This window comes from Dermacentor silvarum, unplaced genomic scaffold (genome assembly GCF_013339745.2).
Source record: "Dermacentor silvarum isolate Dsil-2018 unplaced genomic scaffold, BIME_Dsil_1.4 Seq266, whole genome shotgun sequence".
Taxonomy (NCBI): Eukaryota; Metazoa; Arthropoda; class Arachnida; order Ixodida; family Ixodidae; genus Dermacentor; species Dermacentor silvarum.
In genome coordinates, this window is record NW_023605952.1 from 1 (window position 1) to 60,001 (window position 60,001).

Sequence of the window (60,001 nt, forward strand, 5' to 3'; positions counted from 1 at the left end):
GCTTCGCCCCGCTCCGCGAGAACGCCCACTCAGATAAACGGATCCGGCGGTTTTGAGCCTCCTATGCTTAATGTACGACAATAAAACTACGAAGTTACAATGAAAAACTTGTGGCGTACGAACGGTACTGTGCTCGTACTGGATATTGTCAACGTGTAACTGTGATCACAATGAGTGCTACAGTTAAACAACGTTGCCTATGCATAGCTCTTAAAGTTTAGCTGTTAGTTGTTATTATTTATATATGAACACTTCAGCGAGAGATCTCTTTCATTAAGCAGGTTGGTCGCGGAACCGATGACAGTGAATGAGGCAACCGTTGACACCCCAAGGGGAAACTAAGTTAATCAGGCGCGAAGGCGCTCGAGCGGACCTCGGCGTGCTTGGCAAAAGGGACGTCCCCTCGTTCATTCCACGCCACCGACGGGACGAGTAAGGCACGGCAGGCGCCAGGAAGTCCAAGGTGTTCATGAGAAAAAATAACTACGGCAACTTCGCGACACCATGCACACTCCTACCGAATACAACTAAGCTTGTGAGCGAGCTAGCTTTACTTCTACATGGCTGATACCGCTGGTACCCGCCAAAATAACATCTGCTTGGTTATTTCTACCCGCTTAAAGTCTATTTTGCCTTCACTGTCCCTAAACCCCAATGCTTTGAAAAAATCAGCCCCGTTGCCTTGCACTGTGGGGTTAAGCCCCTTACAGAAAAGTATGAGGTGTTCAGCCGTTTCCTCTTCTTCTCCACACGCACCGCACAGCTTGTCTGTACCTTGGTACTTGACTGGGTACATCTTAGTCCGCAATACTCCCGTCCTGGCTTCAAACAACGAAGAACTTCCCCTAGAATTATCGTAGATATTTTCTTGGCAATTTCTTGCTTGAAAGTTCGGTATGTGCCCAGTGCTGATTTCGTCTGCATCCCTGCTTTCCACAGACCCCTCTCTGTTTCCTTAACCTTTTTCTTAACCGCTGTTTCCTGGTTTGCACCCCTCCTGCAGTCCAATATTTGATTGACAGTTTTCTGGTCAGCTTCCTCCATTTTGTATCAACATTCCTCATGTACAAATAACTGAAAACTCTCCTTGCCCACCGCTTTTCTGCCATCTCTCTCAATCGCTCCTCAAATTCTATCTTGCTGCTGGCTTCCCTGCCCTCGAATGACGTCCATCCCATGTCACCCTGTACCCCCTGATTTGGTGTATTTCCGTGTGCTCCCAGAGCCAGTCTACCTACCCCTCGCTGCTTAACTTCCAACCTTGCTCGAACCTCTGATCTCATGCACAGGACCGCATTGCCGAAAGTCAAACTAGGGACCATCACCCCTTTCCAAATCCCTCTCACCACTTCGTACCTATTGTAATTCCACAGTGCCCTATTTTTCATCACAGCTGCATTTCTGCTACCTTTAGCCGTCACATATTTTTCATGTTCCGTTAGGTACTCAGCCCCATTGTTTATCCACACTCCAAGATATTTGTACTTATCCACCACCTCCAGCGTAACCTCCTGTATTCTATGCTCGCTGCCCTGATTATCATTAAAAGTCATGACTGCCGATTTTTCTTTACTAAACTTCAAACCTAAGCTATCTCCCTCTTTACCACAGATGTCCATTAATCTCTGCAAGTCTTCCTTGCTGTCAGCCATAAGTACAATGTCATCTGCATACATCAGTCCTGGTAATGACTGTTTAATCCATTCTCCCTGCTTGAAATAGGAAAGGTTGAAGCCAAGTCCGCTCCTCTCTAATTTTTTCTCTAATCCTTGTAAATACAGCATGAACAACAGAGGTGACAGAGGGCACCCCTGCCTAAGCCCCTGCTGTATCTCTATAGGCCCAGATACCTTGTTTTCCCATTTTATAAGCACCCTGTTACTTTTATAGATATCTTTTAAAAGATTTCTTACTCCATCTTCCACCTCTAGAGTGCCCAGTATGTCCCACAAATCCTTTTGGATTACACTGTCATAGGCTCCCTTGATATCCAGAAAGGCAAGCCATAGGGGCCTGTGTTCCTTTTCTGCTATTTCAATACACTGTGTCAATGAGAACAGATTATCTTCTAACCTTCTTTGTTTTCGGAACCCATTTTGTAGTTCCCCCAGCACCTCCTCGCTCTCCAACCATGCCTGCAGTCTGTCCTTTATAATCTGCATCACCACCCTGTAAACCACTGACGTCACTGTTATGGGACGGTAGTTGTTTATGTCGGCTTTGTCCCCCTTTCCCTTATATATCATGCTCATCCTGCTCAGTCTCCACCCGTCAGGGGCTTTACCGTCCATTATCATTTTGCTCACTGCGTCTCTTAATGCTTTCTTAGATTTTGGGCCCAATGTCTTTATCAACATAATTGGGATGCCATCAGGACCTGTCGATAAGTGGTTCTTGAGGGAAAGGGAAAGGTTGGCGCTATCTTCTGCAGCCCTTGAGGGAGCACGGCTCAGCGCCAAATCGACGTGCTACTAGGAACCCTCTTCTCTGCCCTTTCCCACTCGCTTTGTGCCAGTGGAGCCACTGCACTGACTAGTCCATCTTCACCTGATTGAGCACATGCTATGTTTCGTTCTTTAAATTTTTCTGTCATCATTGTTCTTATATGTTCCATTGCCTCATCTCCCTCTAGTCCAGGGGTTCTCAAGCATGTTCGTTCCAGGGAACCCTGCTAAGCTCCATGAAGCGCCAAGGAACCCCCCTCCCCCTCCGAATTAACCGAATTAAAATGTCCTAATTAAACGAATGTCGAATTACCGAGAGTATCAAGAAAACAATAAACAATAGCTTAACTACGTCAACACGCTTTTATTTACTCAATGAATCAGCAAATCCTTTTTATATTTAACACAAGACCAGTGCGGAAGCTGAAATTCTCGTCATCTCATGACTGATTAGCGCTAGCAGCGGCGAAGGCCTCACGCGCGTACATCCCGATATTTTTGCGCCAGTCAGCTGCTCGCCAACAAATTTTTGTCCGTCCATCGCGATGTAGCCGGTGCTCTTAATCTTCGACAGCTTTGCACTGAGCCAAAGCAAAACTACTGCTCGCCGCAACCGCTGCGGATGAAACCGCGGCCGCTATCGACGCGATCATGGACGGCGACCTTACGGTTCAGAAGGCAGGCGGCCGACGCATGCACCGAGTCAAAACGAAACTACCGTTCGCTGGAAGAAGTGCGGACGAAACCGCGGTCGCTATCGACGCTACCATGGTTGGCGACTACGCAGTTGTGAAGGCCCGCAGCCGACGCGCGCACCGAGCGAAAACGAAACTACTGTTCGCCGCAACCGCTGCGGGCGAAACTGCGGTGGTTATCGACGCGATCATGGATGGCAACTACGCACTTATGAAGGCACGCGGCATGCCGTTAACGCGGTGTTACGCGCGGCGATAAACGCAAGAATAAAGTCTTTAAGGGCACAATTAGGCACGAAGCGCTCCGGCGTTGCTGTCAATCACGTGCCGTACCCGCACGATTGCCGCTGAGGACCATGGCCGATGCGGACTGCGTCGCTTCCTTTCGGTTAGACGCTAGCGCCGTTCTTGCTCTTCTGCGGCGCGTATTTGCGATGCTCCGCGCATTTTTTTTTTATTCCTCCAACGTATACGTCAGTGCACACGCAATCGGCACCTACGCTATCTACAAACGGGAGAAATGCGCATGTTGGTAAAAAACGGCCTCCGAGATTTAAGTGCGAAAGCTTATGTGCGCTGCCCGGTTACGGAGGTTGGGTGGCTACAGGCTGCTTGCGAATTTATTGCGCAGTTCGCGAGTTGCCGTAACGCGCTGTGATGTGCTTTTTGACACTCAGGCACGAGTAATGGAGGTTCTGTGGATCAAGCGTGTTGTGTTTGCCTGTGTTCAGCTGTGTTCAGTTTGCGGGTTGGCAACCTCTCCACGATAGTACTAGTGTAGTCAACCTTGTGCGTGACGGGCGTAGGGTATATAAGGCCCTGACCGGAAATAAAAGCTCTCTTTGTTGTTTCGCCAGGCCCCGGAAACTCGCGAGTTCACCAAATGGCCACAGAGGGCGAAAAAATCGCTGCTAACAAAACAAGCGTAGTACATCCCCTCGAAAAATGCCTAAGTGAGTTCAGTAGCTCCCGCTAGAGGCGCCGTAATAAGCGCAATTTTAACCTACAAACTTTCTCCCGCGCTTATCGAAGCGTTTTTGTTAATTGACAAAGGGTACAAAATTATTATTCTTAATTAGAGATTGTACTATTGAGCACTAACTCTGTTCTTTTTTTGCAGTTGTAAACGCAAAATAACGCTCAGCATCATCGATCTCTCACGTGACCTCTGGCTTGAATTTGAAATTTTTACCGGTATTTTCGCGTACACGGCAAGCACGGATTCATTGGTTCGTACACTTATGGTGGTTGCTTATTTTGTGCTAAAACCAGTTTATTGCGCTTCGACACCTCGCGTTATTTAACTTGGGGTGAAGTGACGGGTTTGCGAGCGGAGATGTAAGCCAGAAAGCTAGGTTTTGATCGTGAGCCATGCGCAACAGTGTATGCATCGCAACGGGAGCCGGATTCTGCTGCGACTGAGGATGGCAATACCGGTAAGTCGTTTAACATCGCTGCTGCTTGAATCGTTATGTAATATTCGTCTCGTTAACTTACAGGCGGAGACAAATTGACGAACTAGATTCTGCATTACATATGGGCAGTCAGGACCCTCCGTTGCTGTTTGCGAGGCCGTCGTTAGCAAACACAATCACGAAAAAAAGAGAGCGATATCGGAAAGCCCGTCACATTTTTATCTCTTTGTATCCGTGGCCGTAGGCGACTGAGTAGCCTTATCAACATATATATATATATATATATATATATATTGTTTCGATTCCGCCGGCAACTTCTTTCGTCCACAAAACCGGATAACCCTTTGGTAAATTGAAGTGAAAGTACTGAATTTAATGTATTAAACAGTTGCACGCATGGTCATTTACCCATATTTCGTACTTGTTGGTTCCAAGTGTTCTTGCTGTTCCGTTTGATTTACCTTGGGGCATTTATTTTTGCAGTATTGAAGTGGTGCATCACGTTCGTGCAGAAAAACAATGCAGCAGTTCTAATAGCTTCATGCTTGTCTTGCATTTGCTTGTGAAACCAGCAGTGTGATCTCTTCTAGTGTATAAATGGGCGCAAAAATGTTCTCATTTGTGATCCTAATAATACTTAAGGTGTTGACATGCATTGTATTTAAGCAGACAAATTTTATGGACAGTACCAATATTTAATTAACACACTGATGAAGCACCTTAGAACAAACAGTGTACATTTGCATGTGTTCTGCAGTCTAAAACCATTACAATATATATGTCTCACCTTCTTGCATTTCATATTGCAAAATTGTGCTTTTTCAATTTCTGATGCAATCAAAATTTCTGTTCCAGGCATGCAGTAAAGAGGATGGCACCAGTGTAAGGCAACACACTCCACACACCAAAGACAAGCTACTTCCTGCTACAACAAGGCCATTGTGTGGACTTTGGCTGTAACTACAAGGTAAACAACACCAAGTTCAGAAATAAATATGCTTAATATATACTGTATTGGCTGTATTGGTATTATGGCTGTATTGGTATATACATGTCATTTGTTTGTAGGAGATGATATGAACGTTTTTCCACATTTACAGTTCAGCATAATTGGTTCAAACATAAAAGAAAACACTACATGAGTTTGGCTAATCTGTGCTGTATCTCATGTGTTACTGTTGTGTCCCAACAGAATCTGCACCAAGCACACCATGGTCCTCATCACAGAAGCCCCCATCTACTCTGACAGGAAGGGGCTGGAGCCAAATTTACAAGGATTTTACACCACAAAGAAGCGGACGCAGAAGTATTTGGATGAAATATCAAGTCTACGGATGACTGTGTCAAGACTGAAAAGAGCCTCAGCCATCATTCCACCAGCACGGATATTGACCGAGTCATCCAGGTACCTCAACAAAGACTTTCTAGAAATTCTTCATGTTGAGATGCACCTGCAACCATTGAACAAGCACGGACGACGCTGGCCAAAAGAGTTTCTTCCATCAGTATGCCCTTCCTTAATCAGCTTCCTGGTCATGTCAAATTCCATTTGTGCCAAGTATACATTTTTTTTCTATACATGCAAACTTTTTCATTCCCCACTCTTGTTAGGGATAATTCTTCTTCCTCATCCAAACATAAAGGTCAACCGATTCTTTGCTCATACTTAATACCATTCACTGTCTAGTAGCATACCATATCTGTAGCAGTATTTCTTAGTGTATGTTGCCATGTGCAATTCCTCTCCAGAAATAGCCGATGCAGCATCAGCATGCGTCTTGCATTAACCGTTGCAACGTGTGCTATGTAGCATTCAACTTTTCTTAATGTTTTTGGCCTTCAGTGCTTGCAGAGCCGAGTGGCTTCTTTCATGAATGCAAGCTTTCTGATTGCCATATTTAATTCCTAGTCTCATTCAGCATTGCTCTTCTTGCTCGACAGCCTGGGTGTAGCCTTGCCTTGTTCGATAACCTTCAGTGTAGCACAAGCTACACTGAAGTGATTGATTACAGAGTCTGGTTTCGCTGCTGTCCCACTTGGTCGTGGTCGCCGTGTTACGTTTCTCGGATGTGGGGACCTGGTAAGTTGCATTGGGAAGCAATCTCTCGAGGTAAGCACCTGCTCCTGCAGTTCGCACAGCAACATAGACTCCCAATTTACACGCACCGTGATTGGTGCTCCCCGTTCTGTCCTTTCCTGCTGTAGCCATGTGCAAATTTTGCTTGTGGCCTTCGTCAGCTGCAATTTGGCATAAACATAGACCAGCATACGTGCTTACATGACCTGAGGTGTATGAAGTTGATAGCCACCTGGGTGGAGTGGCCCGCAAAAGTGGCTGCCGAAGGTGATGCCCACAAAACCGACTCGTCCATACTGAGACAAATTGGGGCACCAAGTGTGAGCCATACATTAGCGGCCCTCTAAAGAAAAGAAACGTGCAGCCGGGAAAGGAGGTAATGGTAAAATGCTGGGTAGTCCATGTTGCTGTGTTGACTGCGGCAGTAGATGCCTGCGTCACCTGATTGCTTCGCAATGCAAGTTGCTAATATTCAACAGTGACTGTCAGTGCAAATAGGTGGGACACGCCGCCCAATCTGTTTGCGCTGCTTGTTGTCGCTCATTACCAGACCACCATGTGTGACGGAGGCCAGCACTATGCCTATAGTCGGACAGCTGAATGTGCCCTAAGCGACCCATGTATGTGAATGCTCACTGTTGCCATATGGATCTTCACCAATGTATAATGTATTGTGTGGACCTTATGCGGTCATTGATTGCAGCGTCTCATTTCACTGTTATCTGACTTGGTTATGGTTGCCGTGTTACGTTTCTTGGATGTGGCGGCCTGGTCAGCTGCATTGGGAAGCAGTCTCTCGTGGTAAACATTCGCTCCTGCAGTCCGCACAATGACATAGACTCCCAATTTACATGCTCCGTGATTGGCGCTCCCCGTTCTGTCCTTTTCTGCTGCAGCCGTGGGCAAATTGTGCATGTGGCCTTCCTCGGCCGTGATTTGGCGTGAACGTAGACCAGCATATAGAAGAGTGTGGGTGTAGGCCAGTTGGTGATTCATGATTTGGGAAGTTACCGCAAATAACACGCCAGAAAAAGAGAGACAACACGAAGGGGGGGGGGGGGGGGCGGTACTGACGACTGTTTATCTAATGAAATGATTACCGAGCTCATACAGATCAGACACACGTGTGCACCCGAAAAGCAACGAGAAAACCAATAATAACACACAGCGACCTTCAAGAGGGGTGCCATACAAGTGCTAAGATACACGCTGATAGACTAGTGAGGCACCTAATGCGTGTGTATCACATGGAAAGAAACGCAAGTTCTTTCTGGGTAACAGCAGATTATCGGCAGAAAAAATGGCCAGCTGAAAAGAGGTTGTAGAGGCAGTAGCCATGCGACGCTTTAAGGATGGTGATTGCGTTAGTTTTCAGTCAGTTGCTGTTACCCAGAAGGAACTTTTGTATTTTTCTACGTTATACACACGTGTTAGGTGCCTCGGTAGTCTACAAACGTTTATCTTAGCATTTGTATCGCACCCCTCTTGAAGGTCGCTCTGTGTTTTTGTTGGATTTCTCGTTGCTTTTCAGGTGCACACGTGTGTCTGATCTATAAAGCTTCGGCGTTCGTTTCATTAAATAAACAGTTGTCAGTACAGCTTCGTGTTATCTCTTTCTTCGTCTCGTGTTTTTTTTTTTCTTTTTTGCGGTAGTCCTAGACCAGCATACATGCTTACATGGTACGATGTGGCGAAGTTGAAAGGCCCGCAAAAAGGCTGCCGAAGGTGACGAAACCGACCATGTCCATATTGAAAGATAGAGAGGCACCAAGTGTGATCTACACATTCGCGGCCCCCGAAATAACAAAGAAACGTGCAGGTTGGAACGGAGGTCACGTTAAGTTTCCGGGTAGTCCATGTCGCTGTGCTGGCTGCGGCAGCAGATGCCAGCGTCACCCGTTTGCTTCGCAATGCAAGTTGCTCATCTTCAACGGCGACTGTCGGTGCAAACAGGTGGGACACTGTCCAATCTGCTTACATTGCTGGTTGTCGCTCGTTACCAGTCCGCCATGTGCGACGACGAAAGTGAGCCGTTTACGAGCTCACGTTAATGATTCCAGCGTATCTCGACATGGAATTTTTATTTCTGCTCTTGTACGAGAAGGTGCACTGCTTGTATTCTGCCAATAAAGTCTCACGTTCCGTTCACTCACTTGTGGCTTGTTTTTATCGGCGTCAGTAGAGGCTCTTTGGTCTCCTGGCAATTAGAACGCGAAAACTACGCGGCAGCCAAGGCAATGAGGCGTGCCGCAACGCCAACCGGGCGAGCGCGGCGCGTACCAGCGTATGCGACCGGTAAAAAGCGGCCATATTGAATATTGCTCAAAAAAAAAAAAACATTTCCGCTTCCTGTTTGAGCAGCGCCATCTGTCTTACGCCTAAGTAAGTTCCATGCGCTGCCGCTTCTTATTTTCGTACCACTGTGGAAGGTACAGTTTCCCTTCTCTAAAGTTGGTTCTTTATTCTATGGTAATAGTTGCATTGGCATTGGTCCCATTCAATCAGATTTACCACTCATTTGCGACATGTCAGCTTCCCTGGTGCGGAGGGCTCTAAACTTGTTCACCGATTTGGAAGAAGGTAACGTGCTCCTATTGACTAACATGCTATCAAGTGTTTGGCAGGGTTATTGGACAACCCAACACCTTAAACTTAATTTGTGAATGAAGCCCTCATTACGGCACAGTCATCCGAGCTTTAGCATAATACCCTCCTATCCGCCTGCCTTACGCGTTCAAGCTAAGCGCGCCAGATTTGTGCGCGTAGGGTATCGGCTAGCATGCCAAAAGCACGACCTGCTAAAAGCTGCCAGGTGGTCGGACGGTGGCGGCATGCTAAGCTCTAGAAATAGCGTGCACGTTCTTGAAAGTATGTATGTTGCCAATTAACTACTTTTGTTGTTGATTTGAAGTGGAATACTTTTGATTGCAGTTCGCGAAAACCAAAAATCGAAGAAGAAATGTAGGGGCCGGCGTGCACAGGCTGAGCCAACTCTTCACGGCACGAAGAAAAAACCCTTGAAACGTCAGGGCGCCATGCGCCGGAAGGCGTTGCCAAGTGAGGAAAAGCGGACCCGAGCCATCATAGGTAATTTGATATTCTTGCCAGAATGTTCACAGCCGGCGAGAGAATCGTAGGGAAAATTTGAGAATGGTGCATCGTGGCCAGTTTTGAATTGCTACAGCTATGTTGTAAAATTTCCCATGAAGAAATGCATGAAAAAGTGAGTGTTTCGTCTAATTCAATTTGATATACAAAGACTGTAAGTGTCCTAAATGGGTGCAGTGTACTTGAGACATAATTTGACGTGTACTAATTCTGCTTTATTTTAGCCAGGAATCCTGGGGCCTTTCATTTGTTTAATTCATAAGTTCACTCATATTGTATTCAATGGCGTCTTTGAGTTACTTGATTTTTTGATTTAGCCATTCAGTCTGTGGCACCGCATGTGTGCCCATTCTTGTCTAATGCTCCAGAATGGGTATTTGCCGCTGTGACACAAAGGGTACAGAATCATGTACCAAGTTCTGTACCAGAAAAGGTACATGTGTGTCATAATTCTGTTTATACACCTGAACACCATTTTCCCCTTAAGCTTCACACATTGCCTTTGACATCAATGTGTTGACATCTCACACCGTTGCCTCCTTTACTAGATGCCTACCGCATGAGCAAAAAAACCAGAAGCCAAACCCTTTCCATTTCCTCCTCTCCACTAGTGTTGGTCGCGAACGCCACATGTGGCTGACAGAACCAGTGGGTGGTACTTCGTGTGGCTTCTGAAATCTTAATTGCGCGTGCACGTCAATCTCGAAGGCCATTAACCTCGATCATAGCTCAGCGGATGTTTGCAGGCATTAAAGCTGACAGCTATTCTAGAGCCAGACAACCAACCTTTAAAAAGCGCATGGATTGTGCTGACCGTGATTTCACCGGGGTACCAACCACATAAGCACGACGGCTAGGTAACCGTTGGTACCGCCTGCTGCCCGTGATGATAATGTCGATCGCTAACGCCACCTTACAACGCTTGGTCACAATTGAGGGCAGGCCCGTTCTGATGGGAGTGCGAGCCATTCCGCAGGCATCTGGTAAAGGAGGCAATGCTCGCACGCTGTGCATCCACCTGATTTTATGTTAGTGTTTCAGCATAGCTTGTGAATGGTGTTGTGCATAAAAATTAGCATTGTATGGCATTGCATGATCCATAGGATAAAAATAAACAAAATTGTATGTGTAGCACATAGTTGTATAGCATTTAAGGCTCATTGACACCAGCGACTTGAGGAGGTCACGCAACCATTTGTGACTGGCAACCGATTCTCACACTGGCAAGTGTGACTGGCCAGTCACCATTTGCTCAGAATTGCATCATCACATAAAATAACCATCAGCGTATACAGGCGTCCTGTTCCTGCGAATCAGATTGGTTCTGTAGTTTTGCGACTGTGGTCACGCGACTGAAGAAATCTAGCAGCGAGCGAGTGGACCGAAATGATTTTTTCGAGAAAAGCAACCATTTGCGACCAACTTGGTCGCGTGACCGCTGTCAGTCGCCAGTGTGAATGAACCTTTAATTTACCTCTTCCCTTACGTAGATTCCACCATGTGTGATGCAAAATATTTGAGAACAGTGCAGCACAGCTAAAATTTGAACAAACAGTGTGTGAAGCATACAACACCATGTCTATTCCACATTGTTTGACCCAATGATTTGCATGCTCGTCTCTTTTGCACAGAGGAATTTAAACAGGCGCAAGAGGCAGACTACACAGAAGAGAATGTTAAAGCTCTCAAGAAGCTGTCACAGACCTGTAGTAGGGTAATCAATAGGGTATGTGGCATTGCACAAAGTCATGTCTTATTTTGTTTTTTCTCCTCCTAACTACAGCCTTCCTGCAGTTACTGTAAATAAGAAAATAAATGTTGAGTGCTGCTGCGTTCTATTTACATACAGCCCAAACGCAGTCAACACATAAAAGAAAATTAGAACAACTTGTTTGCCCATACTTTGGCCATGTCGAGTACACAATTATGCGAGTAAAGACTTGGTGTAGTAAGTGATTTGTTTGCTGAAATATTCATAACTAAAACTCACTCCAGCTATCTAAAATGCTACTTAGGCTATGTATGAAGTTTTCCACACCTAAATAAGCATCTTGAGGTATGAAACTCAGTGTAGCTAAGATATGTTTGGCATTATGGGGATAATGATCGCCAATTGAGCTGCGAAAATTCACTTGCTGTGCATGATAAAGTGGACATGCGCGAGTAGTGGTTATCATTCCTCATTTATAACCAAGGCTGTTAGCATGAGGTAGTTGCTGTAATAATCAGGCTCATAGATATGAAATGAAATCGAGGGTTCAACGGAAGCCCGTTTGGTCGGGATGAAACATGAAGCAACAAAATGACAGACACTGACCAAAATAAAAGCTAAAAAATAATAAAAACTGAGAAAACGGCTTTTACTCAGTTTTATTATTTTTTAGCTTTTATTTTGGTCAGTGTCTGTCGTTTTGTTGCTTCATAGATATAAAATGCAGCACAGAATGGAATATGCATGATGAATGGTTGCCATTTGCCAGTTGCATCTATCCTTGAGTCATCTTAATATTGCACAAGCTTTACTGCACTCTGGTCTTTCTGGTCAATATTATAATTGTAACCAAAGTATTGCTGTGAGTCTACATGTTGTGCGTGCGTGAATCTGCAAGAAGTGGGCGCCCATGTGTGAAATATTGGTTCAATTCCGTTGCACCATGTTACAGGCTGGCTTGCATTCCATGATGCAGAAGACTAATGCTGACGTGTCAATTCAAGATGACGACGACAGACCAACTGCATTCACAGACGAGGACTTTCGCCGCTTTGAGGAGGAATATCACATATCCTAATGGAGTTATCATTAAATGTATTTGTGGTTTTATGTGGGCTGCAGTATTCATTAAAAAGTAAATCATCTTAACAGTAATGAGGTGGCACAAGAGTTAATTTGTTGGTTTCCCTTGTGATGCCATTAAGTTCCAATTGTTTAAAGACTCTCAGCTTGTTGGGTGTTAGAGGAGTGGTTATTTACATGCGTCAGGGGCAGGCAAAGGTTTAGTGACACTTGCCAAAAAGTGTACTCGTAAAACTTGCTTCGCTGCATCAAAGTGCGTAGCTTTGATATCAGTGCTTCAAAATGGAATATTTAGCAGCACTACTACTGACTGCATTATTCTTGCAATTTCACAAAAGTGTTCCCGTGCTGTTTGCAAAGGAAGCTGCTATTCTTCCTGTGCCAAAGAAAGCAATCTTTGTTTTTTAGCTGCCGATGCTTTGCCACTTCACCAGATTTCGCTTCCAAAAGCGAACATGTCACTTGGGTGCTCAGTGCAATGCCATCCTGTCTTTGCTTGCGACAGTTGACCAGGTTATTTTACAAATATTGCCTGAAGCATAATACATGTATATGTAAGTGCAGTCTGATATACCCGTTGACATCAATTTAAATGACACTTTCTAGTGTAGCAGTGCACCGCTAAAGTGACACTTCGTGCGGCAAAGTGTGTTTGCATTCCTATACTTGCCTGTGCGACGCCATGCTGGAAGCCTCGCATCTCTTCTAAGGTAAATATACCTGGTAGCGAAGCTTCCATAGAAGCACATACGTTCAAAACATGGCGATTCATAGGACTTAGCGCTATCTGTGTGAGGAGAAAACACTTCTGGGGGAAGAAAAAATGTGACGTCATATCCGCTAAAAACAGAAGTGATGTAATCAAGGCATGCAAGCTTGCACACATAGAAAGAGTACACGGTGGGAAACAATGATGCCTCGCAGCTTTATTTGTCTTCTCTCAAGGAGGAAGCACCAATGTTAGTATGCTTGCTCTGTCAATCTTTTGCCTAAACACAGGGATTTGCACACACTTGCGCAGCACACACCAATATGAAAAATGAGAAGCTGGCAAACACAAACTCAATGCCACAAAGTGCAAAGCATTCACATGGAAAATGTGGGCAGCTTGCTACTTCCAACGGAGCTGCCTGGCTGATCGTCATCTTGCTGTCCCGAACACTGCAAATGGAGTAACATGACTATTGAGTTACTGACTCGCATCCTGAAGTGCTACAAGCGAAACTACAGGAAGAGGGCTACGCGGTTATATTTTGAACAAGTTGAGCTTGTTCGTTATCAAGAAATAAATACGGCGTTTAACAGTCTTGTCGGCTCCAGAGAGCCTGTCAAGGTTCTCTGGTTTTTACACTCTTTTCCAGGAAACTTGAGGTGATAGACAAGGTGCTTGTGATGTTAAAGGGGTCCTGAACTACCCCTCTGACTTCGTGAAACAAAATTTGCCGTGGTTGAACGCGGTTAAACCAAGTTTGTCGAGTCATAGCACTGTTTTGCTTGCTTTAGGAAAGGACAGACGCTGCTCGGCGCCGGCAGCACATCGCTTTCAAGATATGGGTGCCTACGCACCCAGCTGCCACCGGCAGTAGCAGGCCAAGTCCCAGTTTGACCTTGGCTGAGCTTGAAGGTCAGATTTAGGGAACCAGGCATTTTCAAGGTTTGTACCTGCAGTAGTACGGCTATCGCTCGAATATATTTTTTATTTAAACCTCAACATAACGTATGTCTTTCACACCATGCATCTTGGCAGCAGCTGCTTTAGTATGGATGTTTATTGTTTATTGCATGTACAAAAAAAAAAAAAAAAAAAAAAAAAAAGGCTTACATATTATATACAGTATCAGGAGGTCCCAGAGTAAGAAACTGCCAAGGGGACCTCCTATCATTAGTGGATACATAAGAGTATTAGAGCAGCAAGAAGAGGGCAAACAAACAAAATAAAAAAAGGGAAAAAAACCGCGTCAAAAAGTTGAATTTGTAGGGAACAAGTTATAAATAGAAAACAATTAGATGTGTATTAAAACAATGCTATACAATAATATCACAATAAATAATCAAAACCAGGAGTATCTAGTAATGCGTAACTAAACATTTTACTCTTCTACATATCAATGAACAATCCAAATACAAATTCTTTTGCAGAAATATGAAGCCTAACGATACAATAATAGAAGTAATGTAAAGAAAATGATTATGAAAATGTATTTATGACAAAAGAAAAGATGGTTCTGCTAACAGCATTCTTTTCATATTGTGTAAAAAAAATTGCAATGAAAGACATGACTTAATATTAACAGGGATGCGATTCCAAAGTGAAATAGCATAGAAGCGAAGTGTAAATTTTCCATAGTTGGATCTGATTTTAGGTAAGAAGATTATTGTGTTCTGAAAACCTAGTATTTTTGTTCATGAGTTTATCAAAAGGAAGGCTGTCTAATGATATTTCACGATGAAAGAGACGAAATGTAATGAGTGACAACTTGTGATAGAACAGCTGTTGAATGGGTAAAACGCGAAGATGATAGATAGGTAAAGAATGGCAACGGAATGAGCAGTTCATTATGAGGCTTGCAGTAAATTTTTTTTTTGCTTCTAGTTTACAGGTTTGCCAAAGCAACTATTGTACAAGACAAACAAAAGGAAGCCTGCACAATGCACTACAACAAAAATATGATGCATGCGTCTCACCTTTTGAATATATTTGGGGTCTGTGGCTATGTCCTGGTCCATCTGCTTCAATTTATCATTCAGCTGAATAAACTTTCTCATCTGGAAAAGTCGATAAGCAGGAAATAAGAATACGACATGACTAGCCAGAACTATATAACAAGGCATTTCTGGTCAATATTTTTGAGTCCACAATGCAGCCACACAAGTACTATTATTGCTAATGGAAAAGTTCTTGTTGTGCTATTGAAGCAAAACTTCGCCGAAGTACAAAGTCAGTTTCTTGTTCCACAACTAGTACTGCACATATGCAAGGGTGTGCTAACTTCGGCTGGTTGGTACATACAGCAAGTCCACGTTAACTCGAACTCTGATATCTCAAAATATCGGTTAAGGCAATTTTTTTTCTTTACGACTGTGGTGTCAGCCAGCGTATTTTTCACCGATTATCTCAACTTTGAAACTACCGGGGAAAAGGCAATGGGGCAGCTCGACAGCCGAGCCAGACGCCACTCCCCGCGCACTTCCTCGGCTGCTTGCTGCCACTTTTTTGTGGGCTCACGCAGCAGCGGTGAGCTGGGAGTTGAAGCTCTCTCATTTAGGACACTGTCAGTGATGCATCAATATGGTCACAGCATATTAATCGTGACCTTAAAGATGATCGGCACTTTTTAACAGGCGCGATCAGCCCATACGGCACCCAGGGGAAGCCGGCATGTGAACCCACAGCGTTTCAGCGAAATTGCGGCTTGATAAGGACGCTCGATGGCGAGGCGTAAACGCCACGGGCGTCTGCTAAAGGCGCGAAAATTGCTCTCTTCCTTTTTTCTGGGGTTTTACATGCCAAAACCAGTGCCGATTACGAGGCACGCTGTAGTGGAGGTCTCCGGATTAATTTTGACCACCTGGGGTTCTTTACCGTGCATTACAATGCAAGCACATGGGCTTTTTTGCATTTGGCCTCCATCGGAATGCGGCCGCCGCGGCCGGGATTCGATCTCGCGACCTTCTGCTCAGCAGCGCAACGCCTTAGCTAACTGAGCCACCGTGGTGGGCAATTGAGCTCTACCGCAACTCAGTTTCAATTCTCACGGTGAAAGTGTCTGAAATTACGATGCAGAAAGTAGCAGTGCCAGCTTTTCAGATGTTTGGAACTGCTTATGCCAGCATGACTGGCTTCAAGTATTGCAATAGGATCACCCGTCTTGACTCAGTGTCAAGGCCGCTGTCTTGGCACAGTGCTCGTATACGTCAACATGTCCAGCGCCGATGCACGCGAAAATGACCGAGAATATTAATGGAGGCATTTTTGGAAAGGCTCCATGTGGTCTAGGCGCTGTTGGCCGGATGTTATTAATAATCATGATTTCGTGTTGCTCGAAAATATTCCCCGTTTTTACACCTTCGAGTTAAGGGGGTTTACTGCACCAAGGCGAAGAAAACAGCACTTTTGAATGCGATAAAAGGAGACGACAAACACGAGCACCCGTGTTTGTCATCTCCTCTTATCCTATTAAATAGCGCCGTTTCTTTGCCTACGTATGCAAGTGTTGTCCACTGCCATGCCATGCTGCACAATTGAGTGAGCAGCCACCATCCAACCTATGTATGTGAGAAAGTCGACCTCTTGATGGAAAGAGGCACAGATCTGCAAATAGTGAGCTGAATTCAGCGCATTGAAGGGGGCGATGATGCTAAGGCATCCAAACCAGAGCAAGATGATTTGCCTAGTATGTTTAAGGTACGAGACCAACTTGAAAAATTTTTTTTTTCAAAATGACGATTTTTTTTGTTTTTGTATAGTTAATTGCGCAATTCACCGAGGAGCATTTTGTAGAAGAAGCTTTGTTCCTATGCTGTTTCTGTTGAAGGATACAGCAAGAAATTCAACCCATCCCTTTGTGAAACTGAAAACGTCCGTTTCCTGTAAAACTTATAAGTGCCCAAACTGTGCAGTCTTCTTTTTTTTATTTCACATTAATATTCCGTCTAAACAAGTAATAATGCTTTGAGGGCATTTTCAGGATGTTTTTATCTTTAACAAACAGTAACTCTCACAAGGGGGTTGCACTACATTGAAATGCATTGTTTACATTCTGGAGCTTTTGTGTGCATGTCAAGGAGCAGCAGATGATCTTGTTTAGCGGCCGTTTACATGCTGTAGTCTTCTCTTTCATAATGGTAGCCATAGTATGGGGAAGTTGAGAGGGAAGAGGCAAGGAAAACAAATGTTTGCCCGCAATCAACAGACGAAAGTTGCAGTGTGCAGTGGGACTGCAAAACAAGCTAGAAAATATAGATGAGGCACCACACGAGCAAAACAAGACAAGCTACAAATATGAGGGATTTTAGCACTCCCGAAAGTCTATTGTGTGCAATGCATTTCTTTGAAATCATTTTTGTTTCTTTTCACGAAAGCTTTTTTTTTTTGCAATTCTTTCATACGCGAACAAATAACTAATATTTCTAATTCCTAATAAATTCCTAATAAATATTTCTTGCTGAAACATTGCACACTTATTTTTCACATTTTTGGGTGTGCACTGAACCACAACAAATAAAATCGAAAACAAGTTACGATATGGCTCCCTTTTATAGCAAAGCATGCCAATTGGAAGTGCATATTTATTATTATTTTTTTTTTACTCACTGTGCTCCGAGGATTTCATTAATTGAATTAGTTTTGGTTTATTGCACAGTTCAGGGGTTCACCTAAATTGCTGCCAAAAATTGTTTTGTTGTGATGAGACAAAGTTATAAGTGTTGGCGTGAGACCCGCATTTATTTTCTAATAAAGAATTCACACAAAAGATTGTTACACACATTACGAGGCTGTCGTGTGCCTAAACGAGTGTGCTCTATAACATAGACTAGTAACCTGTATTCATTACCTTCTACTCAAACGTTTTTCCTGGAAGTTGGCTTCATACCTTAATGGGTTGGTGCACTTTACCCCTCAGTGCAGCCCATCGCACTTTTGTTAGAACGCCTTCAAAAAACAATGTCAAAAGACAATGCAGAAAAGGAAGACAAGGCATGCACCTCTCTGCCTTGTGTTTGTTCCTTTCAGCATGCAAGAATATTAACTAGTCCTGTTCTCTATACTTCTACAGCAAGAACATTTTAGTACGTGTAGCACGATGTAAGATCCATCGGTGCAATTCATGGTCCATTACCGCAATGTGCCTTCAAGCGAGTCCCAGTACATGCACAAGTGGTACTATGTGCTAACAGATTGCCCATCGCACTATGCTACAAACCATGGATACAGCTATATTATGGCTTGTTAGTTTGGAACTGTAAGTGTAATATTCTCTTTCTTTTTCAAGTCATCAAAAGTACCCCTCCATGTTATATTTTGGATGTACATATTTCATTAACCTTGCGAAAGATCAGGAAATCTATAGGAACATGTTTAATTTACTTCTGTTGTAAGATGCATGTCTGACCAGTGTAATTACAACAGATGGCACTGGTTAGACACTAAAATGCAATATTTTGAAGCTATGGACATGGCACATTTGCTCTAATCTAGGCTGGTGTAGACTCTAAGCCAACCTAGGAGTTTAGTAACTCTTAAAAAAAAAATTATCCGCATAGATTGGAATAAATATGGTAATGCACGGCATTAGGCTGGTACAGTAAGACCCTGTTAACTCGAAGTTGTAAAACCTGGGAAAAATTTCGATAAGCGAATTCACGAAAATATAAGCCCCTGGCCGCGCATAGACCACATACAATCTTTCGAAATAGGTGCCAATAGCCACTAAATTTCTTGCAAGAGCTCAACATACCGGGAGTGGTATTTGTGGTAGATCACTTTTGTGAGATTTGTGTGACTCGGCACCCGACATGTCGGGCGTCTACGGGAAACAGCAATCCTCGCACAGAGCCAAGTAAATGTTGCACGCAGCCACCTATGCGTGCAAAGCCCAGTCACGCAAAATATCACTAAAGTGCTTGTATCCCAAAAAGGTAATCGACTGGGAATACCACCCCAGGGACGCGATTTTTTAGCCATGCCTTTCGTTCGATCATACGCCACTCTTTCATCCACCGTTCTCGGCTGACTCGTCCCATTATTGATAATGCGGGCAGAGCATCACTAAAACCACTGAAGAAATGCGATAAGAAAAGGCATCGCTACAGGATTGCGGCCATAAACTTATTTCTTAAGAAAATGCCAAAAACATGCGGCACAGCTGGCGTAGCACACGGTATTCATACGAGGATTGCGTATCGCGCAGATCCACAAACAGAAATGCAGACGAATGAGCAACCTGACGACGCTCCGCGCACATGTGAGCGTGCATGTTGAGGTGTGTACCTTCTCGGGGTCAGAGCTACACTCCGCCTGCATTATCAATGAGGTCACAACCAGCCGTGAATGGTGGACGATAAGAGTGTAGAATGAAGCAAAATTTGCTACTAACTTGCAGTCCTGTCACTTTTTAGCAATACCACAGCTGCGCACTAAATATTGAAACCTTTGGGTAATGACCTTTTCCCAACATCTTCGCAGTAGAGATAAGTATAAAATACATGGAATTGACATTAAAAAAATATTTTGACTTAACCAATATTTCGAGATAACAGAGTTCGAGTTAATGAGGGTTTACTGTACTCTCAATTCGTGATGCACTGCTGTACCCTCAGCTTACCTCCTCCTCAAGCCTCTTGAACATGAGTGGTGTGTTGTACTTCTCCGGGTTGTCCACAAACACCACCATGCCATCCTTCTGATTAATCGATGCAAAAATTTCCTCGTCTTCAATCTAAGCAGACAAGGAACAGGTTGTTGGTGTAAATGTGGCAGCACAAACATAATTCACTTTGACGCACCTAAAGGTATGTCTGAACTAATAAATGAGCTGCTTTAATGAGCAGCACACAACGCCCAACGTATCATGTTGAATATACCGAGTTTGATGCCTGAAAATGCTTATTTAGGTGAGAAATATAACACAAGTTTGTGGTATGGAATGATAAGTTAATGAGGACCTAATCAGCATCACCAAAACACACAAAGAAAAAGCAATGCATTTTCATGTGATGGTCACATTTAGATACCAAGTCACACGGGGAAACCGGCCGCCTATTTGCCAGACTAGCCAGTGCCCCATGGCCAGAAAAAATAATGCGTCAATGAAAGCAGAACCCATGAGCAATGCTTGTGTCATTGTCTCTACAGATAAGAAAGAAGACGGATCAACTTGCCATGTTGAGTATGTGCCTTTCCGCATCCCCAGTTCCAGACAGTTGCACCCTGCTTGCCATGTCTGTCAAAGACAGTGTCAGAAATGTCTGGAAAATAACAAGAGGAAGAATCGAGACACAAAAGCTTGTGAAATGCTTCTGCACGTTCAAGTGAGACCACCAGAACAGTTTTGCAGAAAGTGCACTGCCAGGACGTTTTGCACAATCTTGGAAGTCCGTGTTCGCCAAAGCTTACCTGTCAACCAGACTTTTTGAAGCTGAGGTCACGGCACTTCTCTAAATGACAGCTTGACGGGCAAATGACATAGTACTACAATGATAATCATAGTACAAAAAATAAACACACCAGATGGCGCATCGTCTTTTCTAAGTTCGAGCTGCCATCGATTTAAAAATTAGCTCACACAAGGCATCTATATAACAAAAGGTGATTACATATTATAAAGCATGCAAAACATAAATGGTAATTGACTAATAAGCTTATTACTGACTAGCATTTTACACCTTACAATTGCTACAATAATTTGCTCAGGGTCACCCAGGATAAATGTGCATTTTAATGAAATGCAAGTATGACAAAGCTTTACAATATTTGTGCATGTGTTGAACTTGACGAGACAAGGAGGGTATATTACCTTGGTCAACCTTTGAATGTTTTTCTTGTAAAGTGAAGCCAGACACTGCTTCGTCAGACCCGTGTTGTTATCCTGGTGAAAAATATGCAAACATAAGTAGATCAGATGCATGCTTTGATGCCCACAGCAATGAAATTTCCAATCAATGTTCATTGAGATAACAAATAGCCAGACGGCATAAGAACTCACTACAATACTGAATCTATGGTAGATAGCTCAAATTCTACAAAACAGCAGTGCATGTTACTTCTGCTTAATGGTCAACTCCTGACACAACAACGTTTGCACTCTGCTTAAACTGCAACATTCAGCTACTCTTTTGTCATGCTGCATTCCACCAGACCTGTCTTTTGCCATAGGCCACACTAGCCCCAACTTCCTGCGATAGCCTTTTGACGCGGTTTGCTATGGCAAGTTTTGAATTAACACACTTTTCAATGTACGCAAAATATGAAATTAGTTGCTTATACCTGCATCAGCTTCGCTAAATATGAGCAACACTGAATGCCCTTTGGTGCATTTAGTAGGCCATCTTACCCGAGAAAAAGTCTCAGCATGCTTGGTGAGGACAGCCCTGACTTCATCCGGATTATTGGAAGTGTAAGCTGAAGCAAGGTCCAGGTATGGTTGGCTCAATGGCTGAAAGGAAATGAACAAGTCATGTGCACTGCCCACAACACAAGCCTTGCTCACAATCTTGAAATGACTAAGGGTTAGTATCCAGGTGAACTACTGTGGCTCATTTCACCACTGCAAGGGGCTGCCCATATCCTGGGACAGTACCACTTTCTCTCACCATATGCACATCCGAACACAGATTTTCACCAAACCCTGCTTCCATAACATGTAATATCTTGCTTCACTTATTTTACCTAGATTAATTGTGAATGTCAAAAGTGCTGCAATCTCCCACTCAAATTAGATAACTACTTTTTTCAGATGAATGTTTGCGGAACCCATGTCTCATTTCACAATGCGGCTGTTTGCACTTGATAGTACAACACAGACTTACGTAGTACATACGTGTTTTTATCCCTTTCAAAGTGGGGTGCAGTTATTAAACACTTTTCCACCTAAAAATTTAAGGAAAGTTGACTAGTTTGCCTGGACAATATGAAGCTGTCTAGGTGCCTATAAGTCAAGATAACACCAGCTGCCACAAAATACACTGATATAAAAATAACGATCATGAAATTTTATATTTTTGGTTCCCACGAATATGCTCAAACTGGAATGCCATAACATAGCACGAGCTCTTTGCGGTGAGTAATACTGGAATATTGCAATATTGTGGCATGGCTTGCTATGAACTGAAGTCAGACTATTCATTTGGGGTTGGCTTATCAACAGAACTTACAGCATAACATGCACATTAGGTCACATTATGTAGATGAGGGAGAGTGCTCACCCTTATAAACCTGGTGACCACCTGAGATGTGTACTTGGGCAAAGTGGGGACCTGCACAAGTTCCATCAACAAAGCATAATCAGCACATTAGTGACAATCGACTTCATTGGTTGCTTACACCATAAATAACTTTGGTGAGTGTGCTGGAGAGCCAAAAGCATGCAGATGCTAATTATATGGTCATATAGAACTGTTTAAATATTTATTATAATAGGTATACACGACTGCGTGGTAGAAGCCCTGCAAGCTGTCTGTCCCCCTCACAATTGTCTGGTCTGCCCTCCACCTCCATGCATAACATGATCCAATGTTTATTTTATTATGGCAGCATACCAGGGCTGCTTGTGGTTGCCGCCGGCGACACCGTAACTTGCTAGAGGGAAACTGTGTGCTTCCACAGGCACAATCTTCATCATCGATGCCAGCTAAGTTAGACACACTGCAGGGCAAAATTCTATTCTTGGTTTCTAGGATGCACTTAAAGGCCAACTGCAATGACATTTCACTTTGGTTATAAATGACTAGTATATACCACCGAAGCAATCTTGGAAAAGCTGCAGGGCTCATAATTGTTTTATTAACTGTTGTAATAGCACTTTAGGAGATGATGCACGCACCTGGTGCTTAATGGACTTGACACAAATCCCAGCACATCACCTTCACGGTTTTCAGCACACTGTGGACTCCAATCTCGGCAGTCATACTGAGAAGTTGTGCTGGTGGTTCTCACCGTTCTAAGTGCTATGCCATTTGTAGGAAGCGGTAATGGTGGCATTTTTTTTTTTCAATCACAGTCTCAAAAACGACAATTTCTTATAGTTTGTCATGACACACCGTCTCGTATTTCTAGCGTAAAGCTTTTCATGGAGAATGACATATATCTGCCCTATTTCAAACTAGGCTTCTCATGCGACTAAGACTTTGCTGCAGTTGGCCTTTAAAAAACCCAGAAGTTTAAAAATCCTGTGCATCCGTCCTGTCTGTATATCTACTGCCCCATAGTCTGCACTGTTCGCCATCTGCAAGCTGAGGCACACAAAACAAAGCACTGTAATGTAACTTGCCTTTCCATACAAGATCAGCGCCAACAGAATATACTTCTTGTAAGCTTCAAGCATAATGTGACTCACTGCCATGCTGGTTGTGGTAATGGCCTGTGAATGTAAACACAGCAGAACACTAAGCATGGCTGTCCTCTTCTCTCACTATCCACATATGTGACATGTGCAAGCTTAAAAACCATAGAAACAAAAAGGCTGAAGAGCAATCAAATTGTAGTTTAACTAAATGAACACTCCTTCCTTCAGTGTGCACCCCCCCCTTATGAGGAAAGAACAGGAAGTAGAAGTGACTGTAAGTAGCTATTTAGTTCAGGAAATACAAAGAAAGTATTCAATACAGCTTCAAAGGACACTGAACAGTATAAAAAGGGTTACCTTCAAAAGTAATTGTAACTAATATACTACACACAAACTTGTCAAAGCCATTTCATAACATTAATAGCAGTCTACTTAAAATTTTTGCAGGCCTGTAATGCAGTGATTTGGGCTTGTTGGTATGACATTGTGAGGATTATAGCGCATGAAAAGACAAGGACGAAAGAAGAGGTGACACACACACAAGCGCTAACTTGCAACTTGTATTTCGCAACCATCAATTGCCCTTTCCCGCAAAGAGCTAGCTTATCTGCGTAATGGCGTGTAAGGCATTTTTTGTAAACGGCGCATGTATGACGATGTATGCGAAACAGTTGTATATATGTGTGGGTCCTTTGCTCGAAATAAATATTGTTGCAAGTTAGCGCCTGTGTGTGTCACCTCTTCTTTCGTCCTTGTCTTTTCATGCGCTATAATCCTCACGATTTTGCAGGCCCTATCTTCAGTAAAACAGGCACTAACAGGTGTGCAAGCAGGCATGCTCCTCCTAATAAGCACACTTGGCTATACATACCACTTCGAAAAAGTAGAGAGCACGTTCGTAGTTCTTTAAGGCAGCATATATCATCCCACCATAGTAGTAGTACAGCAGAAAGTGCTTTGCATCATACTGGTCATTCTGCAAATAGTTAATATTGGTTTGGTTACTGAAGCAACATAAAATACAGACAGCATACATCAATCTTTGATGAGCCTACCTCTCGACTGATATCGGTTATGTCAACATCAAGGAACTGGAGAGCTGGCTTCAGGCACTTGGCTAGAAGGCAGAGCTGTTGAAAAAATATTATCAGACGTGCACCTAGAATATGTATACATACATAAAAACGCAAGCACGCATGTCACAAGGTAATAGTACATCATTTCAGTCCAATTTCGGCTGCACAATATTATACCGCAATGAAAAACTCAGTGGTAACTTTTGGCAACTGTATGTTTCCCTATGCACTGACTAACACCCCATGACAGAGTGGCTGTTTTATGAGCCTAAGATTCTGTTCTTGTGTGAGGTGAATGCACACCTAACATTCATCACTAATGTTTGAAAGACACTCAGTCAGTTTGTTTTTGCTACGATAGATTGCCTTTTCTTTTTTATTACAGTGCGCGGTATGCTGTACTGCACATATTTATTGCATGGCATAAGCTTTTACTGTTGCTGCCAATGGCTAGAGTGCAGGAAAAGGGGGCTTATTAAGCTTCTTAGCTTTTTCCACAATTTCCTTCTATAATGTATATTCATATACAAAATAAAGAATAGTAACAAAGTGTGGTTAGATTTTTCTCATACGGCAAGATAGGCAGCAAAAGGGGGAGCAGTAGTGTGCAAGATGTGGATCGAATTTGAAGCCTACGTTTTTAAAATTTCGCTGTGTACGTCATGGCAACATTTTTGTGTCACTTGCCTGGCACAGGTCAGCATGGATGGATGTCAGCTGTGAAGGCAGCAGCTGAATCTTAGTAATCGCACACGTGAGGAGATGGATTCCACGCATTGGCTGCAAAAAGGGAAAATCATTATTCCCAAGTTCGATTGGCACACTTTCTGACTAAACGCGATGCAAATGTGCTAACCTGTTGCCTTTCGACGAGGGACTGCGTAAGAAGATGACAAAGCTCTGCAACTGAAAACAAATTTTCGCTGTAAGGTCCCGTTCACGCTACACTACGAGGTGCAGTCGCGTGTTGGCAAACTCACAGGTGTCCGTCGCGCACCGGACTTGTTCACCGTTACAACCTAGGATGAACTCCTGGACTTGCGCATAAAGCACGTCAAAGTCGGCAGCGTTGGTTACGCTGAACTTGACACAGCTGCGAGTGAGCAACGTTGTGTTCAGTAGGAGAGTACTTAAATCCATAATTACGCCCGGTTTTACTTACAGAATTGCCAGCACTCCCAGTGAGTGCTTCTGTAGATCCAATGTCGCTAATACGTCTTCCAAGTGAGACGCGTTTCGTACTAGCATCTCGCTGCTTTTGCTTATAAATGTATACAGTTGGGAGAAGCTCCCTGAAATAAAAAAAACAAAACGAACGCCTGCGTTGGGACATCAGCAAGCACTTCTTAATGCAATGAAAAGCTCGCAAAGCTATCCGCAAAGCAGACTGTGAGAACGAAAACTGCAGTCAACGCTAATCAAGAAGCTGCGGACTTACCACTAGAGGACATGTTTTGGACGTTCACTACAAACTGCTCGAGAGGGCTAGTCATTTTGAAGAGATTTTCAGTGACTTAATGGGTAAAATTCAAGCGGTAGCATCAACAAAGCCGGATGCGGGACATCAACAAGGCCCTCCACAGAAGTTCACAATCCATTCACATGCAGCAGTTCATGACAGCTAGAGCTAGATGGATAAGCAAGTGCCTCACAGTCTTTATGAGAAAAGTAGACAAATGCTGCCGTCCGAAGCCTCTGAAGCAACGTCAGCGCGCGCCTTTAGAAAGTGGTGGCGAACTGACTTACTACTTACTACAAAAAAATCCAAATAGAGCCAGAGCAGTGTTGTTTTCATCGCTGAAAGTTGATAGAGACGTGCCAACATCAGTGAATTTAGGCGAACGAGCTAAGCTTGCAAGAGACCGCTGATTTATTTAGAGTACTATAAAGTGTAGGTCCGTTTGGCTGGGGTTGCCTTGCAGAGTTCGGACTTGCGGTCGGGCTTTCTGCAGTCGACGACGGCAGAAGCCAGTCGGTTGGCCTCCCGTAGTAAACAGCGATGGAGAAGACGTAAGTTATATCTGTGTGTCCTTTACTTTTCGCAATTAGTTGGCTAACATATTTGAGGTGTGCCGATTGCAGGTAACCTTTGTCCGCACAACGCAACTGTCGCCGCCGCCTGACGCTCTTTTAAATCGGTTCTTTCAGAGTAGTGCCCACGCGACCCTGCAGACTAGGCAGCGAGGTTCAATGTGTCCTCTCCCGAAAATTGCGCTACCACGATTGTCAGACGTTAACCGGCTTGTATTTTCCACAGCATTCTTTCTCTCCTGCCTAGTTGACAGCCGCAAAATGCGTGACAGCATCTAAAAATGTGTTTGCGTATTATCACGACATCACGACGAAGGTCCAGCGCACAGCACAGCTGGCTTGTATCGTTTTAGAAAACCTTTGTGCTCCTTTACACTGCCGCATACAGTTCTGCAACCACGCTTCGTCGCGTCATAAAAGCGTTGTTTTCTTGAATGACAGTCCTGTCCTATATTAGCTACTGACATTGCTCGGTCGCCACTGAACGGTACCTACTTAAGAGAACGATCTAACAACGGCGTAGTCATTAACGAAAGCGGCAATTGTACTACAAAGGACGTGTTAACGCATTTTTTTTTGTGTGTGTGTGTGTTTCTGTGTTCAAAGCGTTTTATTGGCGTGCTGCCTAAACCAGCCGCTAAATTACTCTGTCGCAAGAGCGTCACCCGTAGTGTTTAGCATTTGATAGGGCCGCTTGTGGCGTAGTCAATCTGCCCGATATGAAGTTTGTAAAACAAAATGACGCTTGCGGTGCCAGTTGTTTGGTGTACTTTCCTTTCGCCCACATTCATAGAGAATCCATTATTCGATAGACAGCGGTGTTTTGACAACCTGATACGCGACACGGTGCGCAGATGACGTTGCAGTAAATGGAGTACACAGAGGTAAACGAAATGTTGCGAAGAGCAGTCTATGTCGCGAGAGCACCGACACGTCGATAAGATATCTTGGCGGGTTGCATGCCCTTCAAGTGCGCGGTGTCATTGGACCGCAGTGACATGGGCTTTCTCCCCTTCTACTACGAGTGTTGTTGCTACAACAGCTGAGCGGTAGCTGTGGATAACCTCCTTGCTCGTGTGTTGTGGCAAAAATAGCACGAACAGCCTTCTTCCCTCACTTGCAACTGTAATCGCAACAGCTGTTGCCAATCTGAATTTTGTTGTGCGCGGTGCATTATCAATACTAATTTTATCTATCAAAGCAAGGTTTGCCATGTGTGAGAAACTCGCACATGGTCACGCAAAATAGGTGTGCGTCAGGCTTTTGTAAGTGATTCTTTGGCCATCCCCTTTTAGTGTGGCCTCGCCAGTCATGCAGCTCAGGTTACATTTAGTAAACCAAGCTACTGCTTCAAGACAAATGTCTGGGAGTGCACGTGCTTGGTGCACTGTACCACATGCACAAATACATGCTTTGTGGCAAGGTAGCTATTTCCAGGTCTTGTTGATGACGATTCCTGTGCATGTTTTCAGTGAGTACATCGATGTCCCAGAATGGGTGATCATCCACGAGCTCTATGAAGGCGAGAACTCGCATGAAGCATTTGAAATGGACTTTGACCGTGCCCTCGAAGCAGGACCAGCGTCCATAATTGTGGAGCCCCGGCGGCTAGGGGAGGAAACAGCCCGCTGGATTGCACTCGGAAATTGCCTTCATCAGACGTCCCTCCTGTCCGGAATTGGATCACTAGCAACAACCCTTCTCCTGTGCCCACCGTCGCCTACGCCATCTTCTGCTCATACCCTGTTTGTGATTGGCGCCCCATTGGCCGGCGTCAGCGCCTTCTGTGCCGCCGTCTACTCGCTGTCGTGGGCAACCGACCCCTGCATCCACTACCAGGTCGAGAAAGATCAGGCTGTCCTCGATCGGCTACCGCTGAGGGAACTGGCCAATCCACAGCCACTAGTGCTGGTGCGCAGGGACGAGCGAAAGAAGCGAGCGGCACACCTTGTCACAACAGGCCTGGCTGTCGGTGTGGTGTTGTGGAGGCTATACCAAGTGTGGCGCAATGGAGAGACTGGAGCCCTCCCAGCATACAGCTAGGGCTCGTCATATATGCACAGGCAACACCGTTTAAAAACAAAGTATCTAGATATCAACAAACAAGTATGTGGAGGTGGCAAAGGTGATAGTGGTGAACTCCAGCTGCTTTAGGCTGCTGCTGCTCACGGGGACAAACAAGCTTTGTCACTGCACATAATGAACAGGAAGCGGTGGCCTTGTTGACCTTTTTGTTTCAGTAGCTAACATTTTATTATCTTTCTTGATTGATTTTTGTGTGTATTAAGTGCGAAGGAACTTGTTAAGATGCAGAGGATCATTTGAAATCTAGCTTGCTTCACATATGTAAAATATTCTTGAAAAATTGATGCAAACATAAAAGACGAGTGCCTTGTTTGAAATGCTGTGTTAAAATCTGTGCCTAAGCTGCAACTGCGAGTTTGGTTGTTTTGCTGTGCCGACAGTGACTGGGCACCCAAGGTGATACACAAACTGCAGCAGCTTTTGCGCAATGTCTTTGAGGGCTGCATAATATGACGCTTATAGAAAAGAGGAAATGATTGCCTTTTGAAGCGTGCTTATATAACGGAGAGAACGAAATGAGTTTCAATTGTTTCTTGGAGTTAAACTTTTTTTCCTCTTGTGCTTTAGTCTAAAGGCAGCTGTGAAAAAGAAATATAGTACTTATTGTATCTTGTTGGGGAAATTATGAAAAGCAGACAGCTTGCCCATATGCATTAAACAGTGTTCTCATTAAACATTCACCATGCTTCCATGTAAATTTTATGACTGTGTGTGTTCTTTCTTGGGGGGGGGGGGGAGGGGGGGGCACTGTAATACCGCAGGCACAAACACGAGCATCTTTGCCATTAAAAATCCACCATGCTCATACTGCACCATGTTCTGCATAGGATCACCTTGTCACAGGTTCTTATTTGTTTAGTGCAATGTGCCTCAGTCTATTCTTCTTCCCGTAAACCTACATCGGGCCCCTGCTAGTTTCGGTACAGTTAAAGCAGCCCTGCAACACATCCCTTACAAAGCTAAAAAGGGTGCAACCTTACCAATCGCTTTTTCAAAAAAGAGAATTCCTACGTATTTGTATCAGCATGGATATGAAGGCCATGCTATGCTACTTTCCATTGGCTATTCCTTGCACACTGGAAGTGCAGGCTCTGGTAGTGAATATATGGCTTCGGCCAGTGAAATTGCGCACCCTACACACTTTTTCCCTTTCTTCCGTATGCATGCTAACTTTCCTGTGTGCAGCTTGATCTCTTATGTTTGACAGAGAACTGGTGAAATGCCACTTTTGGCACGGATGTATTGCCCTTGTAATCAATAGGCTGGTGGCATGAAAGAAACGGCCACAGTGCATTTCGTGTTCATGACAAAGTCTTGGATTAAGTGACCTTCAACTCGTAGAAGGCCGAGTTTCAGTGTAGTCGCGAAGTCATACTATATTTGTGGTAAAGTATGGTGGTTCGAGGAAGCCACAGGGTTGAATTAATATCTTTGCAAGTGAGTGACTTAGTTACAGTTTTATGGAAAATAGTCATTTGCTTTCACAAACAAAAAGGTAGCTCACATTGAAAGCCACAGTACAAACTACAAAGTGCAGTATTTTTTTTTTTCATGGATTCATTTTTATTAAGTGCGTAACTAACGCATTGTCGGTCACAATGGTCACTTGGACGTGTGCAGAAATAACACAAGCTCTGTACAAACTAGACAGCTGTCCTGTATGGCTAAGACAAAGATGCACAAAGTTGGCAGAAAAAAAAAAAAAGAAAAAGCCAACACAAGCACAAGATGCTGAGGGAAAATAACCTTCTCCCCTTGGAGATCTGGGCAAAGTTGATGACCAAAAACAAAAGCCAAAACAAAAAAGCTTTGAGCAATGCAGAACAGACAGCAGGACATGTACAATGAATGTATTGCCAAACTGCTCTGAGGAAGGCTCTATGGTGCTGTGTAGCCAAATTTTTTGTGTCCAGTTCACATTTGGTCACTCCATTTAGAAAATTTTTGGCACTATGTTTCCACTGCAAAACTAATAAGATTTCAGAAGGCCACAATGCTTCCCACCGATAGTACCATGGCATAAATTTTAAACATTGGCTTTCTTTGTGGTGCCGCCTAAAGATAGAAAAAGTTCAGAACTCTAATTATTTGCGTGACTTTGAAAGTACCAAATAGAAATGAGCACAGTTACAAGACTTGTAAACAATTTCTTTTTAAATGTGTATGTTACGAGCTGTACCAAGTCCTGCATGCTTTTTCCAGCCAATTGTATAATTCAGGTCTGGTCACTAGCCAGAAACGTGTAAGCATCACACAACTTCAGAAGGCCACTAAGGCGTAAACGAAAACTTTCTCATATATTAAATGTTGAAATAATTGCTGTTTGCCACAGATCTTGAAGCAACTAACTGTACCAAGTGGTCATTAGTGAGCCAAGAGAGAATCGGTGTGAAATTGTAAGCAAAGCAAAGACACCGAGAACCTGAAACTTCCCCAGAACAGACCGCCAATAGCAAAAAAGGACTCGGCAAACTGAGCATTGCACCAATGCACACAAAACGACAAGCACACGCATTTAAACTGCACAAGGAGAACTCGCGTCTTCAACAAGAGTCATTCTCTGCTGGCGAAGCACAAACGAAAACTTGGAACAACAAGGAACGCTATGCAACACTTGCCACCCAAACAGTACCCAGAACATACGTATGGCACAACAGACTTACAACAGACTTTGTAGAGCGCATTTTTCCTAACTTCCATTTAGAAGCTCTCTTGTCGGCCATGTTGGTTGCTCCTGAAAGAAGTTGCCAAGAGACAGAGAGGAAAAACCTAGCCACCGATGTTCAACAACTCACACTTTTTTTCAACAAGTGAAATCACAGTCAGTTTTCATTCCTGCTAGCAGACAGGGCAAGAGACAGATGTGAAGCAACACAACTGCAGAAATGATAGCAGATGACAACTTGCCTATGTACAAAAACCGAAGACCCCTTCCCGGGCCATGCAACCATCACACCTACAAAAATAAAGCACTCTCTCCGGAGCTGCAAACTTGCTGCAGTCAAAACTCTGCCACCAAACTCTTGCACTGTCTCAACACTTCAGCTAAAGCTGACAAGCACTTGTGGACCCGCATGTTTGGGGAGGGAGACTGCTTCCAGAAGATTCTCTCCAGGCTGGCTGTAAATTGCGCCTGCTTAGTAGCTATTTCGGAGATCGACAACTACTGCATGCACACTGCATTGCTTTGCAACCATAGAGGAATGCACTATGCTGGACAGGCTTCTAACGCGCTTGTAGTAGAAATTTGATAACAGCGCTGCTGATCTGCATTACACAAGAAGCCGGGGGCTTGTTCCTGGATTTACAGAAACACATTACCAGCACCCCATTACCTGCTGCATTTGGCAACATATTCCACAAATGCTCTGCTCAAGGCTTCTTATACATTCTTGCGTGCAGCTCTAATGTGACTGGGTTAAGGAGTGACACTGTGAATGAAATGTGTTATTAAAAATTTGTACATAAAAATACAGAACTTGGTACAGTGACCTGGGTTCCTAAATCTGAAAAAAATTTGCACTTGACCGCTGCTTTACCTTTGCTCAACTATTGCAAGTTTGCTCTGTTCATTGAAACACTTGGCATCATTTGTTTGCATGGTTGGTCAACGAAAAGCAAGAAACCATCACATGAACGCCTCGCCATCGGAGAAGTACTTGCTTACAGAGGCGTGGTCTGCTTTCATTGCCTGCAGGCAACACAGTCCAGACACTAGGCAAGCATCAATGGCAAGTGTTATTGAACAATATTGGACCAATGATGCAATTTTGTAGCAAAATTTAAGTGAACAAAGCAACGGTTAGTGCAAAACCTACTCTTACATTTGATAAAACAATTTATACAGGTTACTGTACAGTCTTTGTTGAATGTGTAAACAATAGTGCCACAGTGAGCCCCTGTGGCACTACTGATGCTTTGAAGTTTAGACCTGCAATATGTTTCTGGCATGACACTGGCCTCCTCCTCTTGCTATGCGTTGCCAATGCTGCAATCAGGGCCGAGTTCTGATTCATGTGGCTGTTACATGAAACAGCCTCATAGAATGCAGTTCAGTCATGAAAATAGCATTGACACACAGTCTGGCTTTGATAGGAGCACTGCAACTATCATGCAGGGGGAAGCACATACCGCAGCTTTAGTTTTCAGAATGTATTCACTCTTGTTGTTTTCACAGCTCTCATAATGTTCTGTGGCCACAGTGCAAGCCAGATTTGGGCACACGAAGCAACTGATTACGCACCATTCTACCTCACAGAGGCCAGCTCATTCAAAAGTAGGCCTTTTTACATTGTAAAGCAGACCACTTGCACTGCTCCATGCACTTTCAATGACCCTTGAGTAAAACCTGCTTTCAAGCAATAACTAGTGACGTGTGCAAAAGTGACACTCCTCTGGAAGCAGTCCTCCTCATTCCAGTAAACTGTGCACCACCAACACCCATATGGGTAGCCTGGCCTTTACAACAAACGATAAAACATCTTTCAGCACCGGTGTCTCTCAGACTAGCTGCCATAAATTTGAAGCCCAGGTCTCAGACCCACCACTTGTGATCAAAGGCTGGCTGGGTTGTAAATTGTGTGATTATAGTGCCACAAATACTCGCGTTACACTCGGGTCGTAATTGCAGAATGACAGACACCTGGGCATTTATGCACTCGTTAATCCTGCAGTTGCCACAACAGTGGCTAACACTTCCATGGCACAAGCATGTGATGCTGACTCAACCCTATGACAACATACCCTACTGAGATATGAAGCACTGTGAAACCCTGATTATCCAAAGCCAGTTTGGCTTTGAGCACACTTATCCTGTGAACAGCACACAAGAAGCATTTTGTGCAATGACTGGCTTTTTTTTTTTCTCTCAAAATATCACAAAACCATACCTAAAATCCATTACTTCTATGGTTCGTATGAGTGGATAGCACTGTTTATTACGCGTGTTGCTTTTCAGTGTTGTGTGTCTGAGTAAAACAACATCTATTTCCTTCACACAGTGCAAACTTGAGTGAACACTGATAAGCTCACTTGCTATACGTGCTGCCAAAAACACCACAAAGATGACAAGTTGCTAAAGTTGTTCTAGGATTGAGCCAGCTAACAAGTGTTCACTTCCAATGAACCAGCAACTGTCCCCTGCCTGCTTCACAACGAAACCTTTCAGCTTCAGCACCACAAAAACATGCTCGCTACTGCAGAGAGATCCAGCCTCGTGCAAGAATGTGTGACAAGCAACATGCTTCAGTCATTAGCTGCTGCCCCGGTAGTTTGTTCAATGTGCAATCAAAGCTGATGCTCGTACTCAGTTTTTGTCACCCGACAGCAGCAGTCATCTCTGTGCAAAAGTGACTTGTGCAAGAAACTGTAATACATTAAATATCATTGCCCCCGCGTACATCGTGGGCAAATACTTAAAAAAGCCTCTGTCTACCTGTGGCCAGCCGCCCAGCACACATACGGAGCTACAAACATCAACGTGCACTAGCAAGTGCCCTTTCCTCCTTGCTTTGAAGCAACGCAATGTCGTGAGACTCTTGCAGTGACAAGCGATACCATACATTGGGACCAAAACTCTGGTCACTTTCCGCTCCAGCTGATAGCTCGATGCAGCAGTTCCCAAGAACCGATTTCGAGGTTGATTGAAAATACAGTGCAACGCGAACGAAAAAGCAAAAGAAAGGCAAGCTTTCTGAGGTGGGTGAAATGCACGAAATGTATGCAGTGATGTGATGACTTTAGCCATGATTATCGATCACGACAACGATACACAAAAAATGTGCGCTCGCACCTGTAGCGCAAGCAGACGACGGGCAGCGTGTCGCTGCAAACAATGGGCATGCGGCTTGTTTACAAACAGCGAAGAACTTTGACGCAGGAGAACGAGTTTCACAGACGCGGTGTGTGTAGACACTTCCCCACCAAGCACTTCTTCCGACAGGTGAGGGTGGGAAAAATGCATAGAGACGGAGGGGTGAGGCATGCCATTGTGTCAAGATGCCACTACAGAGGTTACACGGCTTCGTGCCTGACGAAATGAGCAATAACAAGTGCACAGTGGAGAAAGGGATAGCAACAAGCCAAGTCGACAGCCCCCAAGTAGCCAAGCCCCTTACGGGGGTGCATGTGCAACGCTCTACTGCTCCACAAGGCTGCACAGCAGAAACAGGGAACGTGAAATCAAGTCACTACACGTTACTTTAAAAAAATCTTTAAGTTTATATATATATATTAGTTATTATTATTGTGGGCCTACTCCGAGTAAGTCCCCCTTTGCCTCTATAATGAAGAGGCCTGCCTGGCACATTCCGTGCTTTCATGAGAACACTGGCGGTATTCTTGTGCAATCACTTTTGAGGATAAAATCACTTTCACAATATTTTGCTTGACTCGGCACTGGACACATCCAAGTATACGGTTCCTGGCACCGGGTGAAGATTGCGCACCAGACACAATGCCAGGAATGCTGTTGGGCTTATATACGTCAACACATCCGGTGCAAAGTCACGCAAGGTCTCGTGAAAGTGGTTGTGTCTCAGAAAGTGATCGTTTGAGAATACCACCCCAATTGAGCAGCAGTTTACAAGACAAACATGACCTATGTATTTAAGAGGCTCAAGCTGTGTAAATAAATCACAAAAAAACTAGCCCTTAAGGTACCTTTATTCCTTCGTGCCTTCATGATACCATGCCAGATAAATATAAACACTGGGCACCTATTTTGCAAGACTTTTCACCTCAGCAGTATCAGCATTTCAAATTGCCATTTCTTGGAGGCTGCCACAAGGTCTTGTTTTATTAAAGAAAAAGAAAATGTAAATAAACAGGAAAAAATACACTGGACAATGTTGTGTTGGTGCACGCATGAGACAAGAGAGTATAGTACAAACAGCTGTACATATTCGCATTCTGAATGTTCACCTGGACATCCGCTCCTTACCCAGCAGAGGCAGTGCAACAATAGTGCACGTGCCCCTCTCGTGTATATCTTTTTCAAGCCCATCACAGTAGGAAAAAGGTGTGTCAAATAAAAAAAAAACATCAATCTGCAAATTGATGCAAGACATGACGACAAAACACATGAAAGCAAGAAAAAAAAAACAAGACAGCTCTCAAACCCCTTATATTCTCCCCGTCTTTGGAAGACAGCCCGCCCTGCTATCAACACTGGCCCCTGACATCTTCTGATATGCCCTCATTTGTCAAAGGTGCCCATCACGTGACAATGACCTTTGCAACATCACACACGAGGCACCAATTGTTTGCCAGCGAATGGCACTCTGTGCCAAACACCTGAATGGTGTGCAGATTATGATGTCGAGGAATTTCACCACAAAAGCTCTGTGACAAATTACAAATTCCACTAGTTCATGTGGAGAGGCTTTCTGTTGCTTTGTGTGCGGGAGAGTGTGTTCGGTTAGCTGCAACGCTGCACGTGTGAGGGTTCAGAGTGGTTTGCTTATAGACAACCCAAGATGCAGATCAGCATAACACGTGTCTCCATTAGGAGAGTTTCTCCTAATCAACTAGTGGAATTCTGCACATCTAGTATAAACAAACTGAAAAGTAAAAAGGACACTACAATGACTACGCGGCGAGGAAATACGACCGCAGTGTTTTTAGCAGTTAACTACACGGTCTGTGATTTGCTATGGAAATGAATGCCAAATAAAGTATAAACAGTTGCCAGCACACTGAAATACAGGTCTTCAAATGTTCTAATAACAAGTGAGAACTCAGCTAGGGATTCAGTACTGGCACCATCCTGGTTACGTTAGATTATGTTATGAAATTTTGCAACCACCGCTCCTGCATAACATAACTGCTAATAGGTCACCGGTTGTTCAAAACACTGCAGGGGAAACCATCAAGTGGCACGCGCCCTGCGTGGGGCTTTCCTCAGACAAGTGCTCAGCTGTGATAGGCTGAGTCGAGATTGCAGCCTGCTGACATCACAGTGCCAATGAGGGCTCAATTGAGATGGTGTTGACATAGGGGTCGTAGTATCCAGCGAGGTAGTAGACATCAGCGGTGGCTTCATCGCTGCGCGTCCCGCGGGATGTCCGGTACTCTTCCCAGGAAAGGACCTCACACTTGTGAGAAATGGTCTGCACATCATTCACGTCCGCGTGCGGAGACTTGAACAGTGCACCCTGCACACGCGCATGCACTGGCATAAGCAACGCCTTTACAGGTCACAGGTCAACTGGCACCACATTCTCAATCACCCTTGGTAATGCTTTCACTGATTTAGCATTGAGGATAAGTGAGTGCATTAAATTAATGCTAATTTTTCAGGATGTATAAGGCAACTAATCACGAACACAGCACCTGTCCTATCTACTCTATCCATGAGTAGGTATACATAGGGTTTACGGTATACTTTGTGGCCTCTCCCGCGTAAGAAATATCTATCGGTGACTACTTATTTGCATAAAAGGTTCAATTTCAATGTAACGAAATTTCGATATAACGAAGCAAATTGCAGATTTTATTGACTTCATTATATCGATGTTTAGCTGTACACTGCAGAGATGTGGCAATGAATGCCACACTGGGGTGCCATGTTTGACAGTTAAATCGTCACCACACTGTGCTGTTCCTGTATTCGAGCCTCCATTGCACCATAAGAACTGCTTCTTGGCCTATTTGGTATTTGCTGAATGACATATTTACATTCTTTGAACCACGTTTTGTTGAGATAAAGATACTCAGCAGAAGCAAAAAAAATCAGACTGCATGAGAGTTAATGGAAGCATACTATATAAGAAAAAACTCTGGCTGTATAACACTTCTGTTATATTGATCAGAGACGAAATTTTTTTACCATTGGTTGCCTCAAGAGTTGTCATTTTGTCAGTGCATTTGTCATATCTCTGTTTATTCATGGGTCTGCACCTATATAAATCAGTTGGAAGTGCCACCTGTGCTGTCGGTAACGTGTCTTCCTTTTGGCGAGCATCCTTTTAGTGGCACTATCTCTTTCAGCTCCAATGCACAGAGCAGTGGTATTGAACAGCCACTAGGCTCTGACAATCAAACACTAAAAGTTAAATAGTGCAGGGGTCACTGCATCCTGACATTGTATGCCACATGCATGCAGCACAACACACCGGCCATGCACTCAAATTTCATGCCCACTGTTCCCGCACGACTGCTTTTTCAGCCTAATTTTTCTTCCAGGCAGTATCAGACTGGAACAGCATTGGCTTTATTTTGTGTTGACGCAACGTGGCACCAAATTACAGAGACATCTTCCAAACGAATTCCATTACTTGGGCCTGAAGATGTCTCCTCAGCAGTCAAAGTAGGCTTGTCTTCAATGCTGGCAAGAATTAGAACACACTCAATGACTTGAATACAAGGCACTGTCTCTCGGGACGGAGCAGCAGTAAGGCGCCCTTCTTCAGTGCTCAGTAAAGGCCAGCCTGCTCCATAACAACGCTGCTAATGCAGCAGTCGTAGAATTTACGTAGTGAATTACAGGAGGGAAAAGCCCACATTTCATTCGCACAAGCACGGCGAGCAAACAAACCGGCAGACTCGGTGGCTTACCTTGGAGTGCCTGAGCTTTGCGAGTCCCTTGGTCTCCTCTGGATGGTAGAACCACCTGACGCGGACCGCCATGTTACCGCTCCAGCCTTCCCACATGGTCTCGATGCGGCCAATGTATGGCAGGTTGGGCCGTCCCGTCGACAGGAATACCGCACAGTCACCAACCTGTGTCACAGCGACCACAGACTTTTCACTGCAAATTTTATCCTACAAAATGGCTGAAAGCGTTAGCCTGAAAGTCAAGCCTAAAAACAAAGCTTGATTTTCACAAACACTGCATTCTCTCAATGATAGCTGCAGCACTCCTTCCCAAATGCCTCACTATGTTGTTAACTGCAACCATATGATGTCACAGAAAGCATGGGAGAAATTAACTGTTATTTTAAATTTGCCAGGAGCCTGCTCTTAAGTTCATATACTCTGCGACGCCTCGCCACCATTGCCGTGAGCGGCACTAGCTAACACTCCCGAGCTAATCTCGTACACCTACGGCAGTGCTCATGAAAGTCAATGGGAAGACAGCCGCTGTAGGAGAATAATGGTAAAGCAGCGCACACATAATGCAGAAGATGTGGATTCAGCTCACACCTGTGACAAGTTGTCTTTTCATCTACTTCAATTTCCGTTTTGTTTATTGATTCTACATTTCAATAAGAAATAACAGTTAATTTCCTCTTTCTATGGCTTCATTGTCTGTTTGCTTTGTATGGTTGTAATAGCAAAAAACCAAGCCCTTCGATTTTCTTGTTCCTTTCGCTAACGTGATGTTAAAAACCACAGAGCAAAACAGCAAGCTGTTGTGTGTGCTGTGTGTGCACATGCACACACCACGGCTTGCCCACATCGGCCACTAAGGTGCTGCGGCATAAAATCCTCAGCATGCCAGCAGTAGTACCCACCCGAATGGATTCCCTGCCCCTGCAGATGGCCTTGTAAAACTCCTTCTTGGCCTTGCCTTTCAGCCCAGGCCGGCGGAAGCTCTTGCCCGACCATCGCCACAGCTGCCGCATCGGCAGGAATGCTGTGTAGAGATGACCATGTTGTGGTTAACCGAAGGAAGCAAATGTGCTTCAAACCACTATTTGGTAGCACCAATCAACCTCATCTGCGCCTATGTTACAGGAAGTGCAAGCATACTGGGCACGGTGTGGTTCATTCAAACAAACAAAGAAGTCCAACGGGTTCCAACCATATCTGTGCACAGGTACTTATGAAGCATGGTGTTACAGGTGTAAGAAGTGATGCAAGAAAGAATAACCTTCCTGCAACCAATTTATTTGCCAACAAGACAGGACAGAAAACCTGAATGTTGAAAGAGGGAATGCTTGCCTGAGATGTCTCTGCACCGAGTTTGGGTAAGTACGTATCTCTTCGCCACCTCAAATATATGCAACATTAAGTATGCACTTGCCCCACCTTGTCTCTCGGGTATGTGTATGTCAAAGTTATGGTCCCTGCTTATTAACACACTCAACAGCACAGTCTTAAAACTTGCACTAGCATAACACAAACACGTTACAAAAAAGAAAAAAGCCCGAGATATGAAAGAAATGAACTTGTTCACAAAACTGACCCTTTCACTTCTGCACTTGTGAACCAAGCAACAGGCAGTAACTTCCCCCCATTCAAAGATATTTCTTCAATTTAAACAAAAATCACCCCTGCTTAAGATCTCACTTTTTCAATATAGAGCAGACGCACTTTCATGATCACTTAGTTGTACATTTTGCGGTAGCTGCTACAATGTTAAATTTGTGTCTCATTATGCATTTCATCACAGTTTACATTTACTATTTCTACTGGAAACACATTCAAATTGTTTGAGCGCTGCCAAAGTGCTTACTAGAAGTGCACTGGAAAACAAGGACTGCAGTAAACGCGCCACTCCAGCACTGACGAAATGGCTGCCATCTATGTTGTAGAACACGGAGACTGAATCAACACGGCTGAAAAAGTTTCCACATCTATGTAGTAAAACAGAAAAGAACGAAATAACCAGATTTCAAATGCTGGCACTGCAGCTGTCTAAGTAGTAAAAGAAAAAGGATGTGCCAAGTTCGTCCAAATTGCTTTAAAAATGGGATCATTGCCATTGACCAAGTGCGCTCGCGCAAAGCAAAATTAACCAGGATCATGTTGACGAGCTTGTCTAAAACACTTAGAGAGCTAAAGAATTAGTTTCCAGAAGTGGAAAAAAAAGTAGAACAATGTGTGAAACAATTCGTATTATTAGTACCAGTTGTTGCACGTCCTTGGAAGTAATTCAGTTGAACAAGTTTCTGTTAGGAACACCACCTCGAGGCACCTTGAGGGAGTGCTACATTTGGCGTACTGATCTGCCAAGATTTTGCATGCAAGATTCACATGGCCAGGTGTTCTGTCTAGAATGCTTGGCTCAGAATGATCAAATAAGAAAATAGGAAGTATTGAAATGGAATGCTACGCTTAATTTTTGCATTCATGTAGAGCCAACAGAAGTTTACACAAAGGTGCTTTTAAAAACTCCAGTTTGAAGAAGAGACAGAGGTGGCTTGTTTTTAAGCCCTTGCGGATGCGAGCAACTCGTTTCACTCACCCGCGATTTTGCTTTTCTCCACCGAGGGGAGGCGCCTTTTACGCTTGGCGGGACCTTTTTTAGAAGCCTGGAAGAAATCGCAATGAAAATAAACAATACACTCACAAGGATGCTAAATCATTAATTCAACTTCATTTAAAAATTCTGCTTTCAAGAAAGTTCCAGAAGTGAACCAATCATATATAGTTTCGTATTAACATTACTAGAGGGAAATGTGGAATTGAACCTGGGACTGACGCCTTTCTGGGATTGTCGCTCTACTATCTGAGCTAACCAGGAGGCCAGCAGGTTGCAGTGCGAGGCCAAATTTGTGCTTTTGTGCTACAGTTGGATGGAGGACAAACTTTCCCTTTCATAAACTTTTCTCCACCTTGTGGGCTTCCGCAGAAATGATTTGTCGGAAAACTGGTGCCGTAGGTCGATCGACCACTATACGATTTATGTGCCTCGTCGAAGCTCTATGTAGTGAACGTGGATGTGATGAATTAAGGGATTAAAGGAAGTGAATCTCAAATATTTCTCGCCGATATCAGCATGCTAGATGAGACGAGGTTTGGCTGTATGTTGATTTTTCTATAATTTCGCAAAGCTTCAACCAGAAAGCACTCAGTGAATTTTTTATTGGCCCTTAGGTCCAGCTGTGTTGCATGATTGCTGCATGACATTTCAAATTCCCAGCAAATTTTAGGGCTGAGTCATTCTATCAAAAGATTTTGTGGCCCTTGCATTAGGCTGTGCCAGCATGAATGACGCCATCACCATCTACCAACATGTGCATAGGTTGTGGCGCAACCCCCTGTTAACTGTACTTTCTCTTTAATGGCTTGAAGCAGACAATGAACAGAGGATGGGACACACGCACAAAGGCCTTGTGCATATCCTGGGGCCGTATTCTGAAACGATCCACTTCAGCGATAGTGTCGCCTCAGCGACAATATCGCCGTCAGGCACGCGCTGATTGGCAAGAACTGATTGGCACGATTGGCTGGTTGAGCAAAAGTGGATGACGTGCTCAACCAGCCAATCAGCTCATCAAATTTTGCTAAAGAAGCCAATCAGCGCGCGCCGTTGGCCAAGGCAATTGTATCGCCGAACTTGATAGTTTCAGAATACCGCCCTTGTTCCCTGTGTGTTGCCTCCTTCATGCCATTTCAACACAAACTGTCCAACAGCCATATACAGTCAACTTGCACTTATTCAAACACCTTAAAACTGCACGAAAACATGCGGTAAAGATTTGTCATTCAGCAGAATATAATGTGATCTATATAACGTAATATAACGCACTCGTACTGCTCTGACTACAAATCATAAAAGTGTTAACTAAACCAAATCCCTAATTGAGTCAAGCAGTTCTAAAGTGCAATAAAAACATAGCACACTTCTTCAGTTAGCCCAGCCCCATAAATTATCCATATTTTTAATTGTCTCAAGCTGAAGGCATAAGAAAAACTTAAGACTCACAACACTCTCAGCCTCGTCCGATGAACTGCTATCTTCTGAGGCGTCATCACTGCTCTCTGCATCTGCCTGCTGCATTTCTGTAGATGAAGTCCGGATCCGCACTTTCAATCCGGATCTGCCCGAGCCACTGGGCAGCGATGAGTGAGTGGAAGATCCTGAGGTTGAAGGCTCCGAAGAACACGTGGACGCGTTTGTAGCTGCGCTGTCTCGTCGTGTCGCTTTGCCGTTAGTGCCCGTCTTGTCAGCAGCTTCCGTGGAATGTTCCCGGTGTCGCTTGTGGTGTTTGTGCCGGTGATGACAGCGATGGTGCTTGTGATGCCGGCGGTGCTTGTGCTCTCGCCGGCGCTTCTTTGATGCACTCGCTCCGTCAGCCACATCAAAAACTTCGCCATTGTCAGAGTCAGACTCATCGCTTGAAGCTGCTCCTTGTGTTTCTGCATGAAAAATGCAACGACTGCATCACAATGACTGCCGCATGTTTGAAATCATGAAACTTGGAGGCAGTGCGACTTGGTGGCTTCTCCACTTGGCACGACAGCGTAAAAGCACCACCACCCTTTTCTTTCGCTGACTTGTGTCCGCCGACAACTGTTGCCATAACTTATTTCTGAAGTTAATAGTTGAACTTCAGTATAACGAACGTCAATGCAGAAAAATGTGCGACATAACATTTTTTTTCTTCCCCCCCCCCCCCAATTTTCTTATTCGTCATGCACATAAAAGGCTAACTTACTTCAGTGAAGGTTTAAATTGTCATAAAGTGCCAACTTGGGCCGGTTGGTACATGTTGCATAAAAAATAAGTAACAGTGCAAGACACAGGACATAAGGAGGAGACGGACGAAGCGCTGTCTCCTTTCTTGTGCCCTGCGCCTTGCGCCGTTACTTGTTGCTTACGCATGATTTAAATTAGCTACAATTGTGCACTCAAGAAATATTTATGCATGCCACCACACATAGGGCCACCGCGTTGTTTGGGTTTCAGACAGAGAGCTGCAAAAGCAGTTCTTAGAGCATTCCCTCAGGTGGTCTTGTACAACCAACACAAGGAATCAGTAAATTGCACATTCGGACGCAGGCCACCACTTACTCTTGGCCTTGGATTTCTTTCTCTTTCGTACTCTCCGTGAATGCTGCTGATCTGATGTGCCGGCCTCCTGCCCATTCTCTGTATTCCGGCTGCGCTTTTTGCTCAAGACAAGAGATGGATGTGGGTCTCCGGCTGAAAGGGAAGAGATACCAATGACTGCCAATGAACAAAAATTGCTCAACTTTGGCACGTGACAGCTCAGCTTGGCGTTGCAGGCCAACACAGTTGCATGCTAATGTGAAACCACACTTTCTGAAACAGCCCACGATCATTGGTGACCTTATTGAGTGCAGTCACCGCCTTTGGTGTGCCCAATAACACTTGCAATCAAATTTCTAAACACCCAGTCTAGATTTAATTCTATTATGTTTGTTATGTACGCTGTTTGAAATAATGCATTTTTCTCCACAGGAAAACACGGGCACCTTTGAGGGGTTCAGAAGTGCGTCAAGTAAAGGGATGCAAAATTAATGGGAGCTCATTGTTCTTCCCACACTGCGAATCTTTTTTGAGACAAATGATAGAAACAGATGGCCAAGAGCCGATACAATACATTAATGATGATGAAGTTGAGCCCCTCAGCTGGAACATCAATAACTGCTTTCATACATGTGTCTACTTTAGGTGTGCGTGGATACGCACACGTACACATAGAAGAGAATGTCTTACCAATAGGATGAAAGTCCTGTGGCAGCAACCGAACATCTTCTATGGGAATCTTTCCAGAATCACCGTCATCGAATTCCACATAGACAAGCGCATTGCTTGGGGAAGGGTTTGGACTGGTGGCTGTGAAACACAAAAAATGGAGAGGCGAATGTTAAAAAGGCCATGATTTCTTACACATCATATACAATAGAGCACATAAACATTAGTTACATATGATTAAAGATACCAACTTGCACCGACATTGGCTACAGTAATCTGTGTAAACGATCTCAGTTACACAGCTGCACCAGTGCATTGCACAACAGGGTAAGACACTGTAACAGTTTCAAAGTTGCAAAACACCTTCGGTATGAACAGGCATCATTTGAGAAATATCCTGCATAAATTTTCTACAAGAAGACTAATCGAGTATGCGTTCCTGTTGCACTAGGGCTAACTGGGTAGCGAGCGCAAGAATGAGAAGTCGCGGGAGCAAAGGTCCCATGTAACCGACTCATTACGGGCCTGTGAGCATTCGCCATGGTGATGAAGCACTCGGCGAAGAGAGTCCGGGGGCCGCCACTCGGGAGGCCAATCAGCGCGCATCCTAGTGATGTGCGGTGACTCGATGCCGGGAGGGAGATGTACAGTTTGTGCGGGAAATTAGCTCCGGCATGCTAGCCGTGTCTGCCATGTTGCCACTGGGGTTGCAGTTGTCGGAAATCAAGCTAAGCACCATGTGCGAGCTGGGGGATGAGGCGCGGGAAGGCACCTTGATCCCCAATACTGTGCACGATCAAACATGACATCAAAGCAAAAATGCAATAACAAATTCATCCCATCCACAATGGATATGACGTACTAAAGCACACTGCATTGCTCAATCAGCTAGGCGCTTCTGGCTAAACATGATCACTTGTAATAAAATGTTGTTTAGACATGGCATTTGGCACCGGGTATTGCTTGGTACTATTCAAGTATTTATAGATGCAGCACCTGTGACCTCTCATCAGATTAAATCGGAATACTTTTCATTGCAACATACTTTATACAATAGTGCCAACATCTGCTGCGACAATTCAAAATAGAGAAAAGGCGCTCTTTTTTTTTTTACACTGCCACCATCAAAAACGACATGCGTGTCTGGTCGTGATGGTACTGCACAGATATTCTGTTCGGTCCACAAGGTTACCTTCATAAACTTCCAATGATAACGCTTGACTGCATATTCTCCTAAGAGCCGTGATTTTGTGAACAATCTGCATAGTTGTTCCTAATGCTCCCTTTGCGCTTTTAACAAAGCATGCTTTATAATGTGCAGTGCGTGTATTGACAGAAACTTTATATTGTTGTGAATACCAGGTTAAGAAGGCTGTACATTATTCGCAAACTATTAGTAATATTCTATATTCAATTTGATTCACTTCTGACACTGTTCAATTTCCATTCAATTTGCTTCTGGAACTATTAGATTCGTTTTCGATTCCCTGTCAAAAACTGCTATTTTTACACCCCCACTGAATAGACTTTGAGTTGACAGACATTGCTTGTTCTGTGTGCTCTTTCTTTCTTAGTTGTCCTCATCTGTTTCCGCGCTGCTTACGGTGTATAATTAAACTGCTTCGATGCCCCCATAGGTACAACTGCAATTTCTAACTCAGGTTTAAGCCTTGTTTGCCCTATACGTGCTTTGTAGGCAACCTCTAGCAATTGACCTGTGATATACACTACACAAATATGGAAGAGCAGCAAGCAAACACATGGATCCTTGAGAGACAATCACACTGCTCACCTTTGGCAACCAGACCGGGGTAGAGGCAACGATACTGCTGGCTCCAGTAGGCACAGACACGGCGCCCCTCAGGCAGTTCCTTCAGGGAGCGTGGCTTGACTTCACGCACCTTTCAGGCGATAGCAACATGGACTGGTAAGCTATGGATTGCGTGCTCGAAATAAAGGCCTCGCACCTCCTCACAACATGCTCGTATCACCAGTGACGATGTCATTCTTGGCTTACACAATTATTTCATTAGTGCACAACTGTCCCGTAAAGGTAGCAACTATCTAGCAACTATAGCAGCAACTATCCTACAAAGCACTTGGACAAATTCGTAGCAGCAACGGTGTGCTAAGATATGCCGAGTGCATCAATGACAAAGTACATTTCAGCTGGGAGGCTGTATGCATTATGACTGTTCACCACAGGCAAAGTGCTGCTCATCTTACATGAGCAGGCAGTGATAAGTGAATGTAACCAAAACTGGCTAGGAGTTACTTACCAGGAGGAACTTCATTCCATCTACACTTACAAATTTTCAGTAGAAATCAGTACTGGAACGCATTATGCAGAAAATTTCAATCAGCTACAGTGACAACATTAGGAATTAAGCACGAATGTACAATGCTAGCAGTTATTTCCCAAGGAATTACTTATACAATAAAAAATTCATAGACTTGAAGGGGAAAATTCTCCCTTACATATGGCATTATGAGTGTGGTACTGTCCCTATAATTACTACGATTCTAGCATGGGTGTTTGTACCACATGTTATGTAAGAGCTTATCAGTGAATCTACACCTCATGGTCCAAGTGCATTTTTGAACATAAAAGTCTCACACATCCCTAGCCGTTTCTACTCACACATCCCTAGCCGTTTCTAAAATAGCATATTCAATTTAAGTACTGTGGATGCCAGGTGAACAAAGCCTTTGCACTAACAGAATTACACTTCCTATGTTGACATGTTTCACATTGTTTCCATGATGCAATATCCCTACGATCATTTGAAACTTTCTTGTTCAGTATTTTTTCATAAAAAAAAGCTAAAGCATCCTTGGCTGCAATGAGCATCAAATACGCTTCATTCTGCTGTAGTTAAGCAACCAAGACACAGGTGCAGATCTGGTTATCACTCATTAAGCAACATTAAAATAGAAGACAAGAAATGGCCATGGCATCATGAAATTTAGGGACTGCTATTTATAACAGCAGGTTAAATTATTTCAACTCACTTTCAACTATTAAAGTGCACATGTCAATTCTGTTAACAGCACAATGTAAATTGCTGCATGGAATTCCTCGAGCTTTTGTTCAGTGATATTTCATTTATGCCAACAGCGGAGCCTTTATAAGAATTACATGTCAATAGCATTATTGTTTGATTTAAAAAGAATGTCGGTAAGTGGAAGAAAACTCTTTAGTTTGATTTAGGTGGAGTCTACTGTACGTTCCAAGCAGTCCAAAGCGCTCTAAAGCACCTTGCATAACACCTGCGGATAAAAAACACGAAGGAATGTCGAGCTTACCGCTTCCTTGAGGATCTCTTCCCGTGAAAATATGTGTGGTCTGTTGCCTCTCTCACCGTCAAGTGTGATGCCATAGCTGTCACAGGAAAAAGACAATGTTGGGAAAGAGAAAAAAAAAACTTTAATGCAATAAATTATTTGTGCATTCACCCCCAGTTACAGACTTGAAGGTAGCACCGAAAATCCCAATCTATGCATGAGAAGCGATGGCTCTGTAGGGCACATCTTACATTGTTTCGTCTTTTATTTTGTGATGGATCTGGTGTAGCTATAACTAGATGACTGCATGTAAACAATGACTAAATGACTGGGCATTGCTGCTCTCATCTGTATCAGGAAAGCAAAGGTTGGAGTTAATTTTATCTTTTGAAAACTGGTGGCAACCCCAAGTAATCTGGCAACTTTACGGAAAAAGAAAAAATATCTTTATCAATCAGCGCTTTTATTAGATTATTTTACTCTCCAATTAACAATGCACTCTGATGACAAAGAGGATAGAAACATGGAATTTGAAAAGGTTGTAACTGCCTGCACAGTTAAGCTGCTGAGCACTTACACATCTGGTGCCTGAATTTCGTTGATGTAGCCTGTATAGAAGAGGCCATCCTCTAGCATCACAACACGGGTGAGGTCGTGAAGATCCTCTGGCAGCAGGTAGCACTGCTGCGGTTGATCTGCATCAACAAGGGCAAAAGAAAATCCTTCTTCAGCAAGTACTGGCTCCGAATGATAGCTGATGTCGCTTTTAATTAGCAATTAGTGCACATAACCTCGTTGGCATCCAATGAAAGCGATGTTATTTTACTTGCAACATTTGCTATTCAGAAGTACCTAAAACACCAGCAACACCATTGCTACCTCAGTGAAACTTCAGCTCTAACTTTCAAGACCAGCCTACAGTCGCCTAAACTCTATTGCCAAAGATAAGCCCTGCATGCCCAGACAACAGTTTGTGTGCACTGCTTGCAAGAAACAAACCTGGATTACCAGGTCAGGAAATTGCAAATTTGGCAACTAATTTTTCTTTAATTCCCATTGTCATACCTGCCAAGTTCGTAGAAACGAAATCTGGAAAGCCGTAGTGGGGAACTCGGGATTAATTTCGACCACCTGGGGTTCTTTATAACGTGCACCCAATGCACGGCACATGGGCGTTTTTGCACTTCGCCGCGAATGAAATGCAGCCACCGCAGCCGAGATTTGATTCCGCGAACTCGTGCTTAGCAGTGCAATGCCAAAACCACTAAGCCACCACAGCGGGTGTTCAAAAATTCTTCATATAATGTTCGATTGTAAGAAATTCCATTTCTTTCACATCTTGCGAGGATGACGTTTCCCGGCGTCTTAGACGAGCAACACATGGACGAGCGGCACTGTGTCCACGTATTTTTCCCGATGTTCAATTGTCGCTCGCACTCTGCATTGGTCTGTGGTATGAACAAAATACCCAATGTCACTTCGGCTGAGCACTACATTAAATACTTGGACACTTTTTGCGCTAGCGCTCCTTGCTTTTAAAGCCATGACTGACTGTGGGCCTACGCAATGCCAGAGCGGCTGATGCTGAGGAGAACGAGTGTAGTGTTGGTAGTTGCGGAACGTGTCATTCGCTCGCTAGCTTAATGAGGCTAGGGCCACTAGGGCACCCAACAACCCCGCTAGCGTAAGGAGCGGCTCTGCGGTTAACGAAATAGCGCATGTATAGCATTTCCCTACTACTTTCTTAGCAATTTTTTTTGTGATGAACTTCCAACTGGATTGGATTGGGTTGGATTCTTTTTGCCAATGTGGCCTGACAAACCACTGGACGCGGATAGAAAAGAAACGGGACACAACTGCAATTTCCGGGAGATTTTCCTGTCAACCGTACAAGCAGAAGAAACGGTCCAAATCCGGGAGTCTCCCGGGTAATCCGGGAGACTTGGCAGGTATACGTTGTGTTTCAGTGATTTCATTTACAAATTATGTATGTATCATCTGAAAACCTCTTTTTCAAGACAAGCTTACTAATTTTATGTTTATGGTGAATATGATTGATAAATTGCACAATAAGGTCATTTTCTAAAATATGAATATTGTATCCATCAATTTGCCAGAGTATTACTGGAATAATTTCACAGTTAGGCAGGCTAATGCTGTCTGCGAAATTGAAGGACAGCACATGCCACCATACCATCTTTCTTAGCATCGTGTACCATCACATGCCAGACTGACGATGAAAACTATCCACCCATAACATTACCAAAGAAACTGAGCCAGATGATCTCTTTTGTGAGAGTTTGAGCCATTGTCTAAAACCTATTAAAACAATTACATAAAAACCATACACCATCATCAAAAGAGATAGCTTGCAAGAGCTGCTGCGTATGCAGTAATTACAACATGATTTTGGTCACACGGTATAGCACTCTCAATGCCTTTGCAGCCTACAAAATGGTGACAAAGAATTTTACATAACACTACATTACATCACACTGTAAGCAAACAGAAAATAAAAGTGAACATGCTAAAATAGACATGAGGTCTTGTAAATATTGGCTGCTACAAAATATTTCATACTTTCCTGTTCCTAAATCATTATCATCCCTGGCCAATCCGCACACGCGCTCGCACACGCACGCACGTGCGCGCGCACACACACACACACACGCACCCACACACACATTAACAATCCCATTCTAGAGAGACAGTGAAGTGGCTTAGCATGTTCAAATTGTCTTAAAGGTAAAAGAAGCCAAATGAACAGTGTGCTTATAACTAGAGGACAAGTATGACAAAAGTACAAAATATATGATGCTTTTTTAAAATCAGAAAACATAAAATGATAAAAAGAGAAAACTGTGCCATGTGTAGCACTGTGGTGTTAGAATGAACATGTATTTGCGTACATTGGCACATTGCGTACATTGGCGTACATCAGTAAAACAGTCACTGTACTGTCACTTACCTTGTTTTCTTTTTATTAGCAGTACAAGGTTGATATGAATTAAGACGTGGCAGAGGCTTCAAATGCTTGGTTGTACAATCCCAATAATTCATCTTTGAAAGTTTTTAAAGTTTCAATTGAAAAAAGAGAAAGAAAGATGTATGATGACCAAGCAAAAGAAAAAGTGAGCTCACCCGAACCACTTCGCACAGCTGCCGAGAGCCGGCTCAGGGGCACATTTTCAGTTGAGTCACTCCCTTGGTCGTCCGAGTCGGTTTCGTTTGGTGTTGGCCCAACTGCTCGAGAGCACTTGCGGAGCACAGACACCAATTTCCGTCTGGCCACTCGGCGCTAGAAAAACAGCAGATGCTTCGGTCATTCTAGGCATGCAAACAGCATCCGATATGTACACATCTAATTGCGAAAGCTATGCTAGTGCGGTCATGGAAGTCTCACTTTGCGAGTGTGGCAGTGCAGTTGTATTTGAGCTGTGATGCTTTCTGTGGAATAACAGCTTAATATCTGACAAATACAACATGTGGACGCAAGTTTACATCAAATGATGTATTATTTGTGCATCTTTATGCTTCCAGTATGTTGAGTACTGTGTTTCAATTGGGATAGCAAGTGATACGCTGTGGCCACTGGTCGCAGAAACTGTGCTCGCTTGGTGGTAAATAGGTTCACATGTCTGACGCGCCCCACCTTTCATGTAATAAATACGTCACGTTATGCCATATAAGAGTATGAGACTTAATGTTACATGGAATTGCATTCCTACCCACATCTTGCTTTCGTATGTGTCACACTATTTTCTTTTCGTGTATGCGAGCAGTGAGAGAAGAACGTCCAGCCTTCGTAGCGTTGCCTGCTATGCATGATAATGTTGTCGGGACAGTACTTCGACACGCGAAAAACAGACACATGTAGACATGAGCTGCCTGTGTGTTTAACTCTTCTTTAACCACGACATATACATGCAAATACAATAAATCTGATCGCTGGTCTTTCTATTTGAAGAATACAGCTTTTCCAACAAGTAGCACTGTCCAATGCATAACCTGGAAGCTAATGTCCCAGTTTTGGCTGCATTTGTCCTTTTCTAACATGGCATACAGTGTTGTTAAATCTAAACTGCAATACGAAAATCCATCCATGTGGGAGCTGAGGCCACATTCCTTCTGGCCACTCGCAGAACCCTCAAGTTCTGTTTGCAAGAAGCCCCTGTCTATAAGAAGACAAACCTGGCGGCACAGACATCTTCAGTTTGGCAGCCCATGCCGGAGACACTCAGTCAAAAGATTGAGCGACGTCCAGGCTTTCTTGCGGAAAGCGTATTGTACTGAGAGGCCTTTCGCATTCTTGAAGCAGCGCAGTGATCTGCTCTTGCCGGTAACAAACGGCCGCAGTTTTCATGAGCCATCCACATGCGGATTGAGCAAAACTGAGACATGCAACTTGCTCATTTTTACTCCATGCATCAACTGCCCTTCAGATTCGATGTCCTTCTTGACAGAATCTGCCAAAACAGTGTTGTTTTCAGTTTGTCAGCATTAAATATTTCCGATGGTGCAAGAAGTGATCACTTTCCCATTAGGAGAAGTGCACAAGCAGGGGCACTGCATGGCACAGCGTTCAATAGTATATTGAATGTGGTGGTGAATGGGAGTTTGATATGGTGGTTTTGCTGCACTATACTTTTGCATGGGATTTCCAAGGGGATTTTTCAACTGCTCGATATAGAGAATAATTTGATATATCCGAGTTAGATATATCCTAGATCGACTGTATTTCATGCATCTGCTGTGCCACAGCACATGCACGTGATGGCCCAGTTGCTCAAAAGCTGAATCCCACACACACACACACACACACACACACGCTCAAGAGGAAGAAAGAGTGATGATAGTGAATGCATGCTAACCACAGTGGGAGCAGAGGAGGAAGAAGCATTGGAATTGGGGTCAGTTCTCGGTGGTTCAGAGCATTCCAAGGGGGAAGAGGGGGCAGCTGCGCCAGTTGTGGCCTTGGCAGAAGGGGGTGGCTGAGCTTTGGAAGCCGTGGGTGTAGTGCCATTCGCCTGGAAAGAAGCCACACCTCAGCTGAGTCTATGTAGCTTGCTGAGGCCAGACATAGAGCAGTGCGCAAAGCCCATGAAAAAAATCAGAAAAAAAGTAACTTTTTTTTTTTTTTTGATTTGTCGAATGATACACCCTAGTTCTTCTTCATGATCAACTCTCTCACAAAAGTGCCTGTGTCAATGCTGGATGATGTACCACAGCACCTTCCATTTTCCCATCGACGGTCGTGGCCGTGTCGTAAAGTGTTAGATCCTTCCAGCACATGTACTTTTCCAACACCTCGACGGCATCACCAGTTACAGAACCAAATTTCGAATGTAAGGTATGCGAGTTTAAAACCCGTTAAGACGTCTTTCTAAATTTTCTTTCTTGCTTTAAAGGCAAACTGTACCAAAATTACACTTTGGCTAAGTTGGCCGTAAATGAGTATACTATACACTATCGAAGCAACCTTGGCAAAGGTGCAGGGCTGTAACAGTCTAATTTTCTTATTAGCAGCTTCTAAATTGCACCTAACCAGACGACACATGCAGCTGGTGGTTAGCGGATACGACATACAGGCCAGCATGTCATACCTCTGAAATTTTTCAGCGCACCGTAGGCAGCTGTGGGTGCTGCCTAATCTCAGATGGATCTCACACTGGTTCTCAATGCTTCTGGGTCATGCGTCACTTCCAGGAAGCCAAAATTGCGGCTTTCTTTCTCCTCCTCCCTTTGCTCCTCTCCCCTCAGTTTCGGTACTTATAAGCATCTACTTTTGACAACTCCTTGTGGCGCATCTACTTGTATCTCAAACATACAATTTTGCACGGAGGGAGCTCTACACCTACACTATCTGAAGCTAGGCTTTTTATGTAGTACAACATTTCGTTGTAGTTGGCCTTTAAGTTTAACCTTCGTAATTGGCCACATTTATTTATAATATGTGTATCTATTCTGGTGTTTGCCAGGGTCATGATGACATGATGATGGCAATTTTATAGTGCATAAATTATGCCTTCCAACACTGCAAGTTAGCCATAAGTACACAACTTTACTTTCACTGGGAAAAATAACAGAAGGAGAAACTTCTTGTTGGCACCAGTGACAGTTGGTGATCAGAAGATGTGAAACAAGTAAAAAAAGCACAGAAAATGATGCAGAGAGGACTATGGGAGGGTAGTGTCAGATGGTATGCAATGAATGTTCTCTGATGCCACATAGAGAACTGGCCAAACGTTAAAACTATTGCGAACTATTGTGAGGGAAAGTTGCAAAATATGCTCTTTTTCTAGTACATCATTGTGCATTGTACTGTATGAGGGGGAAGGCACAGTGTGAAACAAGCTAATATCACAGCTAGAGCCAATGTTCATGCAGTGCGTCAAGTAAGCACAAATCGAAGTGCGAAATAGCAGAAAAATTACAAAAAGGAAAGCAAACATAAAATTTGCCAGAAAAGGCAAAAAGTTTACCTATTTTCCATCTCATAAGCAAACATCTTCTCTATTTATTTATTATTAGGCATGCAACCCAAAATAAAGCAAAATGCCATGTTTTTCAAAATGCAGTTAAGATAGCCCAACATGATTGTAACTACATCTTTCTGACAACACTATGTGAAACAGACACATGCTCAGTTGTCAGGGCAATGGTGTTGATAGGACAGCAAACTGATGGTTGTCTTTTCAACCACCACATAATGACAGCATGCAATTATTGGAGCGTTGGTTACACCATCTGGCCATAAAGTTTCTACTTGTCCACGTTTCTTGCAGCATCAGCAAAACCAACCCCACACCGCACAGCAGGCAATGCCACACTGCACTTGAGCAAGCTACACTGACACAATGACACAAGCACAAAGCTGGCAGAAGCAAGCCTTCGAGAACGACTCATTTTTCAATGTAACTGGATGCAAGGACACAACCCACATGCTATGAGGAAGCAAAACAAAAAAAGGAGGAACGTTTTCATCCACCAGAAAACAGCTACAAAGGCACGAAATTAAAACTAAATTCTCAAATCATCTACTACGACAAACCTGAGCGGAAAGCACAAGTGATAAACAGTAGGCACAGGCATGTTGGTCAGGCACAGCGTAGTACCAATGGCCAAGTGACAAAGTGAACTGCCTGTAATATGGTCGAAGCTGTTTTAAATGAATCAGTCTATTTCGAACTTCTATGTGTATTAAGACATAATGAGAAAAGCTGAAGCTTTAGGTATGGCAACAAGCACAGATAGAACAAACTACTGAATATAACGCAGCCCGGGGTCAGCATGCTGGTCACATGACATTTTCAAACCTGCCATGTAAATCCGAAGCTAGTTTTGTGACGGGCTGCTCAAAGCTACGAAAAGAGACCATTGTGTGCCTATGGTGTTTCGCAAACATGGCAGCCATGGACAACGGTCACCCTGTACACTCACTCTTGTTGGTGAGGTGGTTTGTCAGCTTTATGAAGGTTGTGCGACTGCTGTGAATAGGTCTGCGTTTATTCGGTACGAAACCGTCACTTTAGTTGCCAACACTCGACAACACAGCTTCGATTAGGCCTAAAGGGCTAGGCAGTGTGGCCAATGTTGTGGCTGTGACGATAATTCGCCGTCGGCCAATATGATAATGGGTCACAAACCACCACGGAAAGCTTGTCGCTAATATCTTCCTACGGATGGCTCATCAGTGATTGGTCGCGAGATAACACGTACGGGTTAGATTATCGGTCATTGAAGCGGCCTTCGGGTCTGTGGGCCGGCAACTACCACGAGCACACATGTCGAGTTGGTCTGTATGCTCGCATGTGGGCAGAAAGCTCCCAACTATGTAAATCTACGTGCGTGTGAACACTGAACATACATATCCCATACGATCAGCGTGCCTTCTGGTGGCTAATCGGCTCAAATATTCGCACATGCTTCCGTGCTTTCTATACGCGTTGCTATTGTTGTTCCTTCGGTCTGCATCGTGTTAACCGTTTTGATTGATCCAGTCGACCCGTTCAATCGTAGCACTGATAGAGATCATGCGCTGTGGGAATGCTGCACTCGTCAAGGCACAAACCACGGCCCTGTCATTCAGCGAATGTACAAAATATTCGAAAAACCAAATATTCGAGAAGATTTGCATATCAAATTATTCGAATGTTCACTATTCGATACGAAATCGAATATTCGAGTATTTGCACACCCCTAATAAAAAGGTTTGACTGTACATATGCTGGAGGGTAAAAATAAATTCTTGTCCTTACACTCCAAAGCTTTGAAACACCAGGATCCCCTGCAAGGGTACATGCAGAGTTGGTAGAGTGGCGTGAGAACGTTTGAACGAATAGACCACACCTCGCAAAGCAAACCGCCTTCCCATGGGCGAGAATCACCCACCTTCTCGGGCTTAGTACGCTGTGACGTGCCACCGGAGCTGGATTCTTGACGTTCAGGTGGGCTGGACAGCGTTGATGACTTGACCACTCCAGCATCCAAAAGGAATATGCGTTCGCTGCGACGCACACACCAAATGTCGTCTTCCGGTTTTGAGCCGGAACTGGACTCCTGCATTAACAATCAAAAGTGCACACAAATGTTCGTGTTCACATCGCGTGCCCATTTCTATATGGCCCAAGCAGAAGTGGGTACAACACTACACAAAATGCACAAAATGTGTACAGAAGAACCACACACACACACACACACACACAAAAAAAAAAGAGAGAGGAAAACTTTTTTAACGAAGTTACAAATACATTTGCAGCATGAAAAGCAGTTATCTAACTAGCATGTATAAAAATAGCAAACAACTCAACCTATATAAAAACAAGTGCCACCTCAGGCTTTAGGTTTCTTTAAGTTATTACAGCTGGTAAAAAAAATACTTCTGTGCACTGATGAGCAGTTTATAAGGAATATTTAGAATGGCTTTTGAACACAAAGTCTGATATAATAAAGTGACCGCGATAAACATTTGTAACTTTGATCTTGGTAAAGCAAAACAAAAATTGCACCAGTCGGTGCAAATAATTAAGCATATCTTACAACAGCACAAGAAATAAAAAATGCAACAGAGGAAGGATTAAAAGTATGGCTTTTTGGGCTAGTTGGTTAGATACATCAGGGGTGGTCACAGCGCTAGAAGACACGGACAAGAATGAGAGAACAGGACGAGCGCTCGTCCTGTTCTCTTGATCTTGTTCGTGTCTTCTAGCGCTATGACCACCCCTGAAGAGGAAGGATGCAGACAAAAACAACTGCTCCTTTCTTGTGGTGTCTGCAATGGAGTTCAATATGGTCAGTCTGCATACAATGTGATGACACTGAGTTTGATAGATCATCAGTGGTGACGACAATTCTAATGCTGAAGCATGGATTTGGGCACTACTTGTCTGTGAAACTTTCAAGGCCTAGGAAAGGCAGTTTTAAAATACAAGGGTTTTCCATGGGTTTCAAGGACCATTATGAAGCTGCATAACGCAGCGCTCCAACTGAAATGAGCCTCTGCAGAGCAGCGCACGGAAGAATATGAACAATGTTTCACACAGCTGATCATGAGACGAGACAGCCAGGCTTTCATTCACCAGACGCTCACCTTGTTCTTTGAACTTGATTTATGACTTTGCTTCTTCGTTTGCTGCTGGGGTTCTGCTGCAGATTTGACTGGTTTTTCCAGCTTCTCCTTCGTCTTTGTTGCATTCGGGTGCTTTGAAGAGCACACTGCTGCAAGAATACAGAGATTCATTTTGTTTATTTAAATGTACTATGGACCTTCCTTGGATCCATGCACATATGCGGACAAAGAACCTAGCATACCAAATAACAGTCACTAGCTACGATATATAAACAAATACAATGCAAACACAACTAAGGTAAAGCAATAACGCAGTAAATGAACATGGTTACTTGCAAAAGCAATGCTATTTAGATGCTACAGCATTTCAGTGTTACATTTTAGTATTTACCACAATAAATTTAGCTTCCTCATCTGTCAAACAAACAGTTCTGATGAGGAAGATTTCATTTTTTTTTAGTCTATTTCTTTAAAACCCTTCTGAAGAGCATATGGAGTTTTTGGAGATTATATTCTGATAACATGAAGCAAATTGGCACACATTCTTCTAGTGAGCTTGGGTGAAAGCACCCACTGAGGGGAAAGTATAATTAAGAAAAATGTTTGGTGCTTGAACATAACCAGGTGGTATATTCTCATCTGAATTGTAATTCAGCTGCAATGTCTGCCTCCAAAAAGCCCAGCTGCTGTCTTCGATAGCTTCTGGCTAACCTCGTGTCAGAGCACTTTCACACTAAACTGTAACTCACTGAGATGAACAGAAACTTGATGGAAATCTAGTGAATCCTCAACATAAAGCAGCTGCACTTGTTTACCTATTTATTTTAAAGGAACGTTTTTGGCTAAAAAGAAGTGTGGCTTCTGCGTACCATATGATGGCTTGCTTGGCTCGGGGCAAGATTTCCGTCGCTGTTTTGAGGGTGAGCCGGTTGCAGCTGCTCCTTTTGATTCTACACAGAAAAACAATAAAGATAATAAGAAATTAAAGAGAGTGAAACTGTACTGTAAACAAAGCAACAATACTTTGTTCTGATGCCACATTTTGCAATTGCTTATGGAGTGTCCCAAGATAACCAAATACAATAGGATATTAGTAAATGTGGCAAGCTTTTTCAATCAAACATTGACCTTTGCTGCCTATCGGTGGCAATGCAATGGAAATTTCACTAATTGGAATCTGACATATCACACCTGATAAATAAAACTAGAACTCAATCAATACAAGGCAATACAAGAGTCACTACAATATACCTCAACAGTTGCAATTTCACTGCATCAATTTTTTTTTCCAGCACACAAGATGGCAGTGCCAATACCGCCCACACTAGGCCCTGTTGTCTCCAATGGGCTGCTACAACTGAATGCAAGTACACTGACAACTGCTTCTGACATAGAGGATTTGCTTCAAGCATGAAATGAAAGATGCAGATGCACACTATATTTTCATGGAATAGAATGTGACCTTGTCATAGAGAGTGAAAAATATCTGGAGTGTTGTTTGAAGCAGTGTGGTATAAACAAGCACACTGGCACTGACAGTGAAGTCATAACCTGCTCTGAAAGCACTGTTGGGAACTAGCCAATCCCTGCTTTAAATTACATTTGCAAATCAACTGCTGTAAGATTAATAAAGTTCTTCTACTTTAAAACCACATCAAGTACATCCTCGGAACATGTTCGGAGTATGCAACACTCCTAATAAACAAAGCATAATTTCTCAGTAACTTCAATTTACCATTAAGGAGAGTCCACTGTATATGACAAATCACAGTCCAATGGCTCATTATCATCATCTGCATATTTTATGTCTATCACAGGACGAAGGCCTCTCCCAGCAATCTCCCAAGTACCTTTGTGTTGGTGCCAGCTCACCCCATATTATTTATACCTACGGATTTCCTAATTTCATTACACTACATACTTCTCTGCTCTCCTCGATTAAGCTTCCTTTGTCTTAGCGCCCATTCGATAACTCTAATAGACCATCGGTTATCTGCCCTGCGCCATTACATGGTCTTTCTGACTCCATTTCTTCCTCCTAACATCAACTACTATATTGGCTACCTCCATTTGCTCTGTGATCCGCACTACTGTCTCTCCGTCTCTTAAAGTTACATCTATAATTTATCATTCCATTGCTCGTTTTGCGGTTCTTGAATTTCTTCTCAAGCTTCTTTGTTAACCTCCAAGTTTCTGCCTCCTATGTTAGTACCAAAAGAATGCAATGATTGTACACTTTGCTTTTCAAGAATGGCGGTAAGCTGCTGGCCATGATTTGGTAATGCCGGCCGTATGTGCTCCAACCTGTCTTTGTTCTTCTGTAAATTTCTTTCTCATGATCAGGGTCCCATGCGACTAATTGGCCTACATAAATATACTCTAGCACAGATTCCAGAGGATGACTGTTGATCACGAAATATCAAACCTGCCCTAAAGTCCTTGCCAGTTTGGGTTTTCTACCATTTGTTCTACAGGACAATGTCACCGATGAACTCTAGGTTACTGAGATGTTCCCCAATGATCCTTACACCTAATATTTCCCAGTCTAACTATTAACCAGACAGCTTTAATACTTCTTCCAAGCATGAAGTGAACAGCATTGGAGATATTGTCTCCTTGTCTGACACCCTTCTTAACATTTTTCTGCTTTTCTTGTGAAGAATTAATGTGGCAGTGGAACCTCTGCAGATGTTTCCTATGACAGTTGCCCTATCAATAAGTTGTGGCAAAGGATATTTTATAGCAGTTAAACATCGCTGTGGAGTCAACACACAACATATGTCAACAGGTATGTGCAGTTTTCATGCAACAGATTAAACCACGTTCATGGGTCAGGTCATTTGAACATAGCATTGTATTTCTCCCAGATATATATTTGTGCAGTGCATGAATATGCCAGCATGCACCAGTATGTATTAGTAGCATCAAAAACTTGTGGCACATCTACAAAAAAAGAACTGTGATTCATAAGTACATACCTTGGAATATACAGTGGAATCACGTTGATACAATTCTGCATAATACGTTTTTCAGGATAATACGTTTCTTTTTCTTTTCACGATAGTACGATTTGGTTGGATAATATGTTG

At 43.6% G+C, this 60,001-nt stretch overlaps 4 protein-coding genes across 5 annotated transcripts; 2 read left to right on the plus strand and 2 right to left on the minus strand.

Moving 5' to 3' along the window:
• Nucleotides 1-9,069: 9,069 nt before the first annotated feature.
• LOC119434835 (active regulator of SIRT1-like) lies at nt 9,070-12,560 on the plus strand. The gene is made up of 4 exons (XM_037701888.2): nt 9,070-9,211; nt 9,563-9,718; nt 11,371-11,465; nt 12,403-12,560. Exons 1-4 carry the CDS (start codon nt 9,157-9,159, stop codon nt 12,526-12,528), a joined length of 432 nt encoding a protein of 143 aa, XP_037557816.1. The 5' UTR covers nt 9,070-9,156; the 3' UTR covers nt 12,529-12,560.
• An 874-nt stretch (nt 12,561-13,434) lies between these two features.
• On the minus strand, nt 13,435-26,264 carry LOC119434837 (COP9 signalosome complex subunit 3). The gene is made up of 15 exons (XM_037701891.2): nt 26,051-26,264; nt 25,775-25,904; nt 25,593-25,705; nt 25,469-25,518; nt 25,300-25,392; nt 24,592-24,666; nt 24,408-24,512; nt 23,522-23,611; nt 22,458-22,508; nt 21,587-21,688; nt 21,050-21,121; nt 20,415-20,501; nt 19,859-19,972; nt 15,219-15,299; nt 13,435-13,694 (listed from the first exon to the last, which is right to left on the minus strand). The coding sequence occupies exons 1-15, from the start codon at nt 26,103-26,105 to the stop codon at nt 13,620-13,622; spliced, it is 1,293 nt and encodes a 430-aa protein (XP_037557819.1). The 5' UTR covers nt 26,106-26,264; the 3' UTR covers nt 13,435-13,619.
• Nucleotides 26,265-26,380: 116 nt separating this feature from the next.
• On the plus strand, nt 26,381-29,425 carry LOC119434838 (transmembrane protein 11, mitochondrial). Its single transcript, XM_037701892.2, has 2 exons — nt 26,381-26,622; nt 28,116-29,425. The coding sequence occupies exons 1-2, from the start codon at nt 26,612-26,614 to the stop codon at nt 28,684-28,686; spliced, it is 582 nt and encodes a 193-aa protein (XP_037557820.1). The 5' UTR covers nt 26,381-26,611; the 3' UTR covers nt 28,687-29,425.
• Nucleotides 29,426-30,272: 847 nt separating this feature from the next.
• On the minus strand, nt 30,273-57,968 carry LOC119434836 (trinucleotide repeat-containing gene 18 protein-like). Of its 2 annotated transcripts, XM_037701889.2 has the most exons (15): nt 57,782-57,968; nt 56,934-57,061; nt 55,736-55,903; nt 52,216-52,371; nt 50,486-50,642; nt 47,922-48,039; nt 47,366-47,441; nt 45,852-45,960; nt 44,081-44,200; nt 43,412-43,543; nt 42,323-42,756; nt 40,859-40,925; nt 39,183-39,304; nt 38,284-38,448; nt 30,273-36,881 (listed from the first exon to the last, which is right to left on the minus strand). In XM_037701889.2, the coding sequence occupies exons 1-15, from the start codon at nt 57,951-57,953 to the stop codon at nt 36,681-36,683; spliced, it is 2,325 nt and encodes a 774-aa protein (XP_037557817.1). In that variant the 5' UTR covers nt 57,954-57,968; the 3' UTR covers nt 30,273-36,680. The 2 variants fall into 2 exon arrangements, with proteins under 2 accessions (XP_037557817.1, XP_049515568.1); XM_049659611.1 differs by lacking the exon at nt 52,216-52,371.
• Between the last annotated feature and the right edge of the window lie 2,033 nt (nt 57,969-60,001).

Excerpts from the sequence above, each read along its gene's own strand:
- LOC119434835 (XM_037701888.2), top strand. The coding sequence starts at position 9,157 with ATGTCAGCTTCCCTGGTGCGGAGGGCTCTAAACTTGTTCACCGATTTG. Across the intron at positions 9,212-9,562 it reads GTTCACCGATTTGGAAGAAG|TTCGCGAAAACCAAAAATCG; the intron begins GTAACGTGCTCC and ends TTTTGATTGCAG. Across the intron at positions 11,466-12,402 it reads GTAGTAGGGTAATCAATAGG|GCTGGCTTGCATTCCATGAT; the intron begins GTATGTGGCATT and ends ACCATGTTACAG.
- LOC119434837 (XM_037701891.2), bottom strand. The coding sequence starts at position 26,105 with ATGACTAGCCCTCTCGAGCAGTTTGTAGTGAACGTCCAAAACATGTCC. Across the intron at positions 21,122-21,586 it reads ATGCTGAGACTTTTTCTCGG|GATAACAACACGGGTCTGAC; the intron begins GTAAGATGGCCT and ends ATTTTTCACCAG. Across the intron at positions 20,502-21,049 it reads ACATTCAAAGGTTGACCAAG|ACATTTCTGACACTGTCTTT; the intron begins GTAATATACCCT and ends GTTATTTTCCAG.
- LOC119434836 (XM_037701889.2), bottom strand. The coding sequence starts at position 57,953 with ATGTGGCATCAGAACAAAGTATTGTTGCTTTGTTTACAGTACAGTTTC. Across the intron at positions 48,040-50,485 it reads AGCTGTGCGAAGTGGTTCGG|ATCAACCGCAGCAGTGCTAC; the intron begins GTGAGCTCACTT and ends TTGTTGATGCAG. Across the intron at positions 42,757-43,411 it reads AAAGAAATCCAAGGCCAAGA|AAACACAAGGAGCAGCTTCA; the intron begins GTAAGTGGTGGC and ends TTTTTCATGCAG.